The sequence below is a fragment of the Mauremys mutica genome, chromosome 1 (genome assembly GCF_020497125.1).
Source record: "Mauremys mutica isolate MM-2020 ecotype Southern chromosome 1, ASM2049712v1, whole genome shotgun sequence".
Lineage (NCBI taxonomy): Eukaryota > Metazoa > Chordata > Testudines > Geoemydidae > Mauremys > Mauremys mutica.
Window position 1 is genome coordinate 372,554,814 of NC_059072.1, and position 71,778 is coordinate 372,626,591.

Consider the following 71,778-nt stretch of genomic DNA (forward strand, 5'->3'; position numbering starts at 1 on the left):
CAGGATGGCTGAGTACCTGCCAGAAAGTTTCCTAGAAATTTCCCTGGAGGAATCCTGTGAAATCTCGGTGTGTATCAACAGCCTGCCCTCCGCACTGCCTAGCCGCACGGGGAAATGCCCAGCACACAGAAACCCAGCCAGCCTTGTACATTTCTCTGCCCTCAACCAACCTCCATACTTCAGGGGTCTATTTTCCTGCTTCTGGCTCACCTGATTGCAACTACCCAGACTGGCTGCACACCTCTGGAGTGGAGAACAGCTCCTGACAGGACAAAGCACTGGGAGAACCCAGCATGGGCTCCACATCTTCTAATGACTCCATCTCTTTATCAGTGACTTTCTCCTGTGGGTTGAGTCCAATTTCCATCGTCATCGAGACCCACCAAAATATCTACAGGGCTCCTGGCTATGGAGGTGGTGCCACAGATGAGGATAGCGTCCAATTCCTTATAAAAATGGCAGGTCTGGGAAGCAGCACTGGAGTAACTTTTTGCCTCCATTGCCTTCTGGTAAACGGCATTCCTGGTACGTGGTACTCAGCTCCTTCACCTTTCCTGTGTACTGCAGTGTGTTCTGGTCACAGCTCTTTTCTTACACGCTGCATGAAACCTGCCCATTGGTATCGACATTCCTACAGCTGGAGCACAACTGGGACCACACAGCCTCCTCTCCCCAAATACTGAGCAGATCCGGCAGCTCCACAGTGGCCCAAGCGGGAGAGTGTTTGCTACGTGGAGCCGCAATGGTCACCTGAGAACAGGCAGTGTGAACTCTCCACGCCAAAGAGGAAGGGGAATTTCAAAATTCCCGGGCCTTTAAATGGGGAGGTGCAGAAGGTGTTTACCTCGGTGCAGGGCAGAGGAGTTGAAACTGCTGACAACAGGGGTCAGGATGGGCATTGTGGGACACTTTCAGGAGGCCAATTACAGTGAATAAATCAAGCGCAAGTGTCTACACTGGCACAGCGGCAACAAAACTTTTGCGTAATGAACCTTACAACTCTTGTCAAGGTGGTTTTATGATGTCACTGAAACAGAGGAGTTCCATCATAGAAAGTGGATTTGCAGTGTGTACACTGCCACTGTTTCTTCACCTACAGTTGCTTTTTCACGAAAAAACTTGGCAGTGTAGAGAAGGCCTAAGGAACAATGATGGTTAACCAGTATCCACCATCATGTTTCCTGCTGGTGTCTATTAAGGTTTCCCACACCACAATGTGCAATAATTATTGAGTCAGGGAGCACCATAAAATATGGAATTCTGATTAGTAGGGTCATGTCATCATAATTCATTTATCTAAAAAATGAAAATTTCATTTTTCAGTGTGTGAGGAGTGACCAATCTGCTTCACCCATAAGAACAGCCTCCAGTAGTGCATGTAGTGTCTCAGATTAATATTGTGTTTCCATACAGGTGTTTGTACTGTGACCATCACCCTGGGCACATACAGGAAGTCAGTGGAACATACGGTACATGCAGGAGACACCATCTGCCTCAGTGTTGGACACCTTCTCCCCTACTCCATGTCAGATTCCAACACAACCGACTTCACCAACCCCTCCACCTTCATCCTGCTGGGCATTCCTGGCCTGGAGGCGGCCCATGTCTGGATCTCCATCCCCTTCTGCACCATGTACATCATAGCCATCTTGGGGAACTTCACCATCCTGTTCATCGTGAAGAGGGAGCCGAGCCTCCATGTTCCCATGTACTATTTCCTCTGCATGCTGGCTGTCACTAACCTGGTCCTGTGCATGTCCACCCTGCCCAAAATGCTGAGCATTTTCTGGTTCAATTTCAGGGACATCGATTTCAGTTCCTGCCTCACCCAGATGTACTTCGTTCATTGCGTCTCAGTGATAGAGTCTGGCATCTTTGTGGCCATGGCTTTTGATCGCTATGTGGCCATCTGTGACCCCCTGAGACATTCCATCATCCTGACAAATCCCGTGGTGGCCAAGATCGGCCTGGCCATAGTGCTGCGTGGCAGCATGATCATACTGCCCTATCCCTTGCTGGCCAGGCAGTGGCCATATTGCAGAACCAACATCATCCCCCAGTCGTACTGCGCACATATAGCTGTGGTGAAGCTGGCCTGCGCTGACATCCGTGTCAATAGTTACTATGGCCTCTTTGTGCTTTTCTGTGTGTTGGGTCTGGATGCAATTTTTATTGCCATGACCTATGTCCAGATCCTCAGGGTCATCTTCAGCCTCCCCACAAAGGATGCCCGGTTCAAGGCTTTTGGGACCTGCGGCTCCCACCTCTTTGTCATTTTAGCCTTTTATATCCCAGGTCTCTTCTTCTCTCTCATGTACAGATTTGCCCAAGATGTGCCCCTGCATTTCCAAGTTCTCTTTCCCAACGTGTACCTCTTTATTCCCCCCATGCTAAACCCCATCATCTATGGGGTAAGGACCAAACAGATCCGGGACAGGCTGCTCCGGCTCTTTACTCATAAAGAGGCCTAAAGTTTTCTCCTGGTGCTCTGGCTCTGAGATTGAGTTTCCGTTCAGAGCTGGCTGGTGACATGGTGCTGGTCCCTCCTCCCTGAAACACTGACTGCACAGTCAAAAGGACATAAAATCCTTTCCTGGCCTTACTCTGCTGCGTCTGCATGACAAACGGAGGACTCAGTCTGGGTACAGCTCATTAACTCACTGGGTTGTCACCTTTCTAATTGCTGGTAACTGGACACCTGAGACCCTGTGCCCTGCCCCACCTATTCCCCAAGGCCTTGCCCCCTGCCCCACACCTTTCCACAAGGCCCCTCCCACTCTCCCACCGATTCCATCAAGGCCCCACTCCCTTCTCCACCTCTTTCTCCAGGTCCCGCCTCACTTCTGCCTCTTCCTCCAAAGCGCCACCCCTGTTGCTTGCTCCTCAGCTCCTCAGCCCCGGCATTTTCTGGATTATCTCCACCTCCCTCCACCCCTGCCCTCCAGCTGGGCTCCCTCTGCTCTGGGGCTGGGACGGGAGCTGCTGCAGCCTGACAAGGAGCCTGCAGTGAGGGCAGTGAGGACACAGTGCTGGGGCTGACAGACCAATGAGGAGCGGAGAGGGAAGCTAGGAAACCCTATAAGAGCAGCTGAGGGTTGGTAGCAGGGTTGTAAGGCAGGCGGGTGAGACTGTGCACCGTGCAGCTTGTGGGCCCTGAAGCTCAGCTACAGAATCCTGAGGGCAGAGACCCTTGTGTGGCTTGTTTCCTTAGCTTTCAGCTCCGCTTTGTTCGTCCCGGCGGGGGGCCTGTAGCAGGCAGAGCCCTGCAATGGGTTTGGGCTGGGAGCCCTTTGTTCTGAGCCAGGCCTTGGAGGCAGGGCAAGGGATCAGCTTTGAAGCTAGAGGGACAATAGGTGAGTGAGGTGATAGGATATGCCCCTGTGTTAGCTGGGAAGGCGGGATGCTGGCACTGGCCGGGGAGGCTGCGGTAGCTCACAGCAAAGGAGATAAATGGCACATTTTTTTTATCTGGCTATTTAAACACGTACATGGCACCGTATCTGGAATTGCAGGGCACTCGTTTCTCAAGGTGAAGCTGAGTCTAACATATGCTCTACATGACCATTTTGATCACTACACCTAGAAGCTCTTTAGCTTAAGCTGCTACCCAGCATCATCATACAATTGCAGAATCGTAGAATTATGAAAATTATTGTCATTGTGGCAGCCGGGTCCCTCCATAAGGCTTCTAGTTATATATGTTTGTAGTTATTCTAGTTATATATGTTTGTGTGTGTGCGTGTGTGTATATATATATACACACGCACACACACAAACATATATAACTAGAATATGTTTTATGCTACGTATGCCATGTAACATATCTATGTAAATGTTATGATTTACTGAATCTATTAATCCTATTTGTATGCATGTATCATTTTTGTATTCGAAGTTATGAATATTGGTCGTGTACTGGCTTGATTTCTAAATAACCTTAGTAGAGCATTTGGTCAGTTTCTGAAGAAAGGAATTTGCAAAGTTAAGTGTCCAATCAAGAAGCACTTAAGGAACAATGCATCTGGGAATGTTCCAATCCACATAAGAAGTCTTACTGGAGACATTCAAGATACCATGTGGGCAATGGCTTCTGCCTGTAAAAACTGTGAGTCATACATGGACATGTGACTTGCCCTGGTGACTCCAGAACTCCATCTTGGAGCTGAACTTTGCACAGGAGGGAGGAGGGGGTCTCCATCCACAAGAGAAAGTCTATTTAAGCCCAGGGAAGACCCCACCATTTTGTCTTCAGCTGGCTAAAGAGAGAGCCTCTCCAAAGATACTTGAAGGAAACTGGAACAAAGGAGGGTGACTGCAAGGGGTGGGAGGGATTGCTGGACCCAGGCTAAAAGGTCAGTTGTAAAATGGAGCATTCTGGAACTGGTGAGGATCTTATCTGTATTCAGTTTGATTAGACATAGATTTGCGCATTTTATTTTATTTTGCTTGGTGACTTACTTTGTTCTGTCTGTTACTACTTGAAACCACTTAAATCCTACTTTCTGTATTTAATAAAATGACTTTTTACTTATTAATTAACCCAGAGTCTGTATTAATACCTGTAATGGTTTCAAGTTACAGTGGAGGAGGTTTAGGTTGGATATTAGGAAACACTTTTTCACTAGGAGGGTGGTGAAGCACTAGAATGGGTTACCTAGGGAGGTGATGGAATCTCCTTCCTTAGAGGTTTTTAAGGGAATGCTTGACAAAGCCCTGGCTGGGATGATTTAGTTGGGGTTGGTCCTGCTTTGAGCAGGGGGTTGACTAGATGACCTCCTGAGGTCCCTTCCAACCCTGAGATTCTATGATTCTATGATAATTCTTGTAACTTGTTATGAATTAATGATATACATATATGGATAGAGAAATGACTTTCAGCAGATCATAACCATTACCTTGATACCTCACAAATCATGCTTTATATGCAAGATCAAAATCATATATAAATGAAGAATATGGGAGTTTCAAGACACTCCCCCAAGGTATAGAATGTCACAGTGACGTACTTTGTACAAGTGTTGTCACAATTGTATAACAGTGGTAGCAACAATGATATAAATGGACATGCTCAATCATGCAGCATCCCACCATGTTCTTGTCAAATGACGGTGCTACAGCTTCTAGCCTCCCAAGGAAGGGACACTGCCCTGGCTCTAGCAGGGCAAGCAGCTGGGACACTAGAGCCACTGGAGGGTGGGAAGAGCAGGTAAAAACCTGTTTTACCGCAGGGAGCCTGATCCTTGTTCAAAGATAGGAGGAAAAGGGTCTTTAAAAGTGAGAGGTGGATGTCTGTGAACTTGGCTGTTTCCTCCAAGCGTCGCCAGCTAGCCCCATTCACTTTGAACAACCTGGCTAGCCAGAGGGTCTTTTGTGAGTCCCTGTATTTTCTGGGACTAGCCCAAGGACAGAACTCCTGTGATGGGATCCCTGGGGTGCTAGTGGGCCTCTGGGGCTTCTGTCCCACCAACCTGGGGTATCCCTCTCACACTGTGATGTTGTGTCAAGCCACAAACCTCTGGCAGGTTCTGTGCTTACACAGCCATCCACAGGCAGGGACAAATACAATTGAGTTACATGTATAAACTCCCAGACACTCATAACTAATACTAGAGAGTATCAGGCCACTTCCCCCCAGATCCCCTGCCTTGCACCCCAGAACTACACAATCCTGCGCTGACCCAAAGCCTGGCTAGTGTTATGTAAAATATAAAATTTTATTACCTACAGAAGATAGCTTTGAAGTGATTAAAAGTAGCAGGCATAGCGATCAGAGTTGGTTACTTAAGAAACAAAAAATAAAAATAAAATATATATATTGTTAAAAAGTTTATTTGCACAAAGTGGAACAGCTCCAGCCAGAGAGACTGAGAGACCCATCCAACATAGCTATTTGCCTGATGCTCAAGGGACTCACGTGGGATGTGGGAGACCTGTGTTTAAGTTCCTGCTCCAAATCAGGTAGAATAGAGATTTTGGATCTGGGTCTCCCACATCTCTCTCGGGTCTAGAAGTCTAAATAATAAAATGGGTGAACTAGAGTGCCTCGTATTAAATGAGGATATTAATGTAATAGGCATCACAGAAACTTGGTGGAATGAGGATAATCAATTGGACACATTAATACCAGGGTTCAAAATACATTGGAAGGACAGAAAAGGTTGTGCTGGTGGGTGATTGGCATGGTGGGTGAGTGAAAAAGAAAGCGCAGAAACAAATTAAGTAAAAATTGGAAATGAACCAAACTGGACCATAGAATCTCTATGGATAGTAATTCTGTGACACAGTCACAGGCCTGATGCTCTGGGATTGCTCTGTGTAGCAGGGTGGACCCTGCTCCGGGGTTTTAAGGGGTTTAAACTGTGGCCTGACAGAGCTGGGCTGATTGGGAAAGTGGCTGCAGCTGGAGGCCATGCCCCAAACTGAAGCCCTGGGGCTTATAGGAGGCAGGGAAGCCGGAGCCCAGTCAGTCTCTCTCTGTTGCTAGAGGGAGATGGGCCTGGCTGCTTAGGCCTTGAGACTAGATACCTGAGTGAAGCAGGGCTGGGGGACAGGCTGAGGAGCTAGGGAAGCTCCAGCCTGGAAAGCCCCAGGCTGCGGCCTAGCAAAGGGCCAAAGGTACTGGGAGTTGCAGAGGGCAGCCCAGGGGTAGGACAAGCAGCAGGTCCAAACCCCTATTGCCTGTGATGAGTGGGCTGATACTGCAGTCTGCCCCAGGGTGTGGGGCTAGACCATGACTGTCAGTGGCCACTACTGAGGCAAAGTGGGGATAGTAGGGTGGGGGTTCCCCTGGGAGGGGGGAGACCCAATTATAGAAAGGGGCACCGGGTTCAGGGAGGGACACGGGGGCCTGCGAATAGGGGGATCGCCAGCCTGCCGAGGGCGCTCCAGGGCTGGACTGAGGGAACTTCCGAGTGGAACCAGCAGGAGGCGCCGCAGGGGTAAGTCGGCCCGTTTACACTCTGTATGAAACCAGCCAGGACTCTGGAGTAGCATGACTCCTCTCAGGGCAGGCTATCCAGGGAAAAAACCTCCTCGGCTAGGATCTTCCAGATCTGACCTCGGAGCATCCAGCAAGCCCGTTCACATCCTACATTCCCCCTTGATGGGTCCACCTGGATGGAACACCTGGGAAAACCAGAGGGCCTTGCAGCCCAACTTTGCAGTTACCCACGACTCTCAGCCAGCATAGTAAAATAGAAAGGTTTATTAGTTGACAGGAACACTGCGTAGAATAGAACTTGTTAGCACAGAACTCAGTAAGTTTCAGCAAAATCCGTATTGGGGGAACCCTGGATGGATGCCCTGGACTATGCCCCCCAATTCTCCCACAGCAGACTACCTAGGTAAAGCGCCAAACGTAAAATCCCTGCAAACTGCATGGAAAATTTTTAAAGATACCATAATATCGCCTGAAATTAATTGTATACCCCAAATTAAAAAAAATAAAACACAGCAACAGAACAAAGGAATGCCACAGTAGCTAAACAACCTAGTAAAAGAGGCAAAAAGGCATCCTTTAAATAGTGGAAGTTAAATTCTATTGAGGAAAATAGAAAGGAGCATAAACTCTGGCAAGTGAAGTGCAAACATATAATTAGGAAGGCCAAAATGGAATTTGAAGAACAGCTGGCCAAAGACTCAAAAAGTAATAGCAATAAAAAAAATGTAAGTACCCCAGAAGCAGGAAGCTGTTATACAGACAGTGCTGGACAATCGAGATGCTAAAGGAGCACTCAAAGACGATAAGGCCATTGCGGAGAAACTAAATTAATTCTTCACATCCATCTTCACAGCTGAGGATGTGAGGGAGATTCCCAAACCTGAGCCATTCTTTTTAGGTGACAAATCTGAGGAACTATCCCAGATTGAGTTGTCATTAGAGGAGGTTTTGGAACAAATTGATAAATTTCAGAAAGCCTTTGACAAGGTCCCTCACCAAAGGCTCTTAAGCAAAGTTGTCAAGGTTTACTCACCCACTCTGAACTTTAGGATACAGATGTGGGGACCTGAATGGACCCTTTTAAGCTTAATTCCTAGCTTAGATCTGGCCAGAATTTCTAGTGTCTGGCACACTCCCTGTCCCCCCAAAACCTTCCCCTCCCTGGGTTGCCTGGAGGCTTTTCCACCAAGTCCCCGGTGATACCGATCCAACCCCTTGGATCTTAACACAAGGAGAAATTAATCATTCCCCCCTCCTTTCCCCCCACCAACTGCTGGTGAGTCCAGACCCAGTTCCCTGGGATCTTAAAACAAGAAAGAAAAAATCAATCAGGTTCTTAAAAAGAAAGCTTTTAATTAAAGAAAGAAAGGTAAAAATTATCTCTGTAAAATCAGGATGGAAAATACTTTACAAGGTACTCAGATTCGTATGACCCAGAGGAACTCCCCCTCTAGCCTTAGGTTCAAAGTTACAGCAAACAGAGGTAAAATCCTCTCAGCAAAAAGGAACATTTACAGGTTGAGAAAACAAACATAAGACTAAGACACCTTGCCTGTGCTACTTACAAGTTTGGAACATGAGAGGCTGATTCAGAAAGATTTGGAGAGCCTGGATTGACGTCTGGTCCCTCTTAGACCCAAGAGCGAACAACCCCCAAAACAAAGAGCACAAAACAAAGACTTCCCTCCACACAGATTTGAAAGTATCTTGTCCACTTATTGGTCCTCTGGTCAGGTATCAGCCAGATTTACTGAGCTTCTTAACCCTTTACAGGTAAAAGAGACATTAACCCTTAACTATCTGTTTATGAGAAAAGTAAACTGTCATGGGATAAGAAGGAAGGTCATCTCATAGACTGGTTACTGGTTAAAAGAGAGGAAACAAAGGGTAGGAATAAATGGTCAGTTTTCAGAATGGAGAGAGGTAAATAGTGGTGTCTCTCAGGGGTCTGTACTGGGACCAGTCTTATTCAACATATTCATTAATAATCTGGAAAAAGGGGTAAACAGTGAGGTGGCAAATTGCAGATGATATAAAATTACTAAAGATAGTTAAGACCCAGGCAGTGTGTGAAGAGCTACAAAAGGATCTCTCAAAACTGGGTGGCTGGGCAACAAAATGGCAGATGAAATGTAATGTTGATAAATGCAAATTAATGTACAATGGAAAACATATTCTCAACTATACAGATAAAATGATGGGGTCTAAATTAGCTGTTATCACTCAAAAAAGAGATCTTGGAGTCCCTGGGGTTAGTCCTTTAAGTTACTTTCACCCCTGCATGGAGTGCAAATCCTCCCCCTTTCCTCCCGTACCAGTCCTTCCTGAACAGTTTGTACCCATTCATGACAGTGCTCCAGTCATGTGAACTGCCCCACCAAGTTTCTGTTATTCCAATTGCATCATAGTTCCTTGAACGTACCAGGACTTCCAGTTCTTCCTCCTTGTTTCCCAGCCTTCGTGCATTCCTATACATGCATGTGACGGGGTTAGGACTCACCACCCCAGCGCCTCCTGCTGGCACATCTGGGAATTAGCTCTGTCCTCTGTGGGGCGCCCTCTGCTGGTGGTGTCCTGTCTGTCATCTGCTCCCCTCTTGGTGTCTGGACCCATGTTGCTCCCTCTCGGCTGCTCATCCGGGTGTCCAGTGTTCGAGTGGTGAGCCAAGGGCTGGGATGCCTACGGAGACTGTATTTTTGCTTCTAGTTAACCAGTGCGGTGAGACAGAAGTTTACTTTTGTTACTGGCTTGGTATAATCTAATGATAGAATAACCACCAGTCTGGGTGAGTCTGCCCTATTTCTTAGCTCTTTGTCCTGAATTTGGCATCCTCTGCTTTGTCCCACTGAGACATAGTGTATTAAATCATGACTGGTGTTGTGAGAGTAGACTGAGATCTGGGATGAGCTGGCTGGTGACAGGGTGCTGGGCCCTCTTCTCTGAATCTCTTACCAGAGAGTGAGAAAGACTTGAAACTCTTTCCTGACCTCACTGTGCTGTGTCAGCAAGACAATCGGGGGAACTCGTCTGTGTACAATATAATGGGTTGCCACCTTTCTAATTGCTGCTAACTGGACCTCCAAAAACCTGCCCCTGGCCTCACCTCTTCTGCCAAGACTCCACCGCTGTTTTACCTCTTCTCCCCCAAGGAGCTGCCCGTGTCGCTTGCTCCTTTCTTCAGCTTCCAAGCACTGGAATGGGGGTTGGACTAGATTACCTCCTGAGGATGGATCTAGACTGTTCTCAGTGGTAGCAGATGACAGAAGAAGGAGCAATGGTCTCGAGTTGCAGTGGGGGAGGTTTAGGTTGGATATTAGGAAAAACTTTTTCACTAGTAGGGTGGTGATGAACTGGAATGGGTTACCTAGGGAGGTGGTGGAATCTCCTTCCTTAGAGGTTTTTAAGGTCACTCTTGACAAAGCCCTGGCTGGGATGATTTAGTTGGGAATTGTTCCTGCTTTGAGCAGGGGTTGGACTAGATGAACTCCTGAGGTCTCTTCCAACCCTGATATTTTATGATTCTATGATGCTATGATTCTAAAGACAGTTCATTTTCACAAACATGCCAGGAATAAATTCCTGAAAAACTGGAACCTAGATTGGGCTAGCCTCTGTCTACCTCTACCTCTAATTGGAGCCGTGTTACAGTCTTGGCCTTCACAACATTCTCTGGCCCACAGTTGCACAGGTTGACTGTGAAGAAATACTCTTTTTTACTTTTGTTTCAAAACTGCTGCCTATTAATTTCATTGAGTGGCCCCTAGTTCTTCTGTTATGTGAAGGAGTAAATAACATTTCCTTATTCATGTTTTCAAAACCGTTTGTGGTTTTACAGACCTCATATCTAACCTTCGTTATCTCTTTTCCAAGCTGAGAAGTCTCACAATTTCTAATCTCTCCTCATATGGACAGTGTTCCATACCCCTAATCATTTCTCTTGCCTTTCACTGTGTCTTTTCCAATGCCCCAGAAGAGGGATCAGAGAGAGGAAGTGTTGTTCAGCTCTTCAAAACCAGGTAGACTGGATGAGTCAGGAGAAGCTGGGGCAGGACAGAGGCACAAGGGTGGCAGAGGCGACTCTTGGGTTGCAGGGCTATGACTGCAGCAGAAAGACAGATTCCAGATGCAGGAAAAGCCATGAGTTGCAGGAGGGACAAAGTATGCTCCAGTGATGTGTGGACAATGTGATGTCTATTGGAAAACATAATCCCCACTATACATTGTCTGTTACAGCTGTCTCCCTGCTGCTTTCCTTTTTTGTTTTCCTCTCTGTGTGTCCGCCCCTCCCTGCCATGGGCTAACAAAAGTCATAGCCTGGCCCTGCTCATTGGAATGGCCTGTGCAGACTAACTGGAGCCATTGCTCTGCTCAGAGAGGGGGCTTTTGGCTCCTTTGTTTAGACCTGGGCTTGGTGTAGGGTGCTCTGTCCAGGTATGCAAGACCTAATATGGCCACATAGCTAAGTGTATGAGTAATTCCTGTGGCTTAGAACTAGCCCAGACATGTCTGTGCCACCTGAAGTCTCCTCTTCTCCCCTCTAAGAAGGAGAACCAATCAAAGTTACTTGCGGGAAACTGCCTAAGTTTGCCTTTATAACCAGACATTTTCTAATCAGACCTTAGAGAGGATTCCTACATTGCTGCCTGGTCTGATCAGCCAGGAGTTCTGGGGGGTCCTTTCTCCGCTCTCGTTTTTATTTGAGCGTACCCCCGTTTTTAAACTCCCCTCCCACGAAAAATGAATTTTGCCTGGAGATCTCCTGATTATTGTGAGTGAATTGAGTCCTCTCTGCGTCCTCTGATGCTGCTGCTGTTCCTGTCTCTGCCTTTGCTGCTGTCCTGGGGATTGGTAAGAACTCCCTCTTGCAACCCCCCCTCTGTCCTAGCTGCTGGTTCTGTTTCCCCAACAGACAGACCTAAGCTAACTCCTTGGTCTGTATCTGTAATCTGCTTCTAGCTTGCAGCTGCCCCACTGCTGCAGCCACCACTGGGCACACACCACTCTGCCCTCTGAAACTACCCTTAGCATAAGGTGCACCCATTAGGTTAGGTTTAGCCTTTAGTTTAAATAAATTGTAATTTCATTTTGCATAGCTGTGGTTAAGTTAGGTTTAGCATTATACTCTGTAAGTTAGGCTTAGAGAATTCTTGCATAGTGTTTTGTTACTTGCTAATTTGTGTAGTCTTGGTTAAGTTAGATCATAGATAAGATTTTGCTGTGTTCTGTATAATTGTGATTAAGTCTGTCGTCCCACTGTCAGCGCCCCCCCCCCCCCAGGCTGTCCCAGCCATTTACAGTCTGTTTGTTCTTTGTGTCTCCCTAAGTTTAAATCTCCCTCCACCTCATGCTCTCGCTCTTTTAATTCCTTCCCTCACGTGTTCTCCCCGCTCCTATTGCTGAAGTCTAGCATAAAACCCCATTGGTTACTTTTTCTCTCTGATACACCTCACGTTCTACATTTACACCACTGTGACACATTTTTTACCTAGAACTGTTTGCTACTTAACATATTTTATCCATAACTGTTAGTTGGTTATATGCTGCTGTGACACACCCTTTACATAGAAATCGCTAGCTACCTGTTACATTTATACTTCAGTGTTAATTGGTTACCCACTGTATTGTATCCTACTGGATTGTACCCCACTATTGAAACCCCCTATTCTGTTCACCAAAAGAAACCTCTCCCCTATTGTCTACCTTAACAAACCCCATACCCCTCACTATTGAATTTTCTCTGTTTTTGCATTTTCTTAATAAAGTTTATTTTGCACCCCACCAGTGCAGTAATTGTCCCCCAAGATCCCCTACCTGCTGGCAGGGACATACATATAAAATGATGGGGTCTAAATTAGCTGTTACCACTCAAGAAAGAGAGCTTGGAGTCATTATGGATAGTTCTCTTAAAACATCCACTCAGTGTGCACCAGGGAATCAATTAGAAAGGGAAAGATAATAAGACTGAAAATATCATATTCACTCTCTATAAATCCATGGTATGCTCACACCTAAAATACTGCCTGCGGATCTGGTCTTCCCATATCAAGAAGATATATTGGAATTGAAAAAGTAATGGAAAAGGGCAACCAGAATGATAAAGGGTATGGAACAGCTTCCATATGAGGAGATATTAATAACAATGGGTCTTTTCAACTTGAGACGAATAAAGGAGGGTATGAGAGAGGTCTAGAAAATCATGAATGGTGTGGAGAACATAAATAAGATAGTTTCAATTACTCTTTCTCATAATACAAAAAAAAGGGGTCACCCAATGAAATTAATGGGCAGTGTTTTATAAGAAACGAAAGGAAGTATTTCTTCACACAACACACAGTCAACCTGTGAAGCTCTTTGCCAGAGGATGTCATGAAGGCCAAGACTATTACAACTTTCTTTAAAAAAACTAGATGAATTCATGGGGGATAGGTCCATCAATGACTTTTAGCCAGGATGGGCAGGGATGATGTCCCTAGCCTCTGTTTGCTAGAAGATGGAAAAGGTTGATGGGGAATGGATCACTTGATAATTATCTGTTCTGTTCAGGCCCTCTGAAGCATCTGACATTGGCCACTGTTGGATGACAGGATACTGGGCTAGACGGACCTTTGGTCTAACCCAACATGGCCGTTCCTAAGTTCACTGACGAAGGAAATGGTGTGCAGATATTGTGCTGTGTTGTGTTTACCTGAATCTGTGTATCTCTTCGGCTGTCTAAAGTAGAGAAATTGTTTTAGCAACCTGTAAATAGGGTTCCAGGGGGCCCTATTCTGTGACTGCTCTATTAGGGAAAACTGCAAAGAACGGGGCAGACAATCCTCCAAATGGATGGTTATTCTAATACTTGGATTTACGAATGCAGGAGCAAAACAGGTTTCACAATGCCTTACTGCTTACAGAAGCCAAAACACAGGTCCCTTAAATCAACCAAGCCTTGGGTTTCCACCCAGACAGCCAGGTCAGGTATGATGATTAGTATTGAAAATCTTGTTTATCATATAATAAAGTTCTACCAATCCCAAAGGATTATACACAGCACCTCCCAGGTGAATGAATATTTCAGATAATACCCAAATACTCACTTAGAGACAATTCTTAAAAAGAGAGAGCATTGTTTCAAAGAGAATTATACATTGAGACATTATTAGAGTTTTTAAGTCAATTTCATTGTAGTGATGGCTGGCTTCAGAGTTCCACAGAGTTCTTTCCCAATTAGTCAAGAGATTATAGTCCAATGTTGAAATATTCATTTTCAAGTCAGTCTAAGGTATAACTGGAGACCAGAGTCTTGTGACTCAAGATCCCCTGATGATGTTTAAGCAGATCTGAGATTAAAAGGATCAGTTCCTGGGCAGTACAACAGTCCTTGGTTGAACAATAGGTTTTTGAAGTAACCACCTATTTCCTAAACATCACTGGTAATTAACTACCTGGATTAACATAAGGTTATTGTCCATGAAACAGTTTAAAGAGAGTTCACAAGAAACTTGAAAGAGACATATAGAAAATGATAGTATTGCACCCAAGTTCCAGCTAATAATATTTCCTTTTCATTTCTGAATTAATCGAACACAGCTCTAGACACGAATCATTTGGTTGCACTGTGAATCTCTAAGAAGCTGTCTGTAAATGTAGACTACTAGGGTCACTAACTTCTTCCAGTTCTTTAATAGTACAAGTCTACATTTCAAAGCTATGGCATATCTAACATGGAATGGTCCTAATTACCAGTTACATACTTTCCTAACCTGTCTCTAAAGGGTGAATCTGAGTCAATAGCCTGCAATTTGTTTAACTCTTCTTGGCCATGTGTCAAACTGTACGGGGAGACTTTGGCAAACCAGTAAAGTGTCTGAAACAACTATGGCTTATTGTTAAAGGCAGCCTAGTTAGCAAGCTGTTAAGAGCAAATCTCAGCTTGACCAAGGCAGGAGGAGAGGGGGGTTTAGGGTGCCACCGAAAAGGCAGCTTGACCCCTCATCCTCCCTGATAAGAATTATGTTGAAGTTGCTGATACATGAGTTTTAAAAGAGTAGGATGTGCCCCAGGAATGTCTATTGGGGTCTCAAGGCTGCAGGCTCTGGAAAGACCCACAACTGGTTAATCAATAATCAGAAGCAGCCTCTTGCTTGATCATTGAAATGCTCACTTAACAAGGTTTCTTTACGGGACATGTTATTCTATTACTAATGTATAAATAAGGGGACTCGTTTGGGAACTCTTTGGGACTGGTCTCTCCCTCTGGATGCATCTTGTGTTCCCCAGCGGCAGACGGGCTGCCGCTGTATCACTCGAGAGCCACACTCAGCTTTGGTAATTATCAAGGGTTGGGGGTGTTTTACTAATCTTGTTGCGGGCGTGTGTAAGTGCTTGAGACTAACTAAAGTTTAGCTTTAAGTGAAAGCACTCTTGTGTTGTCCTGTCTGTGCCAGCCATCGATTGGTCAGACAGCCGTGTCTCCCCTGATTTATTTCCTGACACCTCCTCGCACAGAGTAAAAGTTACCAACTGCTTTGTGTTGAAAGAACCCTGGGTAACAACACAACCCCTTTTGCAAGGCCTGGGGCTGTTTGGTTTAGTGATCATGTGACCCGAAAAGGAGAAACTGGAACCAGAGGAAGACATTGTAATGGAAGCTGCACTGTGAGGGTGGGCCTGGAAACCCAGAGCCAGAGGCAGGGCCTGAACAGTGCTGTGACTCAAAATCACAAAGGTCTTGTTTGTGGGCCACAAACACGCTCAGCTGGTGAGTGTCCATCTGCACGAACTTGAGTGGGGCTGTGACAGCAAAAATGGAGCTGCTACACAGATGTGGAAGGGGAGTGGGCCTGGCCAGGGAGGTGCCACAAGATATTTTCTTCACCCAAATGTGGCTTCTCTGCCGTCTATGTTTCCCCAAGTGCTCTTGTTCCAGTATTAATCCATCTGGTCTTCCATGAGGGAAATGTTCCTGGAACACACAGTGTCTGTTTCGGGTCAGGGAGAGAGTTTGTGTCTCCCTTGGAAAGTTCTCCCCCCAGAACTGCAGAGACAGGGAGTCCCTGTTCCAGTGGGTTTCATCCCGTCTCTCTCTCTCTCTCTCTCTCTCTCTCTCTCTCTCCTGGTGCATTTAGATCCAGCTCTCTCTTTCCTTTGAAACTAACCCCCCCACACACAAGTGTGTCTCCCTCTCTGTCACTTCTAAGTCCCTGGCCATTTCCAACTAGCAGCCTGCAGCTGTGGTAGCCTACAGTCTAATTTACTTGCATCCCTATATATCTTTTCTTATACATTTCTTATTTTCTAATGGGTTTGATTATTTGTTTTATTAATAAGTTTACATATTTATATTAGAGTACATTTCACCTGTAACACAAGGGACCTGCAGGCCACATCCTGTAAGCTGAGCTAAAGCAGGTAGCAGATATGAAAAGGTTTGGGGAAAAGTGCAGCCAGAACCTCCTTTTGAAGTGTTGGAGGAGTTGGAATAGGGGCTGAAGCTTGCGCATTGCAGATAGGTGTGCGCCAGGGCCTGCCTCAGGACACAAAATGGGCAGGCATCTAAAATGGGGGCAAACGTGCCATGTACATGCCCATGCTCATAGCTCCATGAAGGAGGCAAAAACCAATATCCCCAGTGGGCTGTGTGACCAGGGTGGAGTACTTTATGGCCCACCGGGGTTCGTCACCCTCTGAAGGTGGTACTAGATCCCACCACTTGGTATCAGGGCATCTGAGGAAGTGAAGCATTTGGAGCATGAGCATGTAAAGTTTTTTCCATGGTGGAATTCAGAAGTGAACCAGCTGCAGGGTGTTCAGTTGGCTCAGGTTACGAAAGTTAGGGACTCATGGGGTGGGGGACTCATGGGCAGGAGCCAATTCAAGAATTCCAGAGGTATTGGGGTGAGGGGTGAGTGGGGAGCACCCTATTTTAGGACCCGTTCAAGGAAAATCAGAGCAGTAGGCAATAAGGTGGCCCCAGCTCTTGGAGTATGTGCAGAGGAGTCTGAAGGGTGAAGAGCCCCAGGTGAGCTCTGAGATGAGAGACGCCATCATGGCCACTAAATGGTGGGCGAGAACTGGGCCAGTCAAATGCTGGAGTAGTGGGCCCGGGCAAGATGGAAACAAAATACATATATACAGTCCAACCAGGACTAGCGCAACCGATTGACATCCATCTGGACATAGGTAAAGGTTGAAAATAGAAAGGAGCATAAACATGGCCAAATGAAGTGCAAGAGTGTAATAAGTAAAGCCAAAGAGGAGTTTGAAGAACGGCTAGCCAAAAACACCAAAGGTAATAACAACATGTTTTTTTAAGTACATCAGAAGCAGGAAGCCTGCTAAACAACCAGTGGGGCCCCTTGACGATCAAGATACAAAAGGAGCGCTTAAAGATGATATAGTCATTGCGGAGAAACAAAATAGATTCATTGCTTTAGTCTTCACTGCTGAGGATGTCAGGGAGATTCCCAAACCTGAGCTGGCTTTTGTAGGTGACAAATCCGAGGAACTGTCACAGATTAAAGTGTCACTAGAGGAGGTTTTGGAATTAATTGATAAACTTAACATTAACAAGTCACCGGGACCAGATGGCATTCACCCAAGTGTTCTGAAAGTACTCCAATGTGAAATTGCAGAACTATTAACTATGGTTTGTAACCTGTCCTTTAAATCGACTTCGGTACCCAATGATTGGAAGATAGCTAATGTAATGCCAATATTTAAAAAGGGCTCTAGAGGTGATCCCGGCAATTACAGACCAGTAAGTCTAACGTCGGTACCGGGCAAATTAGTCGAAACAATAGTAAAGAATGAAATTGTCAGACACATAGAAAAACATAAACTGTTGAGCAAAAGTCAACATGGTTTCTGTAAAGGGAAATTGTGTCTTATTAATTTATTAGAGTTCTTTGAAGGGGTCAACAAACATGTGGACAAGGGGGATCCAGTGGACATAGTGTACTTAGATTCTCAGAAAGCCTTTGACAAGGTCCCTCACCAAAGGCTCTTACGTAAATAAATTAAGCTGTGATGGTATAAAAGGGAAGGTCCTTTCATGGATTGAGAACTGGTTAAAAGACAGGGAACAAAGGGTAGGAATAAAGGGTAAATTCTCAGAATGGAGAGAGGTAACCAGTGGTGTTCCCCAAGGGTCAGTCCTAGGACCAATCCTATTCAACTTATTCATAAATGATCTGGAGAAAGGGGTAAACAGTGAGGTGGCAAAGTTTGCAGATGATACTAAACTGCTCAAGGTAGTTCAGAAGAAAGCAGACTGACGAACTTCAAAAAGATCTCACAAAACAAAGTGATTGGGCAACCAAATGGCAAATGAAATATAATGTGGATAAATGTAAAGTAACGCACATTAAAAAAATAACTCCAACTATACATACATGATGATGGGAGCTAATTTAGCTACAAGAAGTCAGGAAAAAGATCTTGGAGTCATCGTGGATAGTTCTCTGAAGATGTCCACGCAGTGTGCAGAGGCGGTCAAAAAAGCAAACAGGATGTTAGGAATCTTTAAAAAGGGGATAGAGAATAAGATTGAGAATATATTATTTCCCTTATAAATCAATGGTACACCCACATCTCGAATACTGTGTACAGATGTGGTCTCCTCATCTCAAAAAAGGTATACTGGCACTAGAAAAGGTTTAGAAAAGGGCAACTAAAATGATTAGGGGTTTGGAACGGGTCCCGTATGAGGAGAGATTTAAGAGGCTAGGACTCTTCAGCTTGGAAAAGAGGATACTAAGGGGTGATATGATAGAGGTATATAAAATCATGAGTGATGTGGAGTGTAGCGGGGTGACAACCCACTCCAGCCTGGAAGGGGTTTGAAAAGCCCTGCAGAGGGCTGGGGCTGGGCATGGTAAAAGTTAAGCTGATTGGGGAAGTGGCTGCAGCTGGGGCCATTCCCCAAACTGAGCAACAGGGCCTTATAAGAATGCCAGGGAAACCAGGAGCAAGCACTCTCTCTCTGCCTGTAGAGGGAGAAGGTCCTGGCTGCGGGAAGCTAGAGACAAAGTACCTGAGTGAAGCAGGGCTGGGGACAGTCTGGGGAGCTCCAGCCTGGAAAGCCCCAGGCTGCGGCCTAGCAGAAGGCCAACAGCTACTGGAGGTTGCAGAGGGCAGCCCAGGGGTAGGCCAAGGCAGCAGGTCCAAACCCTCCTTGCCAGTGATGAATGGCAGATACTGCAGCCTGCCCCAGGGTGTGGGGGCTAGATGAAGACTGGCAATAGCCTAATACTGAGGCAAGGTGGGATAGAGGGTGGGGGTTCCCCTCGGGAGGGGAGACCCTGAGAGTAAGGGGTTACTGACAGGGGCAGGACCCCATGTAAAAGGGCACCGGGTCCAGGGAGAGACATGGGGGCCAAAGGACAGGCAGATTACCAGTCTGCAGAGGGTGCTCCTGGCTGGAAAAACCAGCAGGAGGCACCGCAGGGGTGAATCCGCTGTGCTACATGGAGAAAGTGGATAAGGAAAAGTTATTTACTTATTCCCATAATACAAGAACTAGGGGCCACCAAATGAAATTAATAGGCAGCAGGTTTAAAACAAATAAAAGGAAGTTCTTCTTCACGCAGTGCACAGTCAACTTGTGGAACTCCTTACCTGAGGAGGTTGTGAAGGCTAGGACTATAACAATGTTTAAAAGGGAACTGGATAAATTCATGGTGGCTAAGTCCATAAATGACTATTAGCCAGGATGGGTAAGATTGGTGTCCCTAGCCTCTGTTCGTCAGAGGATGGAGATGGATGGCAGTAGAGAGATCACTTGATCATTGCCTCTTAGGTTCACTCCCTCTGGGGCACCTGGCATTGGCCACTGTCGGTAGACAGATACTGGGCTAGATGGACCTTTGGTCTGACCCGTACGGCCGTTCTTATGTTGTTCTAGAATATTCATCCGGGAGCTGGTGGTGCAGGGAGTGATGAGCTCTCTGAGGATGCCAGCAGCAGCCTGGCTGCTCTCAATCCCTGTGCAATTCTGGTCCTCAAAGATGGTATTAAAATCCCCACCAAGACCCAGGCAATCATGAGGATCCAGTGCTGAGGACGGCAGACACCTGTTGATAGAAACACACCCACTTTCCCTCTTATCCCATGACAACATAATTTACATAAGAGCCCTTATTGAGGGACCTTCTCAAAGGCTTTCTGGAAATCTATGTACACTATGTCCACTGGATCCCCCTTGTCCACATGTTTGTTGACCACTTTAAAGAACTCTAATAGATTAGTAAAACATAATTTCCCTTTACAGAAACCATGTTGACTTTTGCCCAACAATTTATGTTCTTTTATGTGTCTGACAATTTTATTCTTTATTATTGTTTCAACTAATTTGCCCAGTATTGATGTTAGACTTACTGATCTTTAATTGATGGGATAACCTCTAGAGCCCTTTTTAAATATTGGTGTTACATTCGTTAACTTCCAGTTGTTGGGTACAGAAGCCGATTTAAAGGACAGGTTACAAACCATAGTTAATAGTTCTGCAACTTCACATTTGAGTTCTTTCAGAACTCTTGGGTGAATGCCATCTGGTCCCGGTGACTTGTTACTCTTAAGTTTATCAATTAATTCCAAACCTCCTCTAGTGACAGTTCAATCTGTGACAGATTTGTCACCTATAAAGGACATCTCAGGTTTGGGAATCTCCCTAACATCCTCAGCCATGAAGACTGAACCAAAGAATGTATTTAGTTTCTCCTCAATGACTTCATTGTCTTTAAGTGCTCCTTTTGTATCTTGATTGTCCAGGGGCCCTACTGGTTGTTTAGCAGACTTCCTGCTTCTGATGTACTTAAAAAACATGTTTTTGGCTAGCTGTTCTTCAAACTTCTTTTTGGCTTTTCTTATTAATTTTTTACACTTAATTTGGCAGTCTTTATGCTCCTTTCTATTTACCTCACTAGGATTTGACTTCCACTTTTGAAAAGATGGCTTTTCATCTCTCACTGCTTCTTTTATATGGTTGTTAAGTCACAATGGCTCTTTTTTTAGTTCTTTTACTGTGTTTTTTTTTTAATTTGGGGAATACAGGTGGCAACCCAGTGTATTGTACATAGACTGATTCCCCAGTTTATCACATTGACACAGCAGAGTGAGAAGGGTTTAATGTGTCTCTGTCTGTCCAGCAAGTGATTCAGAGAAGAGGCCCCAGCACCATGCACCAGTCAGCTCTGCACGGAGCTCAATCTGAGAGCCAGAGCACAATGAGAAAACATTTAGGTCTTTTTATGAGTAAAGAGCTGGAGCAGCCTGTCCCGGATCTGTTTGGTACTCACCCCGTAAATGATGGGATGTAGCACGGGAGGCACCAGCAGGTACACACTGGCAAAGAGAACGAGGAAATGCACTGGCACGTTTTGGCCAAACCGCTGCGTGAAAGAGGAGAAGAAATCTGGAATATACAAAGCAAAGATGGCACAAAGATGAGAGATGCAGGTCCCAAAAGTTTTGAGCTGGGCATCCTTTGTGGGGAGGCGGAAGATGGCCCGGAGGATCAGAGTATAGGACACGGAGATAAAAAATACATCCATTCCTATCTCAGATAAAAGATTAAACAGGCCGTAGTAACTACTGATGCGGGTGTCGGCGCAGGCCAGCTTCACCACAACTATATGCCCACAATAGAAGTGGGGGATGATGTTGGTTCTGCAATATGGCCACTGCCTTGCCAATAAGGGATAGAGTAATATTAGTATGCCACTACGCAGCACCACCGCAAGGCCTATCTTGGCCACAATAGAGTTTGTCAGGATTGTGGAATATCTCAGAGGATTGCAGATGGCCACGTAGCGATCAAAAGCCATGGCAACAAGGATTCCAGACTCCATCCCTGAGAAAGAGTGAACAAAGTACATCTGGGTGAGGCAGGAACTGAAACTGATCTCCCTGGAATTGAACCAGAAGATGCTCAGCAGTTTGGGTAGGGTGGATGTGGACATGACCAGGTCGGTGATGGCCAACATGCAGAGGAAATAGAACATGGGCCCATGGAGGCTCGGCTCCCTCTTCACAATGTACAAGATAGTGAAGTTTCCAAACACGGCTATGGTGTACATAGCACAGAAGGGAATGGAGATCCAGATATGGGCTGCCTCCAGGCCAGGAATGCCCAGCAGGATGAAGGTGGAGGGGTTGGTGAAGTCGGTTGTGTTAGAATCTGACATGGCATAGGGGAGAAAGTGTCCAACTCTTAGGCATAAGGGTGTCTTCTGCATTTACCAGATGCTCCACTGACTTTCTGTGTGTTCCCAGGCTCTCAGGTGATAGTCGGAGTAGAAATGCCCTACATGGAGAGACAACGTTAATATGAGACACTGCATGCAGTAGTGGAGGCTGTTCTCATGGGAGAAGCAGATTGAGCGCTCTTCACACACTGAAAAATTACATTTTCATTATTCAGAGAGAATAACTATGAACAATGACCCTACTAAATCCAATTCCATATTTGTATTGTGCTCCCTGCATTAATAATTCCTACACTTTGTGGTGGAGGAACCTTAAGAGGCACCAGCAGGAAAAACAAGGGTGGATACTGGTTATCCATCATTGTTCCTTAATGCAATGAGAGTCAGGATAGGGAGTCCATACTGACAGGATTTCCCCATTCATCCAGTTGCTTGAAATCAGAGATGGGAAAAAAAACCACAAAATTTTGCAAAGATATGTGCTGAGAGAAACATCCCAACTAGAACATATCTCATGGGAAAGACCTTCGCGCCATTGATAGCTGCTCAAGAGAAACATCTGCTCATTCGCAGCAGTTGACAAAACAAAAGCAATGTTCAGATCCCTAAGATATCGGACGCTGAATAACATGTTCGGGAATGTGTTTGGTCACCCAGTTTCTATTAAGATAATAGCATATATAAAAGGGATTTCGAAGACAGGCTCTGAGAATGGGGGAGGCTGCCATATGCAAACATATAGAAAAGTCTGGGACTCTTTAGGTTACACAACAGACAAAGAAAAGAGCGTATGATATAGGAGAGGAAAATAAAAAAGGAAATTGATTTACATTCAAATGGACAGTTCCCAACCAATACTATTGATAGACCCTTAGTGCTCCAAGAGGACTAATTCCCTAAAGATGAGGAAAATTGTCAGCAAAACTGATCGGGAGGAAAAATTGAGGTAGAAAAATATGAATGAATATTGGTAATTCTTTGATAACTTTTTATCAGATATCAGAAAACTCACAATTCCAGAGTCAACAAAGTGAACAACTTTGGGTAAAACTCAGTTTAGTGGTAAAGTGAAGGCAACAATTAGAGGGAGGGAAGCAATATGTAAAAAAGAGGAAAAAGGGAAAATAGCTGGCCAGCAATAGAAATCAGAAGTTAAGAAAATTGATAAGGAACACTAAGACATCAGGGAAAACGCCATATTTGCAGGGCTATGAATCACAAAAAGGACTTTATTAAATATAATGAGAACAAGAGAAATCCTTGAAAAGATTTATATTAAATGTAAATTATTAAAATATAAAATGATTGGTTTTTTTATTAAAAAAATGACAAGGTTAAGAAACAATGGAAAAGCGGGTATGGGATTAGTTAAAAAAAGTGTAAAAATTTAAGTACTACCAATCACGCACAGGGTTTATGCAAAACAGGTCTTGTCAAATAAACCTGATTTCATCCTTTTATGAGAGTACACATTGGTTGATCAAGGGAAACGTTTGGTGGATCAAGAGAACAACGCTGGTGCAACAAACCTTGATTTCTCAGAGTCCTTTGATTTAGTAGTGGTAAATACTGAGTTGGTGAGTTGGAGCAGGGAAAGGATTTTACCTCTGCACATGGGATTGGTGAAATAAACTGCATCCAGTTCTGGGGTCCACATTTGAAAAATGATGTTGGAAACTTGGAGAGGGTGCAGATATTGACAGATCCAGACTGGATGTTTTTTTTCTGGAAGATCTGCTTGAAGGGTTGTTTACACTTAAAATACTACAGCCGTTCTGCCATAGTGGTTCAATATAGACACTACTTACACAGATGGAAGGGTTCTCCCCTCAGCACAGGTAATCCCCAAGAGGTGGTAGCTAGGTCGATGGAAGAATTCATCTCATGCTGTCTACACCAGCGTACAGATTATCCAACAAGTTCTTGGAATGTATTGGAGGGAATTTTTTGTTCCAGAAGCTTGAGAAAACCACTTGGAGAGAGGCTGTCCTAGACTTGATTTTGACAAAGAAGGAGGAACTGGTTGAGAATTTGAAAGTGGAAGGCAGTTTGACGGAAAGTGATCATGAAATGATAGAGTTCACAATTCTAAGGAATGGTAGGAGGGACAACAGTAAAATAAAGACAATGGATTTCAAGAAGGCAGATTTTAGCAAACTCAGAGAGGTAGGGAAGATCTCATTGGAAGCAAGTCTAAGGGGAAAAACAATAGAAGACAGGTATTTTTTCAGAGAGACATTATTAAGGGCACAAAAGCAAACTATCCCCCTGCATAGGAAAGATAGCATGTATGGCAAGAGACTGCAATGACTTAACCAGGACATCTTGAATGATCTAAAAATCAAAAAAGGACCCCACAAAAAGTGGAAACAAAGTCACATTAAAAAGGTGTAGTATTAGCAAATAACACATGTATGTAGGGGCAAAATTAGAAAGGCCAAAGCACAAAACATCAAAATAACTAGAGACATAGAAGGTAAAAAGAAAACATTCTACAAATACCTTAGGAGCAAGTGGAAGACCAAGGACAGGGTAGGTCTGTTACTAAATGAAGAGTGAAAAACAATAACAAGAAATGTGGAAATGGCAGAGGTGTTTAATGACTTACTTGTTTCGGTTTTCACCAAGACAGTTAGTAGTGTTTGGACACCCAACATAGAGAATGCTAGTGAAAATGGGGTACGTTCAGATGCTAAAATAGGGAACAAACAAGTTAAAAGTTACTTGGACAAGTTAGATGTCTTGAAGTCTTGAACACGAAAAGAAATGCATCCTAGAATACTCTGAAGGAACTGACTGAGGAGGGATCTGAGCCATTAGCGATTATCTTTGAAAAGTGATGGGAGTCAGGGGAGATTCCAGAAGACGGGAAAAGAGCACATATATTGCCTGTCTATAAAGAGGGAAATAAGGGAAACCCCAGGCAATTACTGACCAGTCAGCTTCACTTCTGTACCAGGTAAGATAATGGAGCAAATAATTATGCAATGAATTTGCAAACTTCTAGAAGACAATGAAGTAATAAGTGACAGTCAGCATAGATTCGTCAAGAAGAAAACATGTCAAAGCAACCTCATAGCTTTCTTTGACAGGATAACAAGCCTTGTGGATGTATGGAAGCAGTAGATGAGGTATATTTAGACGTTACTACAGCTTTTGATACAATCTCACATAAACTTCTCATTAGGAAACTAGGGAAATAAAACCTAGGTGGAGCTACTATAAGGTGGGTGCATAACTAGCTGGATAACCACTTGCAGAGAGTAGTTATCAGTGGCTCACAGTGATGCTGGAAGGGCATAACAAGTTTGGTTCCGCAGGGATCAGTTCTGGGTCCGGTTCTTTTCAAAGTTTTCATCAAAGATTTAGATCATGGCATCGAGAGTGCACTTATGTTTGCAGATAATAAAATTTAGGAGGGGTTGGAAGTCTTTGAGAATCAGATAAACATTCAAAATGATCTGGAAAAACTGGAGAAAAGGATGATTAGGGGTCTTGAAACCATGACATATGAAAGGAAGAATGTTCAGTCTGAAAAGGAGAAGACTGAGGGGGGGAATGACAACTGTTTTCAAATAGATAAAAAGTTTTTGCAAAGAGGGAGAAAAAGTGTTTTCCTTAACCTCTGAGAGAAGACAAGAAGCAGTGGACTTAAATTGCAGCAAGGGAGGTTTAGATTGGACATTAGGAAAAAATGTTTCAAAAAAGGCAAATGCAATGTTCGGTTATATTAGCAGAAATATAACATGCAAGTCATGGTATGAGATAGTATTCCTCTACTCGGTGTGGGCTACGTCTCATTTAGAAAAACATGTCCAAGTTTGCACACCAATTAACAGAAAGGATGTAGAGAACCTGAAAAGGATCCATAGGCAAATAACAAATGTTACAAAAGAGATGGAATGCAAGCTGTATGAGCAAACCAAAGAAACTAATATGTTTACTTGGAAAAGAGGAGATTAATGGAGGACAGGATAGTGGTCTTCAAACACTTGAAAGGCTGCCATAGAAAGGTGGAGGAAAGTTTCTCTGTCTTACCACAGAGGGGCAGGACAAGAGGCAATGGGTTAAAATTCCAGCACAACAGATTTAAATTAAATTTCAGGAAACTCTTCCTAGCCTTAACTACAGGAGGTCAATGGAACAGACTCCCAGGGAAGTCATGGAAGCTCTTTCTGTGGAGGTTTTCCAAAGATGTGTGAATGGCCATCAGTCTTAGATGACTAGGACAAAACAAATCCTGCATCTTGTCAGGGGATAGACTAGCTGCCCTTTGTGTTCCCTTATAACTCTATGGCTCTATCATTCTGTGATATAAAATCCTACTGTAGATCCAGCCTTACTCACACATACGTCTTTCGGCTTACTACGGAGGTAACTGAATGAAATTTAATGGGCCCGTACTTTACAGGAGTCAGACTTGATGATCAAATGGTCCCTTCTGACCTTAAACCCTATGGATCTATTGATAAAAAAAGTAGATCAGGCATTTATATTTAATGTGTCTCATAACATGAACAAGGGAATATTTAGTTAAACTGAAAGGTGTAGATATAACATTGAGAAAAGGTAAATGCTACCATAATTCTTATTTGGCCTGTAGAACTCCTTGCTACCAACATTATTGGAGCGAAGAGCATAGAAGAATGGGATTCAGAAATGGATTGGCCATTGTATGTTATCCTTCTGGCATCACGTTTAGTTAAGGCTGTCTCACACCTTCCATTAGAATAATTCATTTCCAGTTGCTTATAAGTTTGTGAAAATTTTGGAGTTTGTACTGAAATATCATACATTGGGTGTCTTGCTTCGAGAAAAATTGTGGTTTTTTTGTTTGTTTGTTTTTTGTTTTTTTAAGTTTCAGGCATAACAATTCAGCCAACTTCTTGAATAAAGCTAGGAGAAATATGAGCCCTACCATCTCCAAGCTTTCCAGCAGAAAAAAGTCAGGTAACAGCCCCTGTCCCTCTACCCCATTAACAGACAGAGCCCTGAAATGCAAGAGGAGGGGGTCTCAGTGTCTGTGCATTAGGACACAATGTGACCCTGACATCTGTACTCAGTTCTTGCTCTAAGGGGAGTTTTGCCTCACTGGGGCTTGAACAAAGTACAGGCCATGTCTCAGAATTTGGCCTTGTTTTGCACATCTACTAACATCTTTCTTCCTGAAGGATTCACTGTGCCACTGAAATGCACCACCATGAAGCTGAAGTCCATAAGGCAGGATGAGCAGGGGTGCACAGGAAAGAGTGATTTTCGATCGGGTGAGCTCCTCAGCAAGAAATGGTACCTGTGAATTACGAAATGTAAGTGTCTTCCCTGGGAATTCCCCTCAGGTATCTGTGACCGACACCTCTCTGAATCCAGCTTCAGCAGCAGCATCCGACACCGAGAGCCAACACACTGTGTGCACAGTTTATAATATAGCTCTATGTAATCCCAGGGAGGTTCGATCACACTCTATAGGAGAAGGGAGCATCTGAATGTAAACAGGCTGTGTACAAGCCTGTCTCCACTTTGGTGCTAATTATCCAGCTTTAGAAGTAAACAGTAATTAAGGGACCTTCCCAAAGGGAGATGAGAACTCTTGGGCTCTGTGCTGAGTCAGAGAGGAATTGGCTGCTCTGTACATTTGTGTGTATCTATTTAAAAAAATTATGGTAGTTAATGAGTAAGGAAACCAGGGATAATGCCTAACTCTCCAGAGGATCTGATGTCCTGTAAATTCTCAGGATAGATGGGTAGATAATAGACAGAGAGATCTGGAGAAAGTTGACTAAGAGATGGGGCTCTCACTAAGGGATCAGAGATCAGTACTTCTCATCAATAACTATCATCATACTGTGTAGCACCTTTCTCTGATGGATCTTCAAAATACCTAGCAAAGGAATGTCACTCTGAACCATCCCCATTTCATTGATTAGTGAACTGAGACACAGGGAGACATGACTTTTCCAAGGTCACACAGACACGAGCTGACAGAACTCAAGTGTCCTGACTTCCCTTCTATAACCACAATCTCCCTCTCAGTAAGTGACCACATGACAACAGGGAAATGGCCTTACGGTCTTGCAGGGCCTGTTCACAGGAGGAGGGAAAGCAATTCCTAGTATTTCAATGTGGAACTGGGGACCGCCGAGCCCTCTGGCAAACCAATCTGGGCCCCCTCTCACTCTGTGGGGCTGTGACAAGCTGCAATTCTCTCAGGTCTTGCACTTACACAACTATACGCAGACAGGGACACACCCAGCTGCAGTTACATGAAACCTTTCACCAGCCATCCATGAACTAACAATACAGAGGCTCCAGCCAGCTCCCCCCATGTCCCCAACCTAGGACACAAGAGCTGTACCGTCTTGCCCTGGCCAATGGCCTGACCAGTGTCAGTTTATTTCCCAATCTGCCCCTCCCTCAATGTGGAGAGGACAATACATCAGCCTGAGCAGATTCCCTTTTACGTTTCAAACAACATCCTGTAGTAAGGAAAACAATATAAACCAGATTTATTAATTACAGAAAGATCGATTGTTTACATGATTATAAGTAATAGTGTAAAGAACAAAATTGAAATCTGGAAAATAAACAAAATCACAATTTAAGATCTATACACTAAACTGACTTTGAATCAAGCAGTGTGTCACACTGATGGTACAAACAATCCACCAATCTTCCATACACAGGCTAGAAATCCCTTCAGCGTGGCATCACATCCCCAGTTCAATCCCAGTTTCTAATGTCTTTGGTGTTGAGTGCTGGGGAGAGTGTCAACCTGTGGAGCTCTTTGACAGAGGATGTTGTGAAGGCCAAGACTATTATGGCTTTCAAAAAAAACCTAGATGAATTCACGGAGGATAGGTCCATCAGACTATTAGCCAGGATAAGCAGACATGATGTCCCTTGCCTCTGTTTGCTGGAAGCTGGGAAAGGTTCATGGGGAATCATCATTTGAGAATTATCTGTTCTCTTCATTCCCTCTGAAGCATCTGTTATTGGCCACTGCTGGAAGACAAGATACTGGGCTAGATGGACCTTTGGTTTAACACAACACGACCGTTCTTAAGTTCACTGAAGAAGGAAATGGTGTGAAGATGTTGTGTTGTGTTGTGTTTTCCTGAATCTGGGTGTCTCTTCTGCTGTCTAAAGTAGGGGAATTGTTTTAGCAACCCGTGAGTGGGGTTCCAGGGGGCCCCATTCTGTGACTGCTCAATTAGGGCAAATTGCAAAGAAAGGGGCAGACAATCCCCAAACAGGTGGTTATTCTAATACTTGGATTTATGAAGGCATCAGCAAAACAGCTCTCACAATGCTTTACTGCTTACACAGAAGCCAAAACACAGGACCCTTAAAGCAGTGGTCCCCAACCTTTCCACTTGGCAGGTGCCAGACGAAGGAGCGTGGCGGCGGTAGAGCTTCCGTGGCGGCATTTCGGCGGTGACGCCTCTCTATGACGTCGTTTGTCAGCGGCAAGCAGTGTCATCGAGAGGCATCGCCGCCGAAATTGGGCGGCATTTCGGTGGATGCTCGACCCCCAGGCAGGACGCGAGCGCATTTAGATGCCCCCACGGGTGCCAAGGTGCCTGCAGGCACCTTAAAGTCACCCAGCCTTGGGCATCCACCCAGACAGCCAAGTCAAGTATGCTGATTATTATTGAAAATCTTGTTCATCATATACTGAAGTTCTTCCAATACCAAAGGATTATACACAGCACCTCCCAGGTGAAAGAATATTTCAAATATTACTCAAATAATCACTTACAGCCAATTCTTATTAACTAAACAAATATTTATTTAAAAAGAGAGAGTATTGCTTAAAAGATCATTAGACACAGCGGCATGATTAGAGTTTTTATGTCAATTTCATAGTTGAGATGGCTGGCCTCAGAGTTCCATAGAGTTCTTTCCCAATTAGTCAAAAGATTATAGACCAATGTTAAAATATTCATTATCAGGGTGATCCAGGATATAACTGGAGACCAGAGTCTTGTGTCTCAAGCTTCCGCTGATGATGCTTAAGCAGATCTGAGATAAAAAGGATCAGGTTCCAAGAGCCCTTTATACAGTCCGTCAGCAGCACAACAGTCCTTGGTTGAACAATAGGCTTTTGAAGCGTGCGCCCAAGGGGGAGAGTGAGCTGAAGCAATTAGAAATGTCTGTTTGGGGTCAGGGAGATAGTTTGTCTCCCCCTTGGAAAGTGTTCCCCAGAACGGCAGAGACAGGGGTCCCTCTTCTAATGGGCTTTTTTCCCATCTCTCTCTCTCTCTTTCTTGGTGCATTTAGGTCCAGCTCTCTCTTTCTTCTGTAATTCATCTCCTCACACACGTACCTTCCTCTTTCTGTCACTTCTAATTCCCCGGCCATTACCAGCTAGCAGCCAGCAGCTGTGGTACCCTACAGTCTAGCCTACTTGCTTCCCTATATATCTTTTCTCATAAGTTTCTTATTTTCTTATGGGTTTGATTATTTGTTTTATTAATAAGTTTACAGATTTATATTATGTATTACATATATTACCTGTAACACAAGGAACCTGTAGGTCACATCCTGTATGTTGAGCTAAAGCAGGTAGCAGTTATGAAAAGGTTTGGGGAAAAGTGCAGACAGAACCTCTGCTGAAGTTGTGGAGGAGTAGGAATAGGGGCTGCAACTTTGTGCATTGTAGACAGGCATGCGCCAGGGTCTGCCTCATGCTGCAAAATGGGCAGGTATCTGGAATGGGGGTGAACTGTGCCACGTACATGCCTGTGCTCTTGGCTCCATGAAGGAGCCACCAAGTGACATCCCCACTGGGCCGTGGAACCGGAGTGGAGTACTTTCTGGCTCACCGGGGTTCCTCACCCTCTGAAGGTGGTTCTATGTCTCATGGACTCATAGACTTTAAGGTCAGAAAGGACCATTATGATCATCTAGTTGGACCTCCTGCACAATGCAGGCCACAGAATCTCACCCATCCAGTCCTGTAACAAACCCTTAACCTAGGTCTGAGTTATTGAAGTCCTCAAATTGTGGTTTGAAGAACTCAAGCTGCAGAGAATCCTCCTGCAAGTGACTCATGCCCCATGCTGCAGAGGAAGGTGAAAAACCTCCAATCTGCCCTGGAGGAAAATTAATTCCCGACCCCAGATATGGCAATCAGCTAAACCCTGAGCATGTGGGCAAGACTCACCAGCCAGCACCCAGGAAAGAATTCTCTCTAGTAACTCAGATCCCACCCCATCTAGCATCCCATCACAGACCACTGGGCATACTTACCTGCTGATAATCAAAGATCAATGGCCAAATTTATTGTCAAAATTATGTTATCCCATCATACCATCCCCTTCAGAAACTTATCAAGCTTAGTCTTAAAGCCAGTTATGTCTTTTGCCCCCACTACTCCCCTTGGAAGGCTGTTCCAGAACTTCACTCCTCTAATGCTTAGAAACCTTCGTCTAATTTCAAGTCTAACCTTCCTAGTGTCTAGTTTATATCCATTTGTTCTTGTGTCCATACTGGTACTAAGCTTAAATAATTCCTCTCCCTCCCTAATATTAATCCCTCTGATATATTTATAAAGAGCAATCATATCCCCCCTCAGCCTTCTTTTGGTTAAGCTAAACAAGCCAAGCCCTTTGAGTCTGCTTTCATAAGACATGTTTTCCATTCCTCGGATCATCCTAGTAGCCCTTCTTTGTACCTGCCACATGGTATCAGGTTAACTGAAGAAGTGAAGCACGTGGAGCATGAGCATGTAAAGTTCCCTTGGTGGAATCGGAAATGCACTGGCTGCAGGGCGTAAAACCAGCTCATGTTATGAAAGGGAGGGGGCCAGGAGGACTCATGGGACAGGAATTCAATCAAGAATTTCAGAGGCACTGGAATGAGGGGTGGGTGGGGAGCACCCTCTTGTAGGACCCATTCAAGGAAAACCCGAGAAGTAGACAATAAGGTGGCCCCACCACCTGGAGTATGTGCAGGGGAGTCTGAAGGGTGAAGAGCCCAAAGTTAGCCCTGAGATGAAAAAGGCCATGATGGCCACTAAATGGTGGGGCTGAGAACTGGGCTGGCCATATACTGGAGGAATGGTCCTGGGCAAGATGGAAATAAAATACATATATACAGTCCAACCAGGAGTAGCACAACCCATTGACCTCCACCTGGACATAGGTAAAGGTGGAATTCTCATCCGAGTGTCGGTCATGTAAGTCGTCCACCAGGGAGTGATGATTGACAATCTCTCTGAGGATGCCTGAAGCAGCCTGGCTGCTCTCAATCCCTGAGTGATTCTGGTCCTCAGAGATAACATTAAAAGCCCCACCCAGACCCAGGCATCCGTTAAGATCCAAGATGCCGAGGATGGCATACGCCTTTTGATAGAAACACATCCACTTTGGGTCTGCATTCGATGGGTAAACATTGGACAGATTCAACATCAGCCCCTCAACACAGGCCTGGAGGTGCAACAGGCGACCTGGGATGACCTCGGCAACTCCCAGCATCTCAGGCTATAAGTCGGGGGAGAATACGGTGGCCACCCCAACCAAACGAGTGCTGAGGTGTCTAAAATATAGCACACCCCCACTGCAGCTGCCAACTAGTCTCGGCAGCTGGATCCATGTGGGTTTCCTGCAGGCAAACAACAAAGTACCCTACGAGCACAGAGAGCACCTGGCAACTGTGGAGAGCCACCTTAGAGCCTCTGACAGCTGAGGAGGATCTTCATGGGCGGGGAATCACCATCTGGTCTTACAACAATTGCTGACCAACCTGAAAGCCTTGTCACAGAAGTTGCGGGCCCACTGGTAGACCAGGATGTCCTACCTCCTAGTTTCCCTCCACTCCTCCAAAACAGCCCTTTCTGCTCTAACACACTATACCCCACTCACCTCCCAGAGATTAGATAGATCCCAGGAGTCCTGACGAGATCTCTCTCTCTCTCCACAGAGTTAGTAACAATGTAAGAATAAACATTGAAATGTTAATACTAACCAGCCCACCTTATGTGTCTTCCCATAAGATGTGAAAACGTGTTTGTTTTAAGATGACTGGGCTGCAGCTGTCAAGGGGAAGGGAAGACAGAAGGAAGTGACAGGGGCAGGGCATTGGGGAGAAGACACACAGCAGGGTGAATTATAAAGGTCACAACCCAGTGTACTGTACATAGACTGATTCCCCAGTTCATCACATTGACACAGCACAGGAAGGACAGGAAAGGGTTCAATCTCACTTTGAATGTCCAGGAAGTGATTCAGGGAAGAGGCCCCAGCATCATTCATCAGCCACCTCTGCACAGAGCTCAATCTGAGAGCCAGAGCACAAGGAAAAAACATTTAGGTCTTTTTATTAGTAAAGAGGTGGAGCAGCCTGTCCCGGATCTGCTTGGTCCTCACCCTGTAAATGATTGGATGTAGCACAGGGGGTACCAGATAGTATACACTGGCAATGAGAACGAAGAACTGAAGTGGCGTATTCTGGCCAAACCGGTGCATGAGAGAGGAGAATAAATCTGGGATGCACAAAGTTGAGATAGCACAAAGATGAGAGATGCAGGTTCCAAAAGTTTTGAACCGGGCATCCTTTGTAGGCAGGCGGAAGATGGCCCGGAGGATCTGAGTATAGGACACTGAGATAAAAAACACATCAATTCCGATCACAGAATAAAGATTAAACAGGCCATAGTAACTACTGACTCGGATGTCAGAGCAGGCCAAGTTCACCACAGCTACATGCCGACAATAGAAGTGTGGGATGATGTTGGTTCTGCAATATGGCCACCGCCTCACCAGGAAGGGATAGCGTAATGTGAGTATGCCTCTGTGCAGCACCACAGCCAGGACTATAGTGACCACAACAGAGTTTGTCAGGGTCGCGGAATGTCTCACGGGATGGCAGATGGCCACGTAGCGATCCAGAGACATGGCCACGAGGATTCCAGACTCTATCCCTGAGAAGGAGTGAACAGAGTACATCTGGGTGAGGCAGGCACTGAAACTGATCTCCCTGGAATTGAACCAGAAGATGCTCAGCATTTTGGGTACAGTGGATGTGGACATGACCAGGTCGCTGATGGCCAACATGCAGAGGAAATAGAACATGGGGCCATGGAGGTTCGGCTCCATCTTCACAATGAACAGGATGGTGGAGTTCAACAAGATGGCTATGGTGTACATGGCACAGAAGGGAATGGAGATCCAGATATGGGCTACCTCTAGGCCAGGAATGCCAAGTAGGATGAAGGTGGAGGGGTTGGTGAAGTCGGTTCTGTTTGAATCTGACATGGTGTAGGAGAGAAAGTGTCCAACTCTCACAGACAAGGGTGTCTTCTGCACGTGCACTATGTTCCCCTGACTTTCTGTGTTTTCCCAGGATCTCGTGTGATAGTCGCAGTAGAAATGCCTGAATGGAGAGAAAACGTTAATATGAGACACTGCATGCAGTAATGGAAGCTGTTCTCAAGCAAGAAGCAGATTAAGCGCTCCCTGCGTTAATAACTCTCACACTTTGTGGCGGGGAACCTTAAGAGGCACCAGTAGGAAACACAAGTGTGGATACTGGTTATGAATGCAGCTTCCACCCTGGCCCATATGCAACTTGCCTGTGTGCAGCAATGGTCCCCCGCCTCTCACGGTACAGTGCCACAGACATGTTAGCCTGACTGGGACAAGGAGCACAGTTGCTCTGCCAAGGAATCGCCACACACAGATTACCCAGTTTCTGCATGAGACCCTTGAGGCCGATGACCGCGCTGTGAGAGAGCACATCAACACCCTATTCCACATCTAGGAATGCATGCAGCCCTAACTCTCCTCGCCCCAAAAGCCCGCACAGAACAACTTCCTTCCCAAAATAAAAGGGGCTTACCAGGCACCTCCTCTGGTGTTTGTTCTTCCACAAGCACCGTGCGCTACAACTGGCTACCTTCCTCCTGGCTTGAAAAAATCTCCTGGCTGCATGCATCTAGGGATGCCTGGCTGTCTTCCTGCTCCTCAGCACCCTCGTTCCCACTTTCTTCCTCCTCCTGCCTTGTTAAACTTGGCTCTGAATTGTCCATGGTGGTCTTCAGAGTGGAGGTGGGTTGCCCCCAAGTATTGCATCTAGCTTTCTTTAGAAATGGTCATGGCCCCTTTCCATCATGTCCCCTGATATCTCCCCGAAGGTATCGTAATTCCTATGGCTGCAGCGCAGCTGGGACTGGAGAGCTTCCTCCCCCTAAATACTGATGAGGTCCAGCACCTCACCATTGCTCCATACGGGGGATCGCCTGGCGCACAGAGGCATGGTCACCAGGAAAGACTGTCTGAGAGCACTCCATGATTTGCTGAGCAAACAGGAAGGGGATTTTCCAAATTCCCAGAGAATTTAAAGAGTCGGTCTGATGGTTGTTCTCCTGAGGGCAGGGCAGAAGAGTTCAAAGTGATGACCAGAGTGGCTAGAACAGGCTCTGTGGGACACTTCTGGGGGCCAATCACAGCCCATTCATTGACCAGAGTGTTATGCTTCTCGTGGAGGTGGATTACCAGGAACGCTCCAGCCGCGGAATCCGGACGCTCTACATGCCTTGCCGGTGTGGACGTGTCATGAGTTAGGGCATCCAGAGCTGCTTTAATGAGTTCTAACTCGCAAGTGTAGCCAGGCCCTAAGTCGGATTTTCTGAAGTCCAGGGTCCATAGTTTGCTCCTCTCCTTTCTTCCTTTTGTCAGGATCCTGAACTCGACCATCTCATGGTCACTGCTGCCTAAATTGCCTCCCACTTCTACTTCCCCACCAACTCTTTCCTCTTTGTAAGCAGTAGGTGAAGAGGAGCACCGCCCCTGGTTGGTTCCTCCAGCACTTGTACCAGGAAGTTGTTCCCAACACCCTCCGAAAACTTCCTGGATTGTCTCTGCACCACTGTATTGCTCTCCCAGCAGATGTCAGGGTGATTGAAATCCCCCATTAGATCCAAGGCCCGTGATCTGGAAACTTCAGTTAGTTGTCTGAAGAAAGCCTTGTCTACCTCATCCTTCTGATCCGGTGATCCATAGTACATGTCCACCACAGCATCACCCTTGTTGCTCTCGCTTCTAAACTTAACCCAAAGACTCTCACCAGCAGGAGTTCTCAAACTTTTGTACTGGTGACCCCTGACACTTAGCAAGCCTCTGAGTGTGACCCCCCTTATCAATTAAATACACCTTTTCATGTATTTAAACCATTATACATGCTGGAGGCAAAGTGGGGTTTTGGGCTGGAGGCTGACAGCTCACGACCGCCCATGAAATAGCCTTGTGACCCCTTGAGGGGTTCCATCGCCCAGTTTGAGAACTGCTGCTCAACAGGCTTTTCTCCACTTTCATACTGGAGCTCTGAGTAATCACATCGCTCTCTTACACATAATGCAGCTCCTCCAGCTTTACTTCTGGACCTGTCTTTCCAAACACTTTATACCCATTCATGACAGTGCTCCAGTCATGTGAACTGCCCCACCAAGTCTCTGTTATTCCAAACACATCATAGTTCCTTGATTGTGCCAGAACTTCCAATTCTTCCTGCTTGTTTCCCAAGCTTCTTGCGTTCTTGTGCATGCACCTAAGATAACTGGCTGATTGCCCTGCTTTCTCAGCATGAATCAGGAGGGTTCCCGACTTGTAACCTCCCGGTATCCCACTTCCCCACATACCTCTGCGCTTCGGTCCCCATCCCCTGACAAACCTAGTTTAAAGCCCTCCTCACTAGGTTAGCCAGCCTGTCTGCCTCTCTTTCCAGACCAACGTCCCATGCTCGAAGAATACAAAAGCCTTCTCTCTGACACCACCTGTGTAACCACCCATTCACCTGCACAATTCAACTGTCCCTACCTGCAGGGCCGTCCTTAGGATTTATGGTGCCCTAGGCAGGATTATTAAACTGGTGCCCCTGTGCCTGTCTTGCTCTTAGCAACACAAACATAAGCTTACACTACTGGAAAACTTGCCACATGCATGTTATTAAAACCAGTTTAACTTAATGAAGCACACTGTAATGCTGATTGTAGCAGGGTGGACCCCTGCTCCTTCCCTGAAGGGGCCGAAGCAGGAGAAAACAGCCTTTAGGCTGGGCTGATTGGGGAAGTGGCTGCAGCTGGGGCCATGCCCCAAACTGAGCCACAGGGCCTTATAAGAAGGCCAGGGAAGCCAGAAGCCAAGAGATTGTCTCTCTGGCTGTAGAGGGAGAAGGGCCTGGCTGCAGGGAGCTAGACACAAAGTACCTGAGAGTGAAGCAGGGCTGGGGAAAGGCTGAGGAGCTGGGGAGCTCCAGCCTGGAAAGCCCCAGGCTGCGGCCTAGCAGAAGGCCAAGGAGTACTGGGGGTTGCAGAGGGCAGCCCAGGGTTAGGCCAAGGCAGCAGGTCCAAACGCAACCTTGCCAGTGATGAGTGGCTGATACTGCAGTCTGCCCCAGGGCGCGGGGCTAGACAATGACTGGCAGTAGCCATACACTGAGGCAAGGTGGGGATAGAGGGTGAGGGTTCCCGGAGGAGTGGAGACCCTGAGAGAAAGGGGTTACTGCCGGGGGCAGCACCCCATTGAAAAGGGCACCGGGTCCAGGGAGGGACATGGGGGCCAGAGGACAGGCGGATCACCAGCCTGCAGAGCACGCTGCAGGGCTGGAACGAGCTAATTCACGGAGTCACCAGCAGGAGGCGCTGCAGGGGTGAGTCCGGCCCGTCTACACGGATGGACTAGCACTAAAGAAGTAGCACTATATAAAAAATTCTGATTTGACAGAATGATGCAAATAATATAATTTTTTAAATTTGTCAACATTTTATTGGAAATGTATATGAAGAGGTATTGAAGCAAGGATTAGTTTTTAATTAAAAGCAATCTTTCTGGCTTTTTTTGCTGCATAATCAGTAATAATGTCATTGTATGACAAAGACAAAGTGATGTCTTGTTTGATTGCAAGACTAGTCAAGTGTTTCTGACTCATTGTAGAGCAGAGATAGTTTTTAATGAGCTTTAGTCTTGAGAAACTCCGTTCTCCTGATGCTCCTGTTACAGGAATTGTCAGTAGAATACGAGTGGCAATGTACACATTAGGATATATGTCAACAAGTTTGCTGGTATGAATAAACTGTACAATGTCCATTATCGATTTTGCATGTGGCAGCATTGATGGCAGTGTCCTCAATTCTTCATACAGTTCAAGACCATTTAAATCAAAACGATCGCCGTGCTTCAGGAGGCTCTCTAGGTCAGGGGTCCCCAACGCGGTGCCTGCAAGTCCCATGGCGCCCACAGGGGCCTCTCAGTGCACCTGTGTACTGGCTGGCGGACGAGCATCCACTGAAATGCTGCCGAATTTCGGCGGATGCTCGTCCACTGCCAGGGTCCTTCGTCTGGCACCTGCCAGACAAAAAAGATTGGGGACCACTGCTCTAGGTTCTTGCACTTTGTCATTAGTTGCTCTTGTTTTCCTATTTCATTGAATTTAGTCCTGCTCAGCCCACTACCAGCTGAGTGAATGGAACCCCAGGCTGACAGCGGGTTGAGTGGCTCAGCTGGGGTCTCAGCCACCGGCCTGCTCAGCCCGCTGCCAGCCTGGGGTTCCTTGGGGGTCCCCAGGCCAGCAGTGGGTGCTGAATGGGGCCGGCGGCCAGGACCCCGGGTGGCAATGGGTCAGCAGCCAGAACCCCAGAGCAGCGTGCCATCGAAAATCAGCTCGCGTGCCACCTTTGGCACATGTGCTGTAGGTTGCCGACCCCTGCTCTATACACTAGTAAGGGTATGAGCCTATTACAGTTGCTGGAGGGCTCTATTTAGCAGTAATAGGGCTATAGGGAAGTCAGTCAACATTTTTGTTCCTCTGATGAAAACTGGCCCACACCCTGCCCCATACCAAACTTGTCACAAATAATTGCCAACAACTTAATTTTCTGTTTTTGGCTACGATACTGATTAAAAAAAAACAAATGTTGAAATTGAATTCAGGATTGTTAGCAAACTCTTTTGGCAAACAAAGTTGTTAAATGACAATCTAAATTGCAACTCAGCCCTGCTTCCATGCTTGGCTCACCCCCCAGCCTGCTGGTCCAACAGCTGCAGTAGAGGAGGATATAGGTGGAAAACTGCAGGACCCCAAAATCCACCTCTTGGGGTGCAGAGTGGCAACAGCAGCAGCAAACCCTCAGGTCCAATCACACACCAATGGGCACCACCACCAGCCCAACGGACCATGGTGAAGTTAGCCCAGCATCTGATCTCAGGGACGGGGCACCCATGGAGCCACAGCAGCTCATCCTGCCCCTGCAGCTCCCCCCGGATGAGATGGATCCCTGCCAGCCCGGGGGAGAGACATGCTCCCCAGCTAGGGTGACCAGATCCAGGTGTCCTGATTTTATAGGGTCAGTCCCAATATTTGGGGCTTTGTCTTATATAGGTACCAATTACCCCCACCTAGAGTGACCAGACAGCAAGTGTGAAAAATCGGGACGGGGGTGGGGGGGGAATAGGAGCCTATATAAGAAAAAGACCCAAAAATCGGGACTGTCCCTAGAAAATCAGGACATCTGGTCACCCTACAGGTGAGTTCCTTCCCCCACCCCTTCCCAGAGACCCCAGCTGCCAATCCCCTCCCTCAGACTGTGCTGCATTGGGCTCTCTCTAGGACCCAGCAGCCTGCTCTTACATGCTCCACTGCTTCCCGTCTGTCCCGGCTCCCGGCAGAGCGGTGCCCCCAGACCTAGTGGTGCCCTAGGCGGCTGCCTGTTCTGCCTATGGCTAAGGACGGCCCTGCCTACCTGGGCCATTTGCTTCAACAGGGAGGATGGATGAGAACACGACTTGTGCCTCAAACTCTTTTATCCTTCTTCCCAGAGCCGTGTAGTCTGCAGGGATCTGCTCAAGGTAATTCCTGGCAGGACCATGGGTGCCCACGTGGAGAAGGAGGAAGGGTAGCGGTCCGAGGTCTGGATCAGTCTTGGCAGACACTCTGTCACATCCTGGATTCTAGCTCCAGGCAAGCAGCACACTTCTCGGGCTGCACATTTCTCTATATGTAATGCAAAGCAGCACACTTCTCTATACATAATGCATAGAGCCCAGGGATGTGCTGCAGGGTATCACATCAATGCAGTGTGTGATTCTACAGCTTTGATTAGGGCCTTTTGGTAGCAGCACACTAGGAATACTAAAAGAATAATCTTCATGTTATGCATGGAGAGGTTGTGGTTCAGAGTGAGGAAGTGACTCTGGTCAGCCAGTGACAAGGTCACCCGGCGAATCCACGGCAGAGCTGGGACTCTTTGCTCCCAGCTCACTGCTCTCTGCGACGCTTTGTCTCTAGCTCATTGACTTGGGACACATCCTCAGCTGGTGTAAGTGGGTGCAGCCCCATGGAAATCAGGGGAAATTCCCTCACTAGAGAAATGAAGGGAAAGAGAACATCACACCTCTGTGCTGCTGCATGGACCATAAGAGCCAGATCTGAGAGACACTAAGCAATGGATTGGCATCTAGGGACTCATGGGCGATGTTCCTGGCTCAAGACACTTCTCCGTCTGGTGCCTCAGTTTTCCCAGCTGTAAAAGGGGGATACCTCCTGTAAGTAGTGAGTAATACTCTGTAAAGCCCCTATCTGTGGTTCCCATGTGACGCCGTCTCTCAGTGGGACAAAGTAGAGGATGCCAAATACAGGACAAAGAGCTGAGAAATAGGTCAGACTCACCCCAGAAGGGTGGTTATTCTATCACTAGATTATACCAAGCCAGTAACAAATGTAAACTTCTGTCTCACCGCACGAGTTAACTGGAAGCAAAAATACAGTCCCCTTAGGCATCCCAGCCCTTGGCTCACCACTCGAACACTGGACACCCGGATGAGCAGTTAGTGAAAACCAATTTCAGCACATTTAGAGTCCTTCTATTCTCAAGAGATCAGCCCCTTGGAAAGGTCAATATATGACTCAGATCTTACCAATAATCACACTGTTGCCAATCGTTAGTAACTAAACACTTAAGAAGAACAGGAGTACTTGTGGCACCTTAAAGACTAACAAATTTATTTCAGCATGAGCTTTCGTGAGCTACAGCTCACTTGCATCCGAAGAAGTGAGCTGTAGCTCACAAAAGCTCATGCTAAAATAAATTTGTTAGTCTTTAAGGTGCCACAAGTACTCCTGTTCTTTTTGCGGATACAGACTAACACGTCTGCTACTCTGAAACCTAAACACTTAAGATTAAATAATAAGAGAAAAGGAGAATAGATATAAATGGTTAATAAAAGAGATACATACAAGTGATTTTTCAGTGTTCATAGATCAGGGTCATAGCAGTGATCAAATAAACTGCTAGCTTGCAAAAAGTCTCTCCTAAAATTACCAGGTAGGGTGAGGATCATCAGTCCTTGTTCAGAGCTCCCTTTTTGGAAACCCAGTCCAGAGAAATAAAGACAAGATGGAGATTTCTCAGGTGTCCTTCCATGTCTCCTGCTCTTGCATGGAATTTTAAAGTCCCAAATAAAGCACGCAGTCCACGTGCCTGGAAAATTATTGTCCCACATTAGAGTCCAGAGTCACACGAGCATATCACGTGTCCTTACATGCTATGATGACAGACGAGAGCAGCCACTGACCATATTCTTAGAGAGGTGTATTGCTTCTATGGTCCATTGTGAACAGTTAGTGTCCTTGATGGTCCATCAACACATAGCTGTGGGCATTATCAACGACAGGAACACAACACATGTGTTTGATAAAAATCCATGCCCAATATTCAATATTTCACAAAGAAAGATGACATATAAATTAGGAAATATTAGCAAAAATATCATATTGCTTCTATATAAATCCATGTTATACCCACATGTTGAATATTGAATGCAGCTGTGGTTGCTCCATATCAAAAAAGATCTATTGGAACTGGAAAAGGTTCAGAAAAGGGCAACTGTAATGATTAGGGGTATGGAACGGCTTCTGTATGAGGAGAGATTAATAAGATTGTGACTCTTCAGTTTGGAAAAGAGTCAGCTAAGGGGAGTTATGATTGAGGGGTTTTAAATCATGACTGGTGTTGAGAGAGTAGACTGAGCTTCATGATGAGTTGGCTGGTGACACGGTGCTGGGTCCTCTTCACATAAGAACATAAGAACAGCCGTACCGGGTCAGACCAAAGGTCCATCTAGCCCAGTATCTGTCTACCGACAGTGGCCAATGCCAGGTGCCCCTGAGGGAGTGAACCTAACAGGCAATGATCAAGTGATCTCTCTCCTGCCATCCATCTCCATCCTCTGACGAACAGAGGCTAGGGACAACATTGTTACCCATCCTGGCTAATAGCCATTTATGGACTTAGCCTCCATGAATTTATCCAGTCCCCTTTTAAACATTGTTATAGTCCTAGCCTTCACAACCTCCTCAGGTAAGGAGTTCCACAAGTTGACTGTGCGCTGCGTGAAGAAGAACTTCCTTTTATTTGTTTTAAACCTGCTGCCTATTAATTTCATTTGGTGACCCCTAGTTCTTGTATTATGGGAATAAGTAACTAACTTTTCCTTATCCACTTTCTCAACATCACTCATGATTTTATATACCTCTATCATGTCCCCCCTTAGTCTCCTCTTTTCCAAACTGAAGAGTCCTAGCCTCTTTAATCTTTCCTCATATGGGACCCTCTCTAAACCCCTAATCAATTTAGTTGCTTTTTTCTGAACCTTTTCTAGAGCTAGAATATCTTTTTTGAGGTGAGGAGACCACATCTGTACACAGTATTCGAGATGTGGGCGTACCATGGATTTATATAAGGGCAATAATATATTCTCAGTCTTATTCTCTATCCCCTTTTTAATGATTCCTAACATCCTGTTTGCTTTTTTGACTGCCTCTGCACACTGCGTGGACATCTTCAGAGAACTATCCATGATGACTCCAAGATCTTTTTCCTGACTCGTTGTAGCTAAATTAGCCCCCATCATGTTGTATGTATAGTTGGGGTTATTTTTTCCAATGTGCATTACTTTACATTTATCCACATTAAATTTCATTTGCCATTTTGTTGCCCAATCACTTCATTTTGTGAGATCTTTTTGAAGTTCTTCACAATCTGGTTTGGTCTTGACTATCTTGAATAGTTTAGTATCATCTGCAAACTTGGCCACCTCACTGTTTACCCCTTTCTCCAGATCATTTATGAATAAATTGAATAGGATTGGTCCTAGGACTGACCCTTGGGGAACACCACTAGTTACCCCTCTCATTTCTGAGAATTTACCATTAATTCCTACCCTTTGTTCCCTGTCTTTTAACCAGTTCTCAATCCATGAAAGGACCTTCCCTTTTATCCCATGACAGATTAATTTACGTAAGAGCCTTTGGTGAGGGACCTTGTCAAAGGCTTTCTGGAAATCTAAGTACACTATGTCCACCGGATCCCCCTTGTCCACATGTTTGTTAACCCCTTCAAAGAACTCTAATAGATTAGTAAGACACGATTTCCCTTTACAGAAACCATGTTGACTATTGCTCAACAGTTTATGTTTTTCTATGTGTCTGACAATTTTATTCTTTACTATTGTTTCAACTAATTTGCCCGGTACCGACGTTAGACTTACCGGTCTGTAATTGCCGGGATCACCCCTAGAGCCCTTTTTAAATATTGGCGTTACATTAGCTAACTTCCAGTCATCGGGTACCGAAGCCGATTTAAAGGACAGGTTACAAACCTTAGTTAATAGTTCCGCAACTTCACATTTGAGTTCTTTCAGAACTCTTGGGTGAATGCCATCTGGTCCCGGTGACTTGTTAATGTTGAGTTTATCAATTAATTCCAAAACCTCCTCTAGTGATACTTCAATCTGTGACAGTTCCTCAGATTTGTCACCTACAAAAGCCAACTCAGGTTTGGGAATCTCCCTAACATCCTCAGCCGTGAAGACTGAAGCAAAGAATCCATTTAGTTTCTCCACAATGTCTTTATCATCTTTAAGCGCTCCTTTTGTATTTTGATTATCAAGGGGCCCCACTGGTTGTTTAGCAGGCTTCCTGCTTCTGATGTACTTAAAAACATTTTGTTATTACCTTTGGAGTTTTTGGCTAGCCGTTCTTCAAACTCCTCTTTGGCTTTTCTTATTACACTCTTGCACTTAAGTTGGCAGTGTTTGTGCTCCTTTCTATTTGCCTCACTAGGCTTTGACTTCCACTTTTTAAAGGAAGTCTTTTTATCTCTCACTGCTTCTTTTACATGGTTGTTAAGCCACGGTGGCTCTTTTTTAGTTCTTTTACTGTTTTTCTTAATTTGGGGTATGCATTGAAGTTGGGCCTCTATTATGGTGTCTTTAAAAAGGGCCCACGCAACTTGCAGGGATTTCACTTTAGTCACTGTACCTTTTAACTTTTGTCTAACTAACCCCCTCATTTTTGTATAGTTCCCCCTTTTGAAATTAAAGGCCACAGTGTTGGGCAGTTGAGATGTTCTTCCCACCACAGGGATGTTGAATGCTATTGTATTATGGTCACTATTTCCAAGCGGTCCTGCTATAGTTACCTCTTGGACCAGCTCCTGCGCTCCACTCAGGATTAAATCTAGAGTCGCCTCTCCCCTTGTGGGTTCCCGTACCAGCTGCTCCATGAAGCAGTCATTTAAAGTATCGAGAAATTTTATCTCTGCATTTCGTCCTGAAGTGAAATGTTCCCAGTCAATATGGGGATAATTGAAATCCCCCACTATTATTGGGTTCTTAATTTTGATAGCCTCTCTAATTTCCCTTAGCATTTCATCATCACTATTACTGTCCTGGTCAGGTGGTCAATAATAGATCCCTACTGTTATATTTTTACTAGAGCATGAAATTTCTATCCATAGAGACTCTATGGAACCTGTGGATTCGCTTAAGATTTTTACTTCATTTGAATCTACACTTTCTTTAACATATAGTGCCACTCCTCCCCCTGCACGGCCTGTTCTGTCCTTCCGATATATTTTGTACCCCGGAATGATTGTGTCCCATTGGTTGCTCTCAGTCCACCAGGTTTCTGTGATGCCTATTATATCTATATCCTCCTTTATCACAAGGCACTCTAGTTCACCCATCTTATTATTTAGACTTCTGGCATTTGTGTACAAGCACTTTAAAAACTTGTCCCTGTTTATTAGCCTGCCTTTTTCTGATGTGCCAGATTCTTTTTTATGTGACTGTTTACCATCTGATCCGGCCCTTACATTATACTTCTCATTCCTCTGCTCCTGACTATAACCTGGAGATTCTCTATCGTCAGACTCTCCCCTAAGAGAAGTCTGTGTCTGATCCACACGCTACTCTGCAGCAGTCGGCTTTCCCCCATCTCCTAGTTTAAAAACTGCTCTACAACCTTTTTAATGTTTAGTGCCAGCAGTCTGGTTCCACTTTGGTTTAGGTGGAGCCCATCTCTCCTGTATAGGCTCCTCCCATCCCAGAAGTTTCCCCATTTCCTAATGAACGCGAACCCCTCCTCTCTACACCATCGTCTCATCCACGCATTGAGACTCTGAAGCTCTGCCTGCCTACCTGGCCCTGCGCGTGGAACTGGGAGCATTTCTGAAAATGCCACCATAGAGGTCCTGGATTTCAGTCTCTTCCCTAGCAGCCTAAATTTGGCTTCCAGGACATCTCTCCTACCCTTCCCTATGTCATTGGTACCTACATGTACCACGACCACCGGCTCCTCCCCAGCACTACACATAAGTCTATCTAGATGCCTCGAGAGATCCGCAACCTTCGCACCAGGCAGGCAAGTCACCATACGGTTCTCCCGGTCATCACAGACCCAGCTATCTACATTTCTAATAATCGAATCTCCCATTACTAACACCTGCCTTTTCGTAGAAACTGGAGTTCCCTCCCCCGGAGAGGCAACCTCAGTGCGAGAGGCAACCCCAGCACCATCTGGAAGGAGGGTCCCAACTACGGGAAGGTTTCCCTCTGCTCCCATTGACTGCTCTACTGCCCTGGGCCCTTCTTCCTCCTCAACAGCACAGGAGCTGTCTAAGCAGAGGTGGGACAATTCTACAGTGTCCCGGAAAGCCTCATCAACATACCTCTCTGCCTCTCTCAGCTCCTCCAGTTCTGCCACCCTGGCCTCCAAAGTCCGTACATGGTCTCTGAGGGCCAGGAGCTCCTTGCACCAACTGCACACATACGCCACCCGCCCACAGGGCAGGTAATCATACATGCAACAGTCAGTGCAATAAACTGGATAGCCCCCACTCTGCTGCTGGGCTTCTGCCTGCATTGTCTCCTAGTTAGTGAAAGGGTGGTTTACGGAAAGTAGTTTTGGAATGTGGTTCTCTTTATAGGTTCTAGGGGGCGGCAACGGGGAAGGGGTTAGGGCTGGCGAGGTGCTCCCAGTCCCTTCCCACTCCCCTTCTAAACTCCCTTGCGAAACTCCCTGTTAGCAGCCCCTGTTTGCGAAGCTTCCTGGTCGCTTGTGCGCGGCTTTATAAAGCCCTGGCCTGAGTGAATGCCCTGATTCCCTGAATCTCTTACCAGATAGTCAGAAAGACTTTAAACTCTTTCCTGACCTCACTGTGCTGTGTCAGCATGACAATCGGGGGAACTCGTCTGTGTACAATATAATGGTCTGCCACCTTTCTAATTGCTGCTAACTGGACCCCCAAAAACCCGCCCCTGGCCTCACCTCTTTGCCAAGACTCCACCACTGTTTTGCCTCTTCTCCCCGCAAGGCCTGCCCCTGTCGCTTGCTTCTTTCTTCGGCTTCCCCATCACTTGCTGGATTATTACCATGTCCCTCTCCTCACCTCAAGTTGCAAGAGAGACTTTTCAGTTTTTGATAGGGGTTGCAACTTTAACAGTGATACAAGAGGCTACTTTGACTATTGAAAACTCTAGTGTTTTTTGGCAGAAGCACTGTATCGAATTCCTACCTAAAAGAAGGAAAATTAATTAAATATGAGACCCCCCTCAGCTCTAATATTAACATGTCCTGAAATCCTGTGGCAAGTGTGACAAAGTTCCTCCTCTACCTTGCTGGGTCCTGCGCTTATTGGCCGATTTGCTCACCTCAGTGATCTTCCCCTCTGGTGGAACCCACAGTCCAGGTCAACTCTTCCAGTGTCTCATCAGGAGTTGGGAGGTTTGGGGGGAACCCAGGCCTGTCTTCTACTCCAGGTTCCAACCCAGGGCCCTGTGGACTGCAGCTTTCTATAGTGCCTCCTGTAACAGCTGCATGACAGCTACACCTCCCTGGGCTACTTCCCCATGGCCTCCTCCAAACACCTTCTGTATCCTCACCACAGGACCTTCCTCCTGGTGTCTGATAACACTTGTACTCCTCAGTCCTCCAGCAGCACGTCCTCTCACTCTCAGCTCCTTGCACCTCTTGCTCCCAGCTCCTCACGCGCCCACCGCAAACTGAAGTGAGCTCCCTTTTAAACCCAGGTGCCTGATTAGCCTGCCTTGATTGGCTGCAGGTGTTCTAATCAGCCTGGCTGCCTTAATTCGTTCTAGCAGGTTCCTGATTACTCAAGGGCAGCCCCTGCTCTGGTCACTCAGGGAACAGAAAACTACTCATCCAGTGACAAGTATATTTGCCCTCTACCAGACTCCTGTACCCCACTGGCCTGGATCTGTCACACAAGTCACTTAAAAGACACCAGATAGGTATAAAATTTTAATGTATATTCTTACTTTGTTACTAACCTTGTGCACCCTGTCTGGATATCTGGGTTCCAGTGGGGGAAAGATAAATCTTGGGACTATATAAGAACATCGGAATGCCCATATTGGGTAAGACCAATGCTCCATCTAGCCCAATATCCTGTTTGCCGAGAATGGCCAATATCATGTGCCTCAGAGGGAATGAACAGAACATGGAAATCATCAAGTGATTCATGTCGCCCACATCCAGATTCTGGCAAACAAAGGCTAGAGACACCATCCCTGCCCATCCAGACTAATAGCCATTTATGGACCTTATCTAGCTCTTATTGGAGCTATAAAATCATGAATGGTGAGGAGAACATAAAAAAGAAAGTGGTATTTACTCTTTCTCATAACACACACACAAAAAACGGTTCACCCAATGAAATTACTTGGTAGTGGTTTAAAAGAAACAATAAGAAATATTTCTTCACACAACACACAGTCAGCCAGTGAAGCTCTTTGCCAGAGGATGGTGTGAAGGCCAAGACTATTACAGCTTTCAAAAGAACTAGATGAATTCATGGAGGATACGTCCATCAATGACTATTAGCCAGGATGGGCAGGGATGATGTCCCTAGCCTCTGTGTGCTGGAAGCTGGGAAAGGTTGATTGGTAATGGATCACTTGATAATTATCAGTTCTTTTCATTCCCTCTGAAGCATCTGACATTGGCCACTGTTGGAAGACAGGATACTGGGCTAGATGGACCTTTGGTCTAACACCCCATGACCGTTCTTAAGTTCACTGAGGAAGGAAATGGTGTGCAGATGTTCTTTTGTGTATACCTGAATCTGTGTATCTCTTCGGCTGTCTAAAGTAAAGGAATTGTTTTAGCAATCTATGAATGGAGTTCCAGGGGTCCCCATTCTGAGACTGCTCAATTAGGGCAAACTGCAAAGAACGGGGCAGAAAAAAAGAGAGAGTATCGGTTAAAAGTGAATTATACACACAGAAATCGTTAGAGTATTTAAGTCAGTTTCATAGTAGAGATGGCTGGCTCCAGAGTTCCACCGAGTTCTTTCAGAATTAGTCTATAGTCCAATGTTGAAATATTTATTATCAGGGTGGTCCAGGGTGTAACTAGAGACCAGAGTCTTGTGACTCAAGCTTCCCCTGAAGAAAGGGGAGGTTTAGGTTGGATATTAGGAAAAACTTTTCCACTAGGAGGGTGGTGAAGCACTGGAATGGGTTCCCTAGGGAGGTGGTGGAATCTCCTTCCTTAGAGGTTTTTAAGACCAGGCTTGACAAAGCCCTGGCTGGGATGATTTAATTGGGGATTGGTCTTCCCAGTGCTGGAGAGGGAGTTTCACCTTACCCGTGAAATCACAGGTGTCCACCAGAAACCAATGAGGCTCTTCCAGCAGCACAGTGGGGGATGGTGTTGAGGACTTATGAAGATCCTCTGGCTGGGCCCCTGTTATGACGCTGTGGCCCACGGAGATGGGCAAAGAGAGATCAAACCACCAGTTTGGTGTCTGTACCGGAGGTGCCGCGCAACCCATCTCTATCTCCAGAAAGGGAAAGGGAGCTGCAGGGAAGAGAGCAGCTCCTAAAGGGTCAGTGAGGGGAGACAAAAGAACCACCCCCTGAGGTTTGCCCAAAGACAGGGGAAATGAGACAACTCCTGGATGGCAGCAGCATGGAAGATGGAGAGGACAAAAATGAGTAGGGCTCCTCCCCACCCTCCCCCCACAGCTCCTGCCTCTGCTCTGTGGCTATGGCTAGGGCGCGGGGCAGCCTGGACTGAAGGCTTCTTCTGCCGCTGCAGCCAGGCAGCCTGGGTTTTTCTCCTCCCCTGCCAGCTCCTACTGGAGTTGGAGGCTTGAACTCCTGCCAGATGAAACTGAGGGTGTCTAGGCTCAGGTCTTCTTCCCCTTCGGCCGAGCTTCTCCATGTGAATCAGATGAGGATTGGCATGTTCTGTTCATTCCCTCTGAAGCACCTGGCACTGGGCACTCTCAGAACACAGGCTACTGGGCTATATGGACCACTGGTTTTACCCAGTATGGCTGTCATCAACAGACAGTTCAGGGTTAATGCCTCTTTTACCTGTAAAGGGTTCAGAAGTTCACCTAGCCTAGCTGACGCCTGACCAGAGGAACCAATGGCAGGACAAGATGTTTTCAAAGAGGGAGGAGGGAAATCAGATTTTGTCTGTTCAGAAAAGTTTGTGCCAGAGTAAAGGATCCAGGAATCAGCCATCTAACATTTCTCAAAAATAGTAAGTGGTTAGAGAAGGAATGTATTAGATTATGGTTATTTTTTTTGACTTCGTTTTGCATAAGACAGAGAATCAAATTGGGTGTCTTTGTGTAACTAAGGTTTTTGCCCAGAAGGACATCCTCTGTGGGTTGAATCTGTTGTCTGTGACAGTAGTTTGCATGCTAATCTCACAGAGATATTCCTTTCACCCTTTTTCTTTAATTAAAAGTTCTCTGCTAAGAACCTGATTGATTTTTCCTTGTTTTAAGATCAAGGGTTTTTTGGATCTGGGCTCACCAGGAATTGGTGGGAGGTGAATCAGTCTCAATCCTGCCAGGAAAAGGGGGATAAAGACTGGGGAAATAATTTGGGGGAAGGCAGAGTTCCAAGTGGCTCTCCCCTAAGATTTGGAACACGCTTGGCGGTGGCAGCTTGCTGGTAAATAAGCTTAGGGGTTATCTCATACAGGTCCCCACATCTGTACCCTAAAGTTCAGAGTGGGGGTGACACCTTGACAATGGCCATTCTGATCTTCTCATTTAGACCAAGATGTATCTGCCTCCTGCTGTAACACACTATACCCCACCCCGCTCTCAGAGCTGAGATAGATCCCAGGAATCCTGACGGGGTCTCTCTCTCCGCAGAGTTGGTAACAAATTACGAATCAACATTAACCAGTGCCCCTTATGTCACTTGCCATAAGATGTGACAACACATTGGTTTTAGAGATGACTGGGTCGCAGCTGACAGGGGGAGGGGAAGACAGGAACAAGTGACAGGGACAGAGCCTTGGGGAGAAGACACACAGCAGGGTCGAGGCTTAAAAGCAGAGATGAGGCAAGATTGCAATTGCAGGGATCCATCTACCAGCAATTAGAAAGGCGGCCACCCAGTGTAGTGCACATAGACTGACTCCCCAGTTCATCACATTGACACAGCACAGCAAGGACAGGACAGGGTTTAATGTCTCTCTGTCTGTCCAGGAAGTGATTCAAGGAAGAGAACCCAGCACCATGCAACAGCCATCTCTACACAGAGCTCAATAAGAAAGCCAGAGCACAAGGAGGAAACTTTTAGGTCTCTTTATGAGTAAAGAGCTGGAGCAGCCTGCCCCGGATCTGTTTGGTCCTCACCCCATAAATGATGGGGTGTAGCATAGGGGGCACCAGCTGGTACACACTGGCAATGAGAACGAGGAAGTGCAGTGGCACATTGTGACCAAACCGCAGCATGAGAGAGGAGAATAAATCTGGGATGTAGAAAGCTGAGATGGCACAAAGATGAGAGATGCAGGTCCCAAAAGTTTTGAGCCGGGCATCCTTTGTGGGGAGGCGGAAGATGGCCCGGAGGATCTGAGTATAGGACACGGCGATAAAAAATGCATCCATTCCGATCACAGAGAGAAGATCAAACAGGCCGTAGTAACTATTGATGCTTATGTCAGCGCAAGCCAAGTTCACCACAGCAATGTGCTCACAATAGAAATGGGAGATGATGTTGGTTCTGCAATATGGCCACCGCCTCACCAATAAGGGATAGGGCAACGCGAGTATGCCACTGCGCAGCACCACGGCCAGGCCTATTGTGACCACAACAGAGTTTGTCAGGATGGTGGAATGTCTCAGGGGATGGCAGACGGCCACGTAGCGATCAAAAGCCATGGCCACGAGGATTCCAGACTCCATCCCTGAGAGGGAGTGAACGAAGTACATCTGGGTGAGGCAGGCACTGAAACTGATCTCCCTGGAATTGAACCAGAAGATGCTCAGCAGTTTGGGTAGGGTGGATGTGGACAATACCAGGTCGCTGACGGCCAACATGCAGAGGAAATAGAACATGGGCCCATGGAGGCTCGGCTCCCTCTTCACAATGTACAAGATGGTGAAGTTTCCCAACACAGCTATGGCGTACATAGCACAGAAGGGAATGGAGATCCAGATATGGGCAGCCTCCAGGCCAGGAATGCCAAGCAGGATGAAGCTGGAGGGATTGGTGAAGTCGGTTCTGTTAGAATCTGACATGGTGTAGGGGAGAAAATGTCCAACTCTGAGGCATAAGGTGTCTTCTGCATTTAGCATATGCTCTCCTGACTTTCTGTGTGTTCCCAGGATCTCGGGTGAGGGTCGCAGTAGAAATGCCCTACATGGAGAGACAACATTAATATGAGACACTGCATGCAGTAGTGGAGGCTGTTGTCATGGGAGAAGCAGATTGATCTCTCTTCACACACTGAAAAATTACATTTTCATTATTCAGAGAAAATAACTTTGAACAATGACCCTACTAAATACAATTCCATGTTTGTATGGTGCATTAATAATTCTTACTCTTTGTGATGGGGGAACCTTAATAGGCACCAGCAGGAAACACAAGTGTGGATACTGGTTATCTATCATGGTTCTTTAATGCAATGAGAGCCAGGATAGGGAGTACATACTGATGGGAGTTCTCCATTCATCCAGTTGCTCAAACTCAGAGGGGGCGGGACTTTTGCAAAGACATGAGATGAGAGAAACATCCCCACTAGAACATACCTCAGGGAAAAGACAATGGTGCCATTGACAGCAGCTCAAGAGAAACACCTGCTCATTTGCATCAGTGAACAAAACAAAACAATATTTAGACCCTTAAGATGTGTTCAGTTTTAGTCACCCAGTCTCTATTAAGGATAGAAAAGTCTGGGACTCTTTAGGTTACACAACAGACAAAGAAGAAAGCATATGATATAGGAGAGGAAAATAAAAAAGGAAACTGATTTACATTCAAATGGACAGTTCCCAGCCAGTACTGTCGATAGATACTTAGTGCTCCAAGAGGACTAATTCCCTAAAGATGAGGAAAATTGTCAGCAAAACTGATTGGGAGGAAAAATATAGACAGAAAAATATGAATGAATATTGGTAATTCTTTGATAACATTTTATTAGATATCAGAAAACTCACAATTCCAGAGTCAACAAAGTGAACAACTTTGGGTAAAAACTCAGTTTAGTGGTAAAGGGAAGGCAACAATTAGAGGGAGGGAAGCAATATGTAAGAAAGAGGAAAAAGGGAAAATAGCTGGCCAGCAATAGAAATCAGAAGATAAGAAAATTGATAAGGAACATTAAGACATCAGGGAAAACTCCATGTTTGCAGGGCTGTGGATCACAAAAAGGAGTTTGTTAAGTATATTGAGAACAAGAGAAATCCTCGAAAGGATTTATGTCAATTCCTGTGTTAAATGTAAAATATTAAAATGTAAAAGGATTTTTTTAAATAAAAAAATTGACAAGGTTAAGAAAAAATGGAAAAGCAGTTATGGGATTAGTTAAAAAAAGTCTAGAAATGTAAGTACTGCCAATCACCAACAGGGTTTATGCAAATCAGATCTTGTTAAATAAACCTCATCTTTTATGAGAGTACACATTGGTTGATCAAGGGTACACATTTGGTGGATTAAGGGAACGACGCTGATGCAACAAACCTTGATTTCTCAGAGGCCTTTGATTTAGTAGTGGAAAATACTGAGTTGGTGAGTTGGAGCAGGGAAAGGATTTTACCTCTGCACATGGATTGGTGAAACAAACTGCATCCAGTTCTGGGGTCCACATTTGAAAAAAAGATGTTGAAAACTTGGAGATGGTGCAGAAAAGAGCCACAAAAATGACTGGAGGATAGAGAAAATGCTGGATTGTTAGACTTGAAGATATAGATCTCTTAACTTATCAAAAAGATGATCAAGCAGAGACTTTCATGGGGAGAAAATCATGGGTAATAACATGCTCTGTAATCTACTAGAGAAAGGCTGAGCGAGACCAAACGGCTGGAAGCTGAAGCCAGGTAAATTCCAGTTTGAAATTAGGGCCAAATATTTAGCAGTGATGGTGATTAACCATTGGGACACACTGAGAAGGGAAGTGTTGAATTCTCCAATTCCCCATGTTAGCAGATCCAGACTGGATGTTGTTTTTTGGAAGATCTCCTTGAAGGGTTTTTTACACTTAAAATGTTACGGCCGTGCTGCCATAATGCTTCAATATAGACACTACTTACACAGATGGAAGGGTTCTCCCCTCAGCACAGGTAATCCCCGAGAGGTGGTAGCTAGGTCGATGGAAGAATTCATCTCATGCTGTCTACACCAGCGCACAGATTATCCAACACATTCTTGGAATATACTGGAGAGAATTTTTTGTTCCAGAGGCTGGAGAAACCTACTTGGAGAGATTCTGTTCTAGATGGGATTTTGAGAAAGAAGGAGGAACTGGTTGAGAATTTGAAAATGGAAGACAGTTTAGGGGAAAGTGACCATGAAATGACAGAGTTTACGATTCTAAGGAATGGTAGGAGGGAGAACAGCAAAATAAAGACAATGGATTTCAAGAAGGCAGCCTTGAGCAAACTCTGACAGATGCTAGGTAAGATCTCATGGGAAGCAAGTCTAAGGGGAAAAACAATAGAAGACAGGTATTTTTTCAGAGGGACATTATTAATAGCACAAGACTAAACTATCCCCCTGCATAGGAAAAATAGGATGTATGGCAAGAGAACACAATGACTTAACCAGGAGATCTTGAATGATCTAAAAATCAAAAAAGGATCCTACAAAAAGTGGAAACAAAGTCACATTAAAAAGGTGTAGTATTAGCAAATAACACATGTATGTAGGGGCAAAATTAGAAAAGCCAAAGCAGAAAAGATCAAAATAACTACAGACAACAGGGTAACAAGAAAACATTCCACAAATACATTAGAAGCAAGCGGAAGAGCAAGGACAGGGTAGGTCTGTTACTAAATAACAAGAAATGTGGAAATGTCTGTAGCCCTAAGGATTAAACTGCGGGTCTGTATAAATATCTTTCTTATAAATTTAAGTATTTGATGTAATAGGCTTATAGATTTATATTAAGAATAAGTGGCTGCAATGCAAGAGACCTACAGGTCAAACATCCTGTATGTGACGCTACTGCAACTTCAGCACATTTTGGGACCCTTACTCAGAAAAGGGATAATAGACAAAATACCTACGTAGATGTCTGGAGTCCTTTAACTGAACCAATAACAGTAAGGAATGGAAAAAGGAGATTTTTGCCCACAAATCTAACAAGTACACCACAAATTCGTACATACCTGTCATTCATACACACATACATACTGGCCTATGGGGCAAATGTACCCTAATATTTCCGTGGGGGAAAGATGAAATTTGGGCATAGAAGGAAGGATTTCCGACTAATGCTCTGTAAAAAGGTGAGACAGCTCACCGTTAGACAGGCAATTCTACCCATCTATCTGCTCCTGTCTACTCTTCATCGCCTCCACCCTCATCTACGTATTGATGTTACCCATCTACGCTGGCTATTAACTATTAAGAGGCCGTAGTATTATTTCTTTTCAAAACTGTAAGTGAAAAGGGATTTAATCTCTCTTATATTTTATTTTAGTTAAAGCATATAGCATACAGAGTTAAAATAGAAAGCAAAGAACTTTGCAGTAACTTCCTCTGCCAGAGGTGTGAAAACGCCCAAGGTGCTGCTACACCAGAGTGTGGGTATTAATTAACTTTGCATAAATCATAAATATATATATCTTAAAGAACTGTGATATTTGTAACTCTGTAATCCTGAACTGTTTTACCATTTCATTGATTTTAAATAAAAAGGTCTTTATGACTATATTTGTCTCAGTGTAAGCTCCTGTCATAACCCCGAAGTTCCTTTTATAAACTCTGTGAAGCCTGTCAGGATGAAGTTTATCTTCTGATCAAACATATTGGTAAGCCAAACCCATACTAATTAATATCCAATAATTATTATTAATATTTTTAATTAATTAAAACAATCAAAATTAAAATTAAGTGGATAAATTATATCAACACTACTAACACACCCCAAATCAGGCTACATGGCAGAGGTGTTTAATGACTTATATATTTTGGTTTTCACCAAGGCAGTTAGTGGTATTTGGACACCCAACATAGAGAATGCCAGTGAAAATGGGGTAGGTTCAGATGCTAAAATCGGAAACCAACAAATTAAAAGTTACTTGGACAAGTTAGATGTCTTGAAGTCACAAGGGCAGAATGAAATTCATCCTAAAATACTCTGAAGGAACTGACTGAGGAGATATCTGAGCCATTAGCGATTATCTTTGAAAAGTGATGGGAGACATGGGAGATTCTGGAAGAATGGAAAAGAGCACATATAGTGCCTGTCTATAAAAAGGGAAATAAGGGCACTCCAGACAATTACTGACCAGTCAGCTTAACATCTGTACCAGGTAAGATAATGTAACAATTTATTAAGGAATCAATTTGCAAACGTCTAGAAAATAATAAGGTGATAAGCATGGATTTGTCAAGAAGAAAACATGTCAAAGCAACTTCATAGCTTTCTTTGACAGGGTAACAAGCCCTGTGGATGTGGGGAAAGTAGTAGATGTGGTATATCTAGATGTTAGTACAGCTTTTGATACAGTCTCGCATAACCTTCTCATTAGGAAACTAGGGAAATACAACCTAGATGGAGCAACTATAAGGTGGGTGCATAACTGGTTGTAAAACCACTCCCAGAGAGTAGTTATCAATGATTCACAGTGATGCTGGAAGGGCCTAACAAGTGGGGTTCTGCAGGGATCAGTTCTGGGTTCCGTTCTTTTCAATGTTTTCATCAACGATCTAGATCATGGCACAGAGAGTGCACTTATGTTTCCAGATAATAAAAGTTGGGAGGGGTTGTATGTCTTTGGAGAATCAGATAAACATTCAAAATGATCTGGAAAAACTGGAGAAAAGGATGATTAGGCATCTTGAAAACATGACCTGTGAGGAAAAAATGAAAGAGATAGGCTTGTTTAGTCTGAAAAGGAGAAGACTGAGGGGGGAGAATGATAACAGTTTTCAAATAGCTACAAAGTTTTTACAAAGAGGGAGAAAAAGTGTTCACCTTAACCTCTGAGAGAAGACAAGAAGCAGTGGACCTAAATTGCAGCAAGGGAGGTTTAGGTTGGACATTAGGAAAAATGTTTCAAAAAATGCAAATGCAAAGTTCAGTTATATTAGCAGAAGTCGGTGTGGGTTAGGTCTCAGTTGGAGTTATGTGTCCAATTAACAGAAAGGATGTAGAGAACCTGGAAAGGATCCATAGGCAAATACTGTTACACAAGGGATGGAATGCAAACTGTATGAGCAAGCCAAAGGAACCAGTATGTTTATTTGGAAAAGAGAAGACTAATGGGACAGGATAGTGGTATTCAAACACTTGAAAGGCTGCCACAGAAAGGTGGAAGAAAGTTATTCTGTCTTACCACAGAGCGGCAGGACAAGAGGCAATGGGTTCAAATTCCAGCCTAGCAGATTTAAATTAAATTTCAGGAAAATCTTCCGAACTTTAAGTACATGAGGCCAATGGAACAGACTCCCAGGGAAGTCATAGGAGCTCCTTCTGTGGAGGTTTTCCAAAGTTGTGTGAATGGCCATCAGTCTTATATGACTAAGACAAAACAAATTCTGCATCTTGTCAGAGGATAGACTAGCTGTCCTTTGTGTTCCCTTATAACTCCATGGCTCTATCATTCTCTAATGTGAAAACCTAGTGAAGACCAGGCCTTACTCACAAACACATCTTTCGGCTCAATCCAGAGGTAACAGAGTGTTTTACAGGAGGTCAGACTGGATGATCAAATGGTCCCTTCTGACCTTAAACCCTATGGAGGTATTGATAAAGAAAGTAGATCAGGCATTTATATTTAATGTGTCTCATAACATGAACAAGGGAACATTTAGTTAAATTGAAAGTGTGAACATATAACATTGAGACAAGGTAATTGCTACCATAATTCCTGTTTGACCTGTAGAATTCCTTGCAATCCACATTATTGGAGCGAAGACGATAGGAGAATGGGATTCACAAATGGATTGGAGTACTTGTGGCACCTTGAAGACTAACAAATTTATTTCATCATGAGCTTTCGTGAGCTACAGCTCACTTCTTCGGATGCAAATGGATTGGCCATTGTAGGTGGTGCCGCTGGCATCACCTGTTGTTAAGGCTGACTGACACATTCCATTAGAAGATCTCATTTCCAGTTGCTTATAAATTTACCAAATTTTTGGAGTTTGTTCTGAAATATCACATATTGGGTGTCTGCTTCAAGAATAATTGTGTTTTTTTTTTAAATTTCAGGCATAACATTTCAGCAGACTTCTTGAATGAAGCTAGGAGAAATATGTGTTATCCATATTGAAAAAATTTAATTACTTTTCTAGCAGGAGCCCTAGCAGCTCCAAGATTTGCAGCAGATAAAAGTCAGGTAACAGACCCTGTCGCTCTGCCGCATTAATAGAAGAGGATATGGAAGAGGAGAGAGTGACAGTGTCTGTGCTTTAACACACAGTTGACTCCTGATATCTGCACTCAGTTCTTGCTCCAGTGGGAATTTTACCTCACTGGGGCCTGAGGAAAGCACGGGCCATAGTCTCAGAATTTGGCCTTGTATTGCACATCTACTAACATATTTCATCCTAAAGGATTCACTGTGCCACTGAAATGCACCACCTTGGGGCTGGAGTCCATCAGATGGGATAAAGAGGGTGGCACAGAAAAGAATGAGATTTTGGCCAGTGATTCTTTAGCAAATTAGATGGGTACCTGTGAATTACGAGATGGAAGTGTCCTCCTTGGGAATCCCCGTCAGCTTCTGTGACCGACACCTCTCTAAATCCAGCATCTGCAGCAGCATCCGACGCTGAGAGCCAACACACTGTGTGCACAGTTTATGATATAGCTCTGTGCAATCTCAGGGGGGGGTTGCTCAGACTCTAGAGGACAAGGGAGGCTCTGAATGTAAACAGACTGTACAAAAGCCTGTCTCAACTTTGGTGCTGATTATCCAGCTTTAGAAGTAAACAGTAATTAAGGAACCTTCCCAAAGGGAGATGAGAACTCTGGGGCTCTGTGCTGAGTCAGAGAGGAATTGGCTGCTCTGTACATTTCTGTGTATGTATTTAAAAATTATAGTTGATGGGAAAGAAAATTAGGGATAATGCCTAACTCTCCAGAGGATCTGATGTCCTGGAAATTCTCAGGATAGATGGGTAGATAGTAGACAGAGAGACCTGGAGAAAGTTGACTAAGAAGAGACACAAGCACTTACAGCAAATACATGGGGCTGTCGCTAAGGGATCACAGATCAGTACTTCTCATCAGTAACTATCACTATACTGTTGATCACCTTTCACTGACGGATCATCAAAACTTAGCAAAGGAAAGTCACTATGAACCATCCCCATTTCATTGAGCAGTAAACTGAGGCATAGGGAGACATGACTTTCATAACCAGGGTCTCTCTGTCAGTAAGTGACCACATGACAACAGGGAAATGGCCTTACGGTCTTGCAGGGCTTGTTCACTGAGATGGGGTGGAAAGGAATTACATGGGTTGCAGCATGGAGCTGGGGACCGCCGAACCCTCTGGCAAACAAATCTGTGCCCCCTCTCACACTCAAGTATCAGAGGAGTAGCCGTGTTTGTTTGCATCTGTAAAAGCAGCAAAGAGTCCTGTGGCACCTTACAGACTAACACACATTTTGGAGCATGAGCTTTCGTGAGTGTATCTGATGAAGTGGGTATTCACCCACGAAAGCTCATTCTTCAATACGTCTGTTAGTCTATAAGGTGCCACAGGACTCTTTGCTGCTCTCACACTGTGAGGCTGTGACAAGCTGTAAACATCTGCAGGTCTTGCACTTACACAGCCACACACAGACAGGGACACACCCAGCTGCAGTTACATGAAACCTTTCACCAGCCATCCATGAACTAACAATAGAGAGGCTCCCTCCAGCTCCCCCCATCTCCCCAGCCTAGGACCCAAGAGCTGTTCTGTCTTGCGCTGGCCAATGGCCTGACCAGTGTCAGTTTATTTCCCAGCCTGCCCCTCCCTCAATGTGGAGAGGACAATGCACCAGCCTGAGCAGATTTCCCTTCTACGTTTCAAACAGCATCCTGTAGTAAGGAAAACAATATAAAACAGATTTATTAATTACAGGAAGATGGATTGTTTGCATGATTATAAGTAATAGTGTAAAGAACAAAGCTGATATCTGGAAAATAAACAAAATCACAATCTAAGTTCTATACACTAGACAGGCTTTGAATCAAACAGTCTCTCACCCTGATGGGTCAAGTAATCCACCAATCTTCCATGCACAGGCTAGAAATCCCTTCAGCCTGGGACCACAGCCCCAGTTCAATCCCAGTTTCTAACGTCTTTGATGTTGAGTTGTGGGGGGAGTGAGGCCAAGTGATGATGTCGCTTCCACATGTTATAGCTTCTGCCATGTAGAGGGAGCTTCATTATTCCAAGCAAAAGCCCACAGCACAGTTACTGGAAAAGAACAGACACAAGATGGAGTCCAGCGTCACATCACTATCATATCACCAAGGTAAATATAGGGATGCCAGTGTGTTGCTTTGGGGCGCAGAATGTCACATCTCCCCCCTTAGTTTACTGTAGGGGTGTGTGATGGTTGGATCACAGAACCCCCCTTGGGAGCTGCCACCTGATGTAACAAGATACTTCTGCCCCTGCCTTCCCTGCCAGCTTGGGACCCCAGCACCCTGTCTTGCTGAGCCAGACACGCCTGTCTGCTCCAACACAGACCCAGGGTCTGAATTACTCGCCCCAAAGCTGCAAACTTAACTGAAAGCAGCTCAAAGAAGTGTTTTTGTCTTTAACATTCAGATTCCCAACTCTCAATGGGGTCTAAACCCAAATAAATCTGTTTTAACCTGTATAAAGCTTATACACGGTAAACTCATAAATTGTTCGCCCTTTATAACACTGATAGAGAGAAATGCACAGCTGTTTGCTCCCTCCCCCAAGGTATTAATACATACTCCGGGTTAATTAATAAGTAAAAAGTGATTTTATTAAATACAAAAGTGGGATTTAAGTGGTTCCAAGTAGTGACAGACAGAATAAAGTGAATTACCAAGTAAAATAAAATAAAACATGTCAGTCCCTCACCAAAGGCTCTTACGTAAATTAAGTTGTCATGGGATAAAGGGGAAGGTCCTTTCATGGATTGAGAACTGGTTAAAAGACAGGGAACAAAGGGTAGGAATTAATGGTAAATTCTCAGAATGGAGAGGGGTAATTAGTGGTGTTACCCAAGGGTCAGTCCTAGGACCAATTCTATTCAATTTATTCATAAATGATCTGGAGAAAGGGGTAAACAGTGAGGTGGCAAAGTTTGCAGATGATACTAAACTGCTCAAGATAGTTAAGACCAAAGCAGACCATGAAGAACTTCAAAAAGATCTCACAAAACTAAGTGATTGGGCAACAAAATGGCAAATGAAATTTAATGTGGATAAATGTAAAGTAATGCATATTGGCAAAAATAACCCCAACTATACATACAATATGATGGGGGCTAATTTAGCTACAACGAGTCAGGAAAAAGATCTTGGAGTCATTGTGGATAGTTCTCTGAAGATGTCCACGCAGTGTGCAGAGGCGATCAAAAAAGCAAACAGGATGTTAGAAATCATTAAAAAGGGGATGGATAACAAGACGGATAATATAGTATTGCCCTTATATAAATCCATGGTACGCCCACATCTCGAATACTGGGTACAGATGTGGTCTCCTCACCTCAAAAATATATTCTAGCACTAGAAAAGTTTCAAAAAAGGGCAACTAAAATGATTAGGGGTTTGGAGAGGGTCCCATACGAGGAAAGATTAAAGAGGCTAGGACTCTTCAGCTTGGAAAAGAGGAGACTAAGGGAGGATATGATAGAGGTATATAAAATCATGAGTGATGTTGAGAAAGTGGATAAGAAGAAGTTATTTACTTATTCCCATCATACGAGAACTAGGGGTCACCAAATGAAATTAATAGGCAGCAGGTTTAAAACGAATAAAAGAAAGTTCTTCTTCATGCAGCGCACAGTCAACTTGTGGAACTCCTTACCTGAGGAGGTTGTGAAGGCTAGGACTATAACAATGTTTAAAAGGAAACTGGATAAATTCATGGTGACTAAGTCCATAAATGGCTATTAGCCAGGATGGGTAAGAATGGTGTCCCTAGCCTGTGTTCGTCAGAGGATGGAGATGGATGGCAGGAGGAAGACCACTTGTTCATTGCCTGTTAGGTTCACTCCCTCTGGGGCACCTGGCATTGGCCACTGACGGTAGACAGATACTGGGCTAGATGGACCTTTGGTCTGACCCGGTACGGCCATTCTTATGTTCTTATGTTATGTTCTTATGTTCAGTCTATGTCTAATCTAGCTGAATAGAGATAAATTCCTCACCAGTTCCTGAATGCTCCCTTTTACAGACTAATCTCCTTTTATTCTAGGTAAAGAGGAGGGATAATTGAGGAGGGATATGATTGCTCTTTATAAATATATCAGAGGGATAAATATTAGGGAGGGAGAGGAATTATTTAAGGTTAGTACCAATGTGGACACAAGAACAAATGGATATAAACTGGACACTAGGAAGTTTATACTTGAAATTAGACGAAGGTTTCTAAGCATCAGAGGAGTGAAGCTCTGGAACAGCCTTCCAAGGGGAGCAGTGGGGGCAAAAGACATAACTGGCTTTAAGACTAAGCTTGATAAGTTTATGGAAGGGATGGTATGATGGGATAGCCTAATTTTGGCAATTAATTTGGCAATTGATCTTTGATTATCAGCAGGTAAGTATGCCCAGTGGTCTGTGATGGGATGTTAGATGGGGTGGGATCTGAGTTACTACAGAAAATTCTTTCCTGGGTGCTGTCTGGTGAGTCTTCCTCAAGGTTTAACTGATCGCCATATCTGTGGTCGGGAATTAATTTTCCTCCAGGGCAGATTGGCAGAGGCCCTGGAGGTTTTTCACCTTCCTCTGCAGCAGGGAGCATGGGTCACTTGCTTGAGGATTCTCTGCAGCTTGAGGTCTTCAAACCACAATTTGAGGACTTCAGTAACTCAGACATAGGTTAGGAGTTTGTTACAGGAGTGGATGGGTGAGATTCTGTGGCCTGCATTGTGCAGGAGGTCAGTCTAGATGATCATAATGGTCCTTTCTGACCTTAAAGTCTATGAGTCTATGAGACATAGAACCACCTTTAGAGGGTGAGGAACCCCGGTGGGCCAGAAATTACTCCACTCCGGTCCCACGGCCCAGTGGGGATATTGCTTGGTGGCTCCTTCATGGAGCCATGAGCACAAGCATGTAAATGTCCAAGTTCACCCGCATTCCAGATGCCTGCCCAATTTGTGGCATGAGGCAGACCCTATCTACACATGCCTATCTACAATGTGCAAGGTTGCAGCCTCTGTCCCAACTCCTCCACAACTTCAACAGGAGGTTCTGGCTGCACTTTTCCCCAAACCATTTCATATCTGCTACCTGCTTTAGCTCAACATACAGGATGTGGCCGACAGGTCCCTTGTGTTACAGGTAATATATGTAATATATGTAATATGTAATATAAATCTGTAAACTTATTAATGAAACAAATAAACAAACCCATAAGAAAATAAGAAACTTATGAGCAAAGATATATAGGGAAGCAAGTAGGCTAGACTGTAGGTTACCACAGCTGCAGGAGTCTAGCTGTTAATGGCCAGGGAATTAGAAGTGACAGAAAGAGGAAGGTACGTGTGTGGGGGGATGAATCACATAGGAAAGAGAGAGCTGGACCTAAATAAACAAGGAAAGAGAGAGAGATGGGGGGGACAAAACCCATTAGAAGAGGGACTCCTTGTCTCTGCCGTTCTGGGGAGCACTTTCCAACGGACACACAAACTCTCTCCCTGACCCCAAATAGACATTTCCAATTGCTTCAGCCCACTCTTCCCAGAGCTCCCCCTTGGGCGCACGCTGTTTCCAGTTTCTCCTTTTTGGTTCACATGATTGCTAAACCAAACAGCCCCAAGCTTTGCAAAAGTGGTTGTGTGACACATGGCCAGAAAGAGTTAAGCAACTTGCAGGCTATTGACCCAGATTCACCCTTTAGAGACAGGTTAGAAAAGTATGTAAATGGTAATTTGGGCCATTTCATCTTTGAGAGACTAGAGCTTTGTCATGTAGACTTGTATTATTAAAGAACTGGAAGACGTTACTGACTCTAGTAGTCTCTGTTTACCGACAGCTTGTTAGAGGTTAACAGTGTAACCAAATGATTCCTGTCTAGAGCTGTATTCAGTTAAATCAGAGATGAAAAGGAAATATTATTAGATGGAACTTGGGTGCAATAATCTCATTTTCATTATGTCTCTTTAAAGTTTCTTGTGAACTCTCTATAAACTGCTTAATGGACAATAACCTTATGTTAATCCAGGTAGTTAATTACCAGTGATGTTTAGGAAATAGAAGGTTACTTCAAAAGCCTATTGTTCAACCAAGGACTGTTGTGCTGCCACCAAACTGTATAAAGGGCTCTTGGAACCTGATCCTTTTTATCTCAGATCTGCTTAAGCATCATCAGGGGAAGCTTAAGTCACAAGACTCTGGTCTCCAGTTATATCCTGAATCGCCCTGATAATGAATATTTTAACATTGGACTATAATCTCTTGACTAATTCTGAAAGAACTCTGTGGAACTCTGAGGCCAGCCATCGCTACTCTCTCTTTTTTAATAAATCTTAGTTTAGTTAATAAGAATTGGCTGTAAGTGATTATTTGAGTAATATCTGAAATATTCATTCCCCTGGGTGGTGCTGTTTATAATCCTTTGGGATTGGTAGAACTTCATTATATGATGAGGAAGATTTTCAATAATCATCATCGTACTTGAATTGGCTGTCTGGTCGGAAGCCCAAGCCTGGGTGGCTTTAAGGGAACTGTGTTTTGGCTTCTGTGTAAGCAGTAAAGCATTGTGAAAGCTGTTTTGCTTCTGCCTTGGTCAATCCAAGTATTAGAATAAGCCCCCGTTTGGAAGATTGTCTTCCCCATTCTTTGCAGTTTGCCCTAATTGAGCAGTATCAGAATGGGGTCCCCTGGAACCCCATTCACAAGTTGCTAAAAAATTTCTCTACTTTAGACAGCAGAAGAGATACCCAGATTCAGGAAATCACAACACAGCATCTTCACACCATTTCCTTCTTCAGTGAACTTAAGAACGGTTGTGTTGTGTTAGGCCAAAGGTCCCTCTAGCCAAGTATTCTGTCTTCCAACAGTGATCAATGTCAGATGCTTCAGAGGGAATGAACAGAACAGATATTTCTCAAATGATGATTCCCCATTAACCTTTCTTAGCTTCCAGCAAACAGAGGCAAGGGACATCATGTCTGCCTACCTTGGCTAATAGTCATTGATGGACCTATCCTCCGTGAATTCATCTAGTTCTTTTTGAAAGCTGTAATAGTCTTGGCCTTCACACCATCCTCTGTCAAAGAGCTTCACAGGTTGACTGTGTGTTCTTCGAAGAAATCTATATATACATATAACATAACTAGTATGTGTTTTATGATACGTATGCCATGTAACATATCTCTGTAAAGGTCATGACCTCCTGAATCTATTAATCCTATCTGTATGCATGTATCATTCTTGTATTCAAGGTTATGAATATTGGCTGCATACTTGTTTGATTCTAAGTAGGCTGTAGTGAAGCAGTTGGTCGGGTTCCTGAGAAAAGACTATTCTCGGTAAGTGCCCCATCCAGAAACACTGAAGCCAACAATGAACTTGGAGACACCAGTCCACATCTGGGCTTTCCCAGGAATGTGGCTTGGCTGATAAGGAACTAAATCATAATGTGATTTAGTCAATAGGTCAATAACGTGCGACCACTGGTAATTAGTACCGAGGGTCAATGTTGGGATATTGAAAGTCTTTTTCCTGAGTGTCTGGCTGGAGAGTCTTGCCCGCATGCTCGAGGTTCAGCTGATCGCCATATTTGGGGTCGGGAAGGAATTTTCCTCCAGGGTAGATTGGCAGTGGCCCTGGAGGTTTTTCGCCTTCCTCCGCAGCATGGGGCAGGGGTCGCTTGCTGGAGGATTATCTGCTACTTGAAGTCTTTAAATCAGGATTTGGGGACTTCAACAGCTGAGTCAAGGGAGATAATTATTTCAGGAGTGGGTGGGTCAGCTTTTGGGGCCTGCATCTTGCGGGAGGTCAGACTAGATGATCATAATGGTCCCTTCTGATCTTAAGTTCTATGTATCTATGATTCTATGTGACTTGCCCAGGTGACTCCAATACTCCATCTTGGAGCTGGTCTTTGCATAGGAGAGAGGAGGGAATCTACACCCACAAGAGAAAGTCAATTTAAGCCCAGGGGAGACCGCACCATTTTGTCTTCAGCTGGCTGAAGAGAGAGCCTCTCCACCCCCAGATACCTGAAAGAACCTGGAAAAAAGGACAGTGACTGCAAGGGGTGTGAGTGATTCCTGGACCCAGCCTAAAAGCAGATTAATCTGTAAAAGGGAGCATTCTGGAACTGGTGAGGAATTTATCTCTATTGAGCAGGATTAGACATAGACTGGCATATTTTGTTTTATTTTACTTGGTAATTCACTTTGTTCAGTCTGTCACTACTTGGAACCAGTTAAATCCTACTTTCTGTATTTAATAAAATCACTTTTAACTTATTAATTAATCCAGTGTATGTATTAATATCTGGGAGGAGGGGCAAACATCGTGCATCTCTCTCTATCAGTGTTATGGAGGGTGAACAATTTATGCTTTATACAGGGTAAAACGGATTTATTTGGGTTTAGACCCCATTGGGAGTTGGGCATCTGAGTATTAAAGACAGGAACACTTCTGTGAGCTGCTCTCAGTTAAGTCTGCAGCTTTGGGACGAGTAATTCAGACCCTGGCTCTGTGTTGGAGCAGACGGGCGTGTCTGGCTCAGCAAGACAGGGTGCTGGGGTCCCGAGCTGGCAGGGAGAGAAGGAGCAGAAGTAGTCTTGGCACATCAGGTGGCAGCTCCCAAGGGGGGTTCTGTGACCCAACCCGTCACACACCCCTGCAGTAAACTGAGGAGGGAGATGTGACATTCTGTGCTGCAGAGCAACACCCGGGCACCCCAATATTTACTTTGGTGATATGATTATGATGTGACACTGGACTCCATCTTGCGGCTGTTCTTTTCCATTAACTGTGCTGGGGCCTTTTGCTTGGAATAATGAAGTTCCCTCTACATGGCACAAGCTATAAAATGTGAAAGTAACATCATCACTTGGCCTCACTCTCACCAAAGATGTTAGAAACTGGGATTGAACTGGGGCTGTGGTCCCAGGCTGAAGGGATTTCTAGCCTGTGCATGGAAGATTGGTGGATTGTTTGTACCATCAGGGTGACACACTGCTTGATTCAAAGCCTGTCTAGTGTATAGAACTTAGAATGTGATGTTGTTTATTTCCCAGATTTCAACTTTGTTCTTTACACTATTACTTATAATCACGTAAACAATTGATCTTTCTGAAATTAATAAATCTGTTTTATATTTTTTTCCTTAATACAGGATGTTGTTTGAAACGTAAAAGGGAAATCTGCTCAGGCTGATGTATTGTCCTCTCCACATTGAGGGAGGAGCAGACTGGGAAATAAACTTCCACTGGACAGGCTCCTGACAAGGGGAAAACGGTACAGCTCTGGGGTCCTAGGCTGGGGAGCTGAGGGGAACTGGCTGGAGCCTCTGTATTGTTAGTTCATGGCTGGCTGGTGAAATCATTCATGTACCTGCAGCTGGGTGCGTCCCTGTCTGTGTATAGCTGTGTAAGTGCAAGACCTGAGAGGATTGCAGCTTGTCACACCCTCGCAGTGAGAGAGGGGGCCCAGATTGATTTGCCAGAGGGATCGGCGGTCCCCAGGTCCATGTTGAAACCCAGGGAATTGCTTTCCCCCCTCCTGTGAAAAGGCCTTGAAAGACTGTGAGTCCATTTCCCCATTTTCATGTGGTCACTTACTGCCAGAGAGATCGTGGTTTTGAAAGGGAAGTCAGGACACTGTCAGCCCATGTCTCTGTGGCCTTGGAAAAGTCTTGTGTCCCGGTGCCTCAGTTCTTTAGTCAGTGAAATGGGGATGGTTCAGAGTGACTTTCCTTTGCTGGGTGTTTTGAAGATCCATCAGAGAAATGTGTTACACAGTCTGATGATAGTTACTGATGAGAAGTACTAATCTCTGATCCCTCAGCAACAACCCCATCTGTTTGCTCTAAGGGCTTGTGTCTCCTCTTAGTCAACTTTCTCCAGGTCTCTCTGTCTACTATCTACCCATCTATCCTGAAAATTTACAGGACATCAGATCTTCTGGAGAGTTGGGCATTATCCCTAGTTTCCTTACTCATTAACTATATTTTTTAAATACATACACACAAACGTACAGAGCAGCCAATTCCTCTCTGACTCAGCACAGAGCCCAAGGGTTCTCATCTCCCTCTGGGAAGGTTCCTTAATCATTGTTTACTTCTAAAGCTGGATAATTAGCACCTAAGTGGAGACAGGCTTGTCTACAGCCTGTTCACATTCAGATGCTCCCTTGTCCTTTAGAGTCTGATCGAACCTCCCTGGGATTACACAGAGCTATATTATAAACTGTGCACACAGTGTGTTGGCTTAGGCGTTGGATGCTGCCGCAGATGCTGGATTGAGAGAGGTGTCGGTCACAGATACCTGAGGTGCATTCCTAGGGAGGACACTTCCATCTCATAATTCATTAGTACCCATCTCTTGCTGAGGAGCTCACCCGATCGACAATCCTTCTGCAAGGTGGGTTTGATGGGATAGAGAGTAAGTCTGTGGTCCTTTCCACTCTGCACAACCATGAAACATCCCAGAGCCCATAAGTGATGGGTTTGCTAAAGAATCACTGGACAAAATGTCACTCTTTTCTGTGCACCCCTGCTCATCCTGCCGGATGGACTTCAGCTTCATGGTGGTGCATTTCAGTGGCAGAGTGAATCCTTCAGGAAGAAAGATGTTAGTAGATGTGCAAAACAAGGCCAAATTCTGAGACACGGCCTGTACTTTGTTCAAGCCCCAGTGAGGAAAACCCCTCTTAGAACAAGAACTGAGGAGAGATGTCAGGAGTTAACCATTTGTTAATGCACAGACACTGTCACATGCTCATCTTGATTTCAGGGCTCTCTCTGTTAATGGGGTAGAGGGACAGGGGCTGTTACCTGACTTTTATCTGCTGGAAAGCTTGGAGATGCTAGGGCTCATAATTCTCCTAGCTTTAATCAAGAAGTCGGCTGAATTGTTATGCCTGAAACTTAAAAAAACAAAAACAAACCAAAAAAAACAAAAACATTTTTTCTCAAAGCAGACACCCAACATGTGATATTTTAGTCCAAACTCCAAAAATTTTGCAAACCTATAAGCAACTGAAAATGAGGTCTTGAAATGGAAGATGTCAGACAGCCTTAACTACAGGTGATGCCAGAAGGACCACCTACAATGGCCAATCCATTTGTGAATCCCATTCTTCTATGCTCTTTGCTCCAATAATGTCGGTAAGGAGTTCTACAAGTCAAATATGAATTATGGTAGCAATTTTCTTTTCTCAATGTTTTATGTTCAGACTTTCAATTTAACTAAATGTTCCCTTGTTCATTTTATGAGACACATTAAATATAAATGCCTGATCTACTTTCTTTATCAATAGATCCATAGGGTTTAAGGTCAGAAGGGACCATTTGATCATTCAGTCTGACCACCTGTAAAACACAGACCCATTAAATTTAACTCGGTTACCTCTGGATTAAGCCAAAAGACGTGTGTGTGACTAAGGCCGGGTCTACACTAGGATTTTACATCATGGAATGATAGAGCCATAGAGTTATAAGGGACGTGAAGGACAGCTAGTCTATCCCCGGACAAGATACAGGATTTGTTTTGTCCTAGTCATCTAAGACAGATGGCTATTCACACATCTGTGAACAGAAGGAGCTTCCATGACTTCCCTGGGAGTCTGTTCCATTGGCCTCCTGTACTTAAAGTTAGGAAGATTTTTCTGAAATGTAATTTAAAATTGCTAGGCTGGAATTTTAACCCATTGCCTCTTGTCCTGCCCCTCTGTGGTAAGACAGAATAACTTTCCTCCACCTTTCTATGGCAGCCTTTCAAGTGTTTGAAGACCACTATAATGTCCCCCATTAATCTCCTCTTTTCCAAGTAAACATATTGGTTTCTTTTGTTTGCTCATACAGCTTCCATTCCATCCTTTGCATAACATTTGTTATTTGCGTATCGATCCTTTCCAGGTTCTCTACATCCTTTCTATTAACTGCTGTGCAGAATTGGACACATTACTCCAATTGAGACCTAGCCCACACCGAGTAGAGGAATACTATCTCGTACCATGACTTGCAGGTTATATTTCCACTAATATAACCGAACATTGCATTTGCCTTTTTTGAAACATTTTTCCTAATGTCCAACCTAAACCTCCCTTGCTGCAATTTAAATCCATTGCTTCTTGTCTTTTGTCAGAAGTGTGAAATTAGAATGAATTAGACTGTAAAAGTAGAATGGATTAAAGAAATGCTGTATGTTCCTTTGAGCAGGAATGAGGAATGTTGAAATAAAGTTGTCAGGAAGAGAAACATTAAGGTATGGAACAATGGGTCCACTTAAGCTAATGCTGGTATATTAGCAGAAGATTGGAAAGAGTTAATAAGAAAATAAGATATGTGTGTCTAGCCCCAGTTAAACTTATCAGTGCTGTTCCCTTTGTTATCTTGTTAAGTTTGTGTCCTTTTTATCTGTATAAATAAAGCAGTTTAAGCCTTGCATGGCACTCACACATTATCTGGGTCTATTAGCAGAGCGCTTTGCTAATAAAATATAGTGGTCTGACAAATTGTGAGTCCTGAATCTGACTTTGACAGAAGTTAAAACCATTGTAGCTATTTGAAAAGTGTTATCATTCCCCACCTCGGTCTTCTCCTTTTCAGACTAAACAAACCTAGATCTTTCATTTTTCCCTCATAGGTCATGTTTTCAACACCCCTAATGATTCTTTTCGCCAGTTTTTCCAGATAATTTTGAATGTTTATCTGATTCTCAATGACTTCCACCCCACTTAAATTTTATTATCTGCAAACGTAGGTGCACTCTCTGTGCCATGATCTAAATTGTTGATGAAAACATTGAAAAGAACCGGAGCCCGAACTGATCCCTGCGGAACCCCACTTGTTAGGCCCTTCCAGCATCACTGTGAGCCATTGATAACTAATCTCTGGGAATCCTGTGGCACCTTATAGACTAACAGACGTTTTGCAGCATGAGCTTTCGTGGGTGAATACCCACTTCTTCAGATGCAAGAAGTGGGTATTCATTGCATCTGAAGAAGTGGGTATTCACCCACGAAAGCTCATGCTGCAAAACGTCTGTTAGTCTATAAGGTGCCACAGGATTCTTTGTTGCTTTTAAAGATCCAGACTAACACGGCTACCCCTCTGATACTTAATCTCTGGGAGCGGTTATCCAGCCATTTCTGCACCCACCTTGTAGTAGCTCCATCTGGGTTGTATTTCCCTAGTTTCCTAATAAGAAGGTTATGCGAGATTGTATCAAAAGCTGCACTAACATCTAAATATACCTGATCTACTGCTTCCCCACATGCACATGGCTTGTTACCCTGTCAAAGAAAGCTATGAGGTTGGTTTCAAATGTTTTCTTCTTGAGAAATCCATGCTTACTGTCACTTATTACTTCATTATCTTCTAGACGTTTGCAAATTGATTCCTTATTAAATTGCTCCGTTATCTTACCCAGTACAGAAGTGAAGCTGACTGGTCAGTAATTGCCTGGGTTTCCCTTATTTCCCTCTTTATAGACAGGCACCATATTTGCTCTTTTCCAGTCTTCTGGAATCTCCGCTGTCTCC

General features: G+C 44.7%; 4 protein-coding genes across 4 annotated transcripts; 1 reads left to right on the forward strand and 3 right to left on the reverse strand.

Annotated features, from left to right (window-relative positions):
* Positions 1 to 1,523: 1,523 nt before the first annotated feature.
* Positions 1,524 to 2,456, forward strand: LOC123376980 (olfactory receptor 52M1-like; the record flags this gene model as incomplete). The annotated part of the gene is made up of 1 exon (XM_045029316.1): positions 1,524 to 2,456. A coding segment is annotated over exon 1 (933 nt), but the record flags the coding sequence as incomplete, so codon positions are not given.
* An 18,703-nt stretch (positions 2,457 to 21,159) lies between these two features.
* LOC123369503 (olfactory receptor 52E4-like) lies at positions 21,160 to 22,107 on the reverse strand. Its single transcript, XM_045015154.1, has one exon. The coding sequence runs from the start codon at positions 22,105 to 22,107 to the stop codon at positions 21,160 to 21,162; it is 948 nt and encodes a 315-aa protein (XP_044871089.1).
* An 11,327-nt stretch (positions 22,108 to 33,434) lies between these two features.
* Positions 33,435 to 35,416, reverse strand: LOC123363281 (olfactory receptor 52E4-like). The gene is made up of 3 exons (XM_045004148.1): positions 35,343 to 35,416; positions 34,143 to 34,500; positions 33,435 to 34,073 (listed from the first exon to the last, which is right to left on the reverse strand). Exons 1-3 carry the CDS (start codon positions 35,414 to 35,416, stop codon positions 33,435 to 33,437), a joined length of 1,071 nt encoding a protein of 356 aa, XP_044860083.1.
* Positions 35,417 to 51,028: 15,612 nt separating this feature from the next.
* Positions 51,029 to 54,122, reverse strand: LOC123357277 (olfactory receptor 52E4-like). Its single transcript, XM_045000600.1, has 2 exons — positions 53,990 to 54,122; positions 51,029 to 52,094 (listed from the first exon to the last, which is right to left on the reverse strand). The coding sequence occupies exon 2, from the start codon at positions 52,031 to 52,033 to the stop codon at positions 51,029 to 51,031; it is 1,005 nt and encodes a 334-aa protein (XP_044856535.1). The 5' UTR covers positions 52,034 to 52,094; positions 53,990 to 54,122.
* Positions 54,123 to 71,778: the final 17,656 nt, after the last annotated feature.

Coding starts and splice junctions, on each gene's coding strand:
- LOC123369503 (XM_045015154.1), bottom strand. CDS start 22,107: ATGTCAGATTCTAACACAACCGACTTCACCAACCCCTCCACCTTCATC.
- LOC123363281 (XM_045004148.1), bottom strand. CDS start 35,416: ATGGAGTGCTCTCAGACAGTCTTTCCTGGTGACCATGCCTCTGTGCGC. Junction 34,501..35,342: donor ATCCCCCGTATGGAGCAATG/GTGAGGTGCTGG, acceptor CTCTCCATTCAG/GCATTTCTACTGCGACTATC. Junction 34,074..34,142: donor TGGTCATGTCCACATCCACT/GTACCCAAAATG, acceptor TGCCTCACCCAG/ATGTACTCTGTTCACTCCTT.
- LOC123357277 (XM_045000600.1), bottom strand. CDS start 52,033: ATGCTAAATGCAGAAGACACCTTATGCCTCAGAGTTGGACATTTTCTC.